Source organism: Sapajus apella, unplaced genomic scaffold, assembly GCF_009761245.1.
Source record: "Sapajus apella isolate SASKATOON/1434 unplaced genomic scaffold, GSC_monkey_1.0 scaffold47, whole genome shotgun sequence".
Classification (NCBI taxonomy): Eukaryota; Metazoa; Chordata; class Mammalia; order Primates; family Cebidae; genus Sapajus; species Sapajus apella.
The window spans coordinates 2,393,552-2,465,640 of record NW_022436987.1 but is presented as its reverse complement, the minus strand read 5'-3'; the positions used below and the strand labels follow the sequence as shown (position 1 = coordinate 2,465,640).

At 38.4% G+C, this 72,089-nt stretch overlaps 2 protein-coding genes across 2 annotated transcripts; both read right to left on the bottom strand.

Moving 5' to 3' along the window:
* Positions 1 to 1,369: 1,369 nt before the first annotated feature.
* On the bottom strand, positions 1,370 to 3,017 carry RBMXL2 (RBMX like 2). Its single transcript, XM_032240612.1, has one exon. It carries the CDS (start codon positions 2,927 to 2,929, stop codon positions 1,745 to 1,747), a length of 1,185 nt encoding a protein of 394 aa, XP_032096503.1. The 5' UTR covers positions 2,930 to 3,017; the 3' UTR covers positions 1,370 to 1,744.
* Positions 3,018 to 26,011: 22,994 nt separating this feature from the next.
* On the bottom strand, positions 26,012 to 64,785 carry NLRP14 (NLR family pyrin domain containing 14). Its single transcript, XM_032240611.1, has 11 exons — positions 64,475 to 64,785; positions 63,571 to 63,642; positions 59,060 to 60,656; positions 56,687 to 56,851; positions 55,012 to 55,179; positions 47,040 to 47,210; positions 46,436 to 46,606; positions 44,803 to 44,973; positions 42,566 to 42,736; positions 26,931 to 27,101; positions 26,012 to 26,237 (listed from the first exon to the last, which is right to left on the bottom strand). Exons 1-11 carry the CDS (start codon positions 64,761 to 64,763, stop codon positions 26,102 to 26,104), a joined length of 3,282 nt encoding a protein of 1,093 aa, XP_032096502.1. The 5' UTR covers positions 64,764 to 64,785; the 3' UTR covers positions 26,012 to 26,101.
* Positions 64,786 to 72,089: the final 7,304 nt, after the last annotated feature.

The window sequence follows — 72,089 nt, the reverse complement described above, 5'->3', positions numbered from 1 at the left end:
AAGCTATTGATTTTTTGGTTTTGTGGTTGGTTTGCCAAATCTTTTATTATTCCATCGTTGATCAACACAAATGTTATTAGGAAAGAGGGGAGGGGAGCTGTGTGAAAAAAATCATGTGACTTCATTTAAAGTTGTATTGCTTTTCCAAATTAATTTGATGAGGTTGAGAATAGTTATAATAAAGTCTTCCCAACCATGAGCATATCAATCTCCACTTATAGTTCTTCTATGTCCTTTAATAAAGATTAATAATTTTTCCATAAAGATCTTACACATTTTTGCTAGATTAATCCCTGGATCATTTTTGAACTACTTCTTGCATTTGGTCTTCTGAGCCACTAGTGTGTACTCTCCTTTAATGCGCCTATTTTGTCAAAAAATCATGTTTTTAAGAGTTGTGTATGTGAGTGTGTTGCATTCAGATCCCTTTAAGTACTTTTTGTTGTTGTTCGCTTGTTCATCTGTTTCCTCCAGCAATTATTACACTGAACATGGTTCCTAATCGTTAACCTGATCCTTCTTTCTCTGGTTGCTAGAGTCCCTTGACTGTACAATTACCTTTCTCACAGATAAACTGGGAAATCCACAGGTGCTGAATGGAAAAGATGTTTGTTTAAAAGAGAAAACGTGTTCCTCCTGACACATCTTCGAGACTCTTTTTCTGCTCAAGCCCTTCTCCCCACCTTAAAACTAGGAAAAAATCCATCCAATCCTGCCTTTTGTGGACAGGAAGACCAGACCCTTCATGCCAGTTTGAGATCCTCAGAGGTTGAAATGCCAAGCTCTTTCAGGGATTCTCTGGCCTTTGCTCCTGAGCTCTTTTGATTCCTCCACCCCTAAAGGAAGAAGCTCAATTCTCTCCACAGGACTCAGTGGCTGGCTCTAGAGCCGAGGGCAAGTGGCTTGGAACTAGGAATGGAAGCCATTATGGTCCCCAAATCCACCATTGGTTTATTTTCTATTTGTTTCTTAATAATTCGTTGGTGGTGAAAATAAATGCTATCAATTGAAGAATTTTGGGTTTGCTTGTTTTCAGCAGCTTTGTGGTTGGTTGGCCAAATCTTTAATACAGTATTCCACTCTTGTTCAAAGCATAACTACTACTTTTGGGAGAGAACAGGTGATCCTGTAGATTCCCAAAGAAAAGGCAAAAAGGCAAAATATGGCCAACATTATCCATTTGCTTTTCAAATTTACTGAGTGAATATACACATTTGATTTAAATCATTTGTTACTGCGTGTTGTTTGGTTTTCAATACTGGGAACACAGAGATTCAGTTTGAAAGATATCTCGAAATCTTAAGAGTAGCATACAACAATCCCTCCCATTCGCCACCCAAAATCTAGTTGGTTTAAATGAGCAGAATGATCCATTTTTCCATTTTAGGTGAGCAGATGTTTATGCAAGATCTTAGAACTGTTTGCCTCATTTATCGGGAAAAATTACAAGGGAAGAAGCCATTAATCGAGTTTCTACTTGTAAATATAAGAAGACTAGCACTCAGGTTCATAGACTTTTAACATGAGCTTGTTGAAAGAAACGTTAACAACTCCAAAACTATATGAATTTTAAGATTTTTCTCCGAAAAGCATAAAAATGGAGAAGATTTTAACAGGAAATTTTTAAAACGTAAAAACAACTCTTCCTTGGGTAGTTACTAGTCCTTGGGTAGTTATCGTAACAGGTTCTTCTTTTTGTTAGTTTCTTTGAAAACGGGACTTTTGGTTCCAAGTCTGTTCCTGCTTAGTATCTGCTCCGGCCTCCCCCTCTCTCCAAGCGGCCTCCTAGACGGCCTCCGCCCCTGGGCACTCTGCGGCCCGACCGGCTGTAAGAATCACGCTGGGGAGGGCAGCCCCTTTCCATGGACAGAGGGAGCCCACGATCCGGTCTGCCCACCCGGTCTCGGCCCCGCGAGTAGCGGTCGCTCCGGCTGTAACTGCTGCTGTAACTGTCGCGGCCGCCGCTGTAGGCGTCGGGCGAGCAGCCCCGGTACTCCTCGTAGCGGCCTCCTCCTCCATAAGATGGCGGGCTTCCCCGCCCCGGGGCGGCACCGCGCAGGTCTCCGTAGCTCTCGAACGGCTCTCGGTAGGAGCCTCCGCTCAGATGATCCCCGTAGTCACGGTCGCGACCCCCGTAGCCGTCTCGGTCTCCGTAGCCTCTCAAGGGACAGTCGTCCCGCACACTGGAGTGGCCGTAATTGCGGTGGCTGTACTCTCGGGGCGAGGGGGCAAAACCCCGGGGGTCGCGGTAGTCTCGGCTCGAGTAGCCGTCTCTGGACGAGTAGCCCTCCTCCCGCGGGCCCAGGTAGGGGGCGCGGCGCGGGGGCGGCGGTTCCCGGCGCGGCGGGCCTGAGTAGCCATCTCGCCCCCGCGCGGCCGGGGCCCTCCCGCGCATTCCACCGCCGCCGCTGCGAGCCAGGCTCGAAGGCGCGGCCCTCTTGGGCGGTGGGCCGGCCCTGCGCGGCGGCGGCGGTGGCCCGCGCTTCATGGGCATCGGGGCCCTGGAGGGCCGCAGGTCGAAATCCCCCGGGTAGTCGCCGTCGTCATCGGGCCCGCCCCGGGAGGGGGGTCCCCGCGGGCCGCCGCCACCCCCATGGGTCCCGCGCAGGAACCTCGGGCGACCGCGGCTGCGAGGGGGCGGCGGGCCCCGCCGGCTGCTCTCGAATGCCGGCTTGGTGGCCTGGGCCACCTTGATGGCCTTACCATCCAGGGACTTGCCGTTCATGTCTCTGGCGGCGGCCTTGGCGTCTGCGGGGCTTTCGAAGGTGACGAACGCGAAGCCCCTCGACTTGTTGGTTTCTCGGTCTTTCATCAGGAGCACCTCGACGATGCGGCCATACTTGCCAAACTCAGCCTCGAGGGCTTTCTCGTCGGTTTCGAGGTTGAGGCCCCCAATAAACAGCTTTCCTGGGCGATCCGCTTCAACCATGGCTGCGGGTCAAACGGTTGGTCAGTGGTGGCGGGAGGCGATGAGGCGGCGCCAGTCGCGGCGTTCGGGCACGCTCGTTGCGGGTGGCTCCTACCGGTCGGGCGGCGCGTAGTAGCGGACTCTGCGGAACCTCAGCCTCAGCCCCGCTCCCGGGCGCGCCCCTCCTGCCTGTGATTGGTCGGCTGGGCAGGTTCGCCGTCGGGAAGGTTGGCAGTTTTGTGTTTCCCTTTAGTCTTGAACTTCCTGTTCCCCTGACCCGGGCTTAACGGTTTTAATGGCTTTCTGAAAGATCTTTGGCTCAGGGAAAAGCCGTTAGGTGGAAAAAAACTTTTTCTAATACCTTGTATGAGAAGAATGATAATGATCCCAACCTGTCACCCAAACTATTTTTAAACAGAAAAAAAAAGTATGAAATTTTTAAATTACTACAGTTATTAAGTTAAAAAAATCATTTTTCAATTATTGAAAAATAGAGTAACAATTTACAAGTTTAAAAATGAAGTTTGTACATAAAATTAATATAAAATTTTTGTGCACTTGCTAAAGGGGAAGAGAAGACTATAGTGGGAGCTGGTTGGTGGAGGCCAAAGGAGAGAGTCTTTTTGGATGCACCATTTTTTTCCCTTCTGCTCTCTTTTCTTCAGTTTTTCAACCCTCAACATATTGTATTCAAACTGCCTTTTTAAAAAAGGATATAGCACAGAAAGTCAGCTTTAGGCAAAACATGAAAGCATTTGGACAGTCATCAAAGTACCCCCTGAGCAAGCATAACAAGCAAGCCTTTACTCCTTCACCCCAGCGTGCTTTCTTGGAAAGAAGTAGTACACTTTGGCATAGCACAACTTTCTGGGTTCATTCGAGCAAATTACATAATTCAAGTTTGTTCCATACGATGTTCTCTGAATACAGAAGTAAGCATGAAAAGTAAATTGATGAGCATATCTTTGCTTGAAATAGTAATATCTAAAACCCATTTTCCTTTACCGTATTGATTTAATGTGGTTAGGGGCTATTTATTCAAAAATGGTATACATTTTTCAAAGGCTGTTATGATGAAAAGTTAGCACAGTCATGAGAAGTCTATATACACATATATATTATATTGGTTTATTGCAGTAGGTGTATAAATTTGAAAGAGTTTGTGAAGGCAGGCATTTTAATGATATTTCTGACTTTAGTGGGAACAATTTTAAGGTTTTAGAATTTTTTTTAGCATGCCAGAATGGAAGTTAAATGCATCACATTAGTTCATGTGATGAAATATAGTAATAGATTTTTATTGTTAAAACATTGCATTTCCAAGGAATGTATTCATTTTCTAAAAATTGATAAATTTTGTTTGCTCATACTTTATTTAGAAACACCATCTGGGCTTGTGTTTTAAGTATATTTTAACTAACTAGTGATTCAATTTCTTTTAGTTTTGAGTCTATCCAGATTTTTAAGGATTTTCTCTTGACTTTTTTTCAAGATATACATTCCTAAGAATGCATTTATTTTGTTTATATTTTCAAATTTATTTTATCTATAGCTGTGCCTTGTTTTGTTTTCTCTTTTTTTGTGACTAGTCTTGCTAGAAGTTTTATTTTTTCTTTAACTTGCTAATCTTTTTAAAATAATTTTATTTGGTGCTATTGTCTTTATTTTCTTCTTTCTACATTTATTGGATTTGTAGTTTAAATCATTTTTTTCTAATTTTTTACATAAGGCACTTAGCACATTAAGGGTTTAAAAAATGTTTCTTCTAATTGTTATATTTAAGTTTAAAATTTATTGCCTATGTACTGGTTAATATCATGCCTTGAGCTGTAATACATGTTGTTTTCATTGTTGTTCAGTTCCTAAGATTTTCTTATTTTTATTATTTATTTTTTGGCTCATAAATTATAAAGAAGTATGTTTGTAAATTTTCAAACATATGTGCCTTTTGGTTATTTTTTAATATGCTCTGTACGAGATCCATTGTTTTTCGTTGAGACTTGCTTTGTGACCTAAATATGGTGTAATTAATGTTCCATATATACTGAGCAGAAACTGTATTCTCTAAATGTTGGATGATGTTCTTTCTTATTTTGTAATATTTAAATCTTCCCCTTTCTAACTTATTTTTTATTTGATAGAATTGGCAAACACTAGAATGCTCTTAAAATTTCCCATAATTGTGGATTTGTAAATTTCTCTTTGTGTTTATGTCTGGATTTTGCTTCATGTAATTTAAGGTAATATGGCGAGATATATAAAAAATGAAAATTGCTATGTATTTCTGGTAAATACGTTTTTTATGTAATGATCCTCATTATTCATAAAAACCTTTTACCTTAGTCTGTTTTGTGTGATGCTTATATATTTCACCACTTTTGCAATTTCTTCCTAAATCTTTGCTATCAACCATGCCTTTCTTTCTTCTTTTTTTCATCCTTCTTCCCTTTTTCTGTAATAATTTGTCTTTCTTTTTCCTCTACTATGAAGAAGTTATGCCTTCTATTTGTATTTTTTGAATGACTGCCCTTAATGTTTTTATTGAATGCTAACTTAAAATTGCTAAGTTTATAATTTATTCATAAAATCAAGTTTACTGCCTATATTTTACATCTGTGTATATCCATGTAACGATGATCTGCATCAAAATCTATAACATTTCCATCACTCCAGAGGGTTCAGTTGTGCCATTTATTAATGAAACCTAACTGAAATCTGCTCTCCTGGCACAATAAGACCAGATATACACACTGAGGTTTGCAGCAGGAAAAAGGAGGGGATTTATTTGCAGAGCTCCAAGCAAGGAAGACCAGGCAGCTACTCTTAAATTCTGACCTCTTAATGGCTTGCAGATAAAGGTTTTTTAAAGGAAAATGTAAATTTCAGGAAGGCAGAAGTTACAGGCAAAATCATAAGTCAATACATGGAGGCTACACATTGGTATTGGCCCAAAAGGAAGAAATCTCTTGAAGTGGGGATCTCCCAGGTCAGAGGTAGATTCAAAGATTTTCTGATTTGCAGTTGGTGAAGGAAGAGAATTTGCAGTCAGCAGAAAGGAATGAGCTTTGGCTCCTGAGTGGGATTACCTCCAGGCCCCTCAGGAAGAAATTTAGAACAAAGAAGGGTTGCCAGAGTTTAGTCCCCAGTCCCTGTTATCTGAGGTCTACCTAGCCATGGAATTTTTTGGTGGGATCTGGATTTCTGAAAGACAACTGAGGGACATATGTTAAGATGTTATATTTAGTGTCTATAGGGGAACAAAAAAATCTCCTGACTCTAACTTCCATAGTTATTGTTTTAAGTTCCTATTACTTTCTTGCTTATCAAGTTCCTTATTCATTTAAGAAATCTGATGAAGTTCCTTAACTTTATTTCTCAGGGCTAGCTAGATGCCTGGAATTTCTCTTACAAGAACTCTAGGTTTTCCTTTATTTCCATATTTGTGGGAGAGGGGTTGCAGAGGCCCCTAAAACAGGGTCTCTGTTCTACAAAAAATGATATAGAATCAAGATCAAAGTTTGGGCAAAAATTGGAATGCTTGCATAGGCTTTATGTGAAATGATTGTGTCTCTTTTACCTGAAGATATTTTGAATGTATTTTGGGAATGGATATTGTGTCTGACTGGGGAATGTTTCCCTACCTAGTACTATAAAACACAAGGTATATAAATTCCACCTTTAAGCAATAGTACTTATATTTGCTAAATAGAAAGGAATAAGTTTGTACAAGCCCACACAGCGTAGAATAAAACTTGAAGTACTAGAAAGGACAAATTACCTGTTCAGTGGACCTGCGCAGAGGGTAGATTGGGGCTTGTGGCAAAAGCCTGGGAGGCCTCCCAGCAACAACTACAGAGACTTTGAAGTAGAGAATTTACATCTGAGGCAATTACTAGCTCAATCTTGGACATTAATTGAACCCACCCCGTGACTGAGGAAAATGTAATAATCTTATTATCTTATATCAATTAGGATAGTTATTGTCGAAAGCACAAAAAGAGTAAGTGTTGGTGATGATGTGGAGAAATTGGAACCCCTGTGTACTGGTGGTGGGAATATAAAATGGTATATCCACTACAAAAAACAGTATGACAGTTCCAAAAAAATTAGGAATAGAATTACCATAGGATTCAACAACCCTACTTATAGATATTTAACCAAAAGATTTGAAAACAGGTTCTTAGATATTTGTACACCCACACGCATAGCAACAGTATTCAAAATAGCCAAGAAGTGGGAATAATGCAAGTGTCCATTGGACAGATAATTTTAAAATGTAGCATAGTCAGCCCTCCATATCTGTGGGTTCCACATCCATGGATTGAGCCACCTGAGGATCAAAAATATTTCACAAAACACTGTGTATGTACTGAACATGTACAGACTTCATTTTCTTGTCACTATAAACAATATAAACAATACCTTATAAAAACTATTTCTGTAGCATCCACGTTGTATTAGGTATTATTAGTAGTCTAAAGATGATTTAAAGTATATGGGGAGATATGTACAGGTTATATGCAAATACTACATCATTTAAATCAGGGACTTAGCATCCCTGGTATTCTTGGTGGTCCTGGAACCAATTCATCATAAATACCAAGAAACTATTCTATATACACACAATGAAATATTATTCAGCTTTAAGGAAGGAAATTCTGACATAGACTACAACATGGATGAACCTTAAGGACATTATGCTAAGTGAAATAAATCAGACACAAAAAGACAAATACTGTATGATTTTACGTATATGAGGTATTATCTAGTTAAACTCATAGAGACGGAAAATAGAACATCATTGCCAGGGACTAGAGGGAGGGGAAAATGAAGAGCTGCTGTTTAATGAGTATAGAGTTTCAGTTTTACAAGATGAAAAAGTTCTGGGGATTGGTTGCACAACAATATGAAAACACTTAACACTATTAAACTGGTTAAGATGGTGAACACAATGCTTTATGTATTTTTCCACAGTAAATATGAATACACCTAACACTACCAAACTGATTAAGATGGTGAACACAATGTTATATGTATTTTACCACAGATTAAATTTTATTTAAATATAGGGTTTTTCCCACACCAACCAATTCCCCAGCTCCTGGACACCAACAGGGTGTCCTATAATTCAATTTTGACCCTAACTACCTGAATTATTGCAGACCTCAAAGGGCTTATTTACACAAGATTAACCCCAACTTCAGACACCAGTCCCAAGAAGTAGGTACCCAGATCATCCACACTTCTTATCCGACTTGGCTACAAATTAGGGATTCCCACAACCCTCTCCTTGGATTTGATAATTTGCTATGATGTACACAGAAATCTGGAAAACATGTTTCCAGTTTATTATAAAGATTATGATAAAAGATACAGATAAACAACAGATGAAGATGTACTTAAGTCAAGGTCTGGAACGGTCCAGAGCGTAGGCACTTCTGACCCATGAAGTTGAAGCGTGCCACCCTTCTGGCAAGTGAATGTGTTCACCAACCTGAAAGCTCTCCTAAGCCAGTGTTTTACGGATTTTTATGGAGGCTTAGTGACATAGACACAATTGATTAAGTCAATCTCTAGCCAATTTCCCTTCCCTGGAAGATGGGGTGTAGGGCTGAAAATTCTCCACCTCTAATCATGGCTTGGTATTTCTGGTGACCAGTCACCATCCCAAAGCTATCCAAGAGCCCGCTGAGACTCACCTCATAAAACAAAGGGTATGGGTATCACCCAAGAAGTTCCAAAGGTTTTAGGATCTTTGTGTCAGTAACTGCGAGCAGAACCCAAACATATATTTCTTATGTCAAAATAGGAATACACTACTAAGGGAGCAGGTAGACTTCCCCAGGACTGACTTTGGAATATTGTGAGGAGATGCCAGATTCTTTTATATGGATAGTACCCTGTGAATAGTTCTCACATGACCAGCAGAGAGTTGTCTGGTTTATAGATAACAGTTTCAAGGTGAATGGACAGCATCCTATTTGGAAGGCCACCTCTATGTTGGAAGAAGATAAAAATAAACCAGTTTGATGGACAACATAATGTGCTATTTTTCTTATAGTGATGCAAGAATTGGACAAGGATAAAACCCCCTGCTTGAGTTTTTACTGCCTTCTGGATGGTGACCAATGGCTTGACCATATGGCCAGACAGAGAGAAATGGAAAACTGCCTATTAAAGGCATACCCTTTAAATAGTGGTGATAGGAAAATCACTAAGGGAATCTGGGAAGGAGTAAGTTGGTACTCCATTAAGGTATGTTGATGTCTAACAGAAAAATCCACTTGTAGGTTCAGCAGGTGACTGGAATTGACTAGTAGATATTCCAGTTTGCTTGCTTGAAGTGGTCGCCTGGGTCCATGAAATGAGTGGATATTGGGGGCCTGCAGCAGTGTTGAGATGGATTAACTCTACACATATTCCTGGTGCACCTTTCAAGCACAAAATACCACTAAAAACGGTTTTATCTTCCAAAAATAAGAGACAGACACTGCAGATGGCGGTGTTGGAGTCACTGGGAGAAGATCTGAGCATAGCTGGTAGGTGGGACTGATGCTGGCTATGAGTGGGTTTTGACAGGAACAGACACTGGACTTGGCTTTGCTTACCCAGTGTTAGATGCAAATGTTCAGAGAACTGTCAAAGAATCAGAATAGAAGATATTGCATCAATTTGGACTACCAAGTAACATTTCTTCAGACTGAGGAACACCTTTCACAACCTATAATCTCAACAATGAGCAGAGAGATATTTTCCTCAGAGTAATATAACAATTCAATAGAGAGCTGGAATGGGCATTTGAAACACTAGTTGCCTAAAATGGGAGAATATAAAAGCATGAAGAGCTGGCTTGCATGCCTTCACAAATGTGTGCACACACTCAACAACAAGGAGACAGTGAAAGAGTGTCCTCACTAAATAGATTCCTGGTCTTCTGGTAGATCAGCAGGATGGGGAATCAGAGAAGATACTGGTATGACTATGTATTTTTTCCCACAGGGAAGATGACTGATGACTCTACTTTCTTCTTTCTTTGCCATGTCACCTCAATTTTGCTTTTCCTACTTCGTGGTCACAGGCTCAAGGCTGCAACTGCAAATGCTGGAGGCAGTGATGATTCCTAAACAAAGTATAGCTATATTCTAAACTTTATGTCAGAAATCCTACAGGCCTGATGGAGCAGATTGTGCCTTCACTTCATCTAGAAATATTAGGATTGACCATGAATGCAGTTATATTGTCTAATGGTAAAAATAGCCCATTTCTATAACTATGTAACACTACCTATATGAATAGCAGTGGACTGATGGGGAGTTACTAGCTAGATTACTATTGCTGCCTGCAATTAGACCAGCACAGTGGTTGAACCTAATGTCCCTTCCAAAGGTGGAAAAGTTTGTATAAATGAAGAGAAGGAGAAAAGGTAGATGAGGATAAAGAAACAAAAAATGGGTTCTGGAATGAGGGAAACTCAATAGTACTTTAACACCTTGAAGGATGCTCAGAGCAAAAGATGTTATTTTCGTTTACTCAATTATATCTGATGCCTCAAAGGATGAAACCATCTATTGCTGATACCACTCCTGCTATTGGAACTAGGTGGGATCAAATGGAAGCCTGCAAACTGGAGTGGCCTCATCCCAGGAGACATTTTCATGCAATATGATAAAAGACTGAACTAATTATTAAGTACTGAATGGGGCTCTAGCAAAGTGCCAGCATTTTTTGACTTTTTATTTTTCAAGTTACATCTACCATAATGTAATCTGGTCTTACACTTGCATTGTTGGTAAAAAATTACAATGCCAATATCTATAGTCAAATGAATTGGAAAAATGAGTTAAAAGCCTCCTATTTCTATACCACACTCCTTCCTCAAAATGTTGCTCAGACAGGTGATCCTTTTGCTAAAAAGAATCCATGGTCAAAGACCAAGGGGTAACCTGTGATGTAACAAATGTGTGTGTGTGTGTGTGTGTGTGTGTGTGTGTGTGTGTGTGTATTTGGTCCTTGTCCTGGTTGCTGGTACAGACCTTCTAAAACCCTTGGAGATTCTTGAGTGGTAGGACTGTCTTTTGTTATCCATAAAGAAACCCTTTGACCATACCTGAGTTTATGCTAATAAGGTGATTCATAGTGGGATCCCTAGATAACTTTAGAATTGGGGCTGCTCACCAGAGAAACCAACTCTGTGAATGGAGGGTTGGAACTTTAGCTCTACCTCCTGCCCTGACTTCCAGAGAGAGGAGAGGAGCTAGAGGTTGTATTTAATTACTGATAGCCGGTCATTTAATCAGTCGGATCTATATGATGAGATTTCACATTAAAAACTCCAAGAAGCGATGTTTAGGGAATTTTTAGATTGATGAACACATGGATGTGCTGGGAGGGTGGCATGCCACAGAGGGCATGGAAACTGTACACCTTTTCCTCTTCCTTGCCTTATGTACCTCTTCATCTGGCTGTTCCCTTCTATCCTTTATAATAAACTGTAATCACAAGTATATAGAGCACCCTTGACCTAACTAACTCCATCTTAGAAAAAGATTCCACTTGATATTTCACAGGACACTTTGGCAATAAGAATAATATGTTTTGTTTAATGCAAATTAAAAAAATAAAGACTGCATCCAACCACATAAAGACACAAACAAGCACTCTTCTACTATCTGTTCTCATCAGAGGACTCTGTGACTATAAAAGATTAGGCCTTCAGCAGCTCAAAATGGCCATCGTAAGTGATACCATCTTGCAGTCAAAAACTCTTCCTTGCAAGACCAACAGACCACCCAGACCGCTTGGCCCAGATCAGGACTCTGTCTTCTTCACTTTCCCTGGACTGGTTCATTAACCCTTTCTCCTGACAGAGCAGGAGCATCATCATCTTGGACAAGCCCCTCATTCTAAAGTTCACCTAATAAAAAACCACCTAAATCCATAAGGCATCAGCCTAATGGCTAAGGTCAGAATGACCATAAACCACAAATAGCATCTCCAACCAGAAACATTCATTCCAAACTCCTCCCCAACCAGAGACATGCTATCTATCCCCTAGATAAGCCCCCTCTGGCCAAGTAGATGCCAGCCTCAAAATAACCACCCCCCCGGTCAAAAAGATGTCTGTCCCAACCAAGATAACCCCCTCTCTTCCTGGGAGATTCCAACTCTGCCATAAACTTCTCCACACACATAAGCATTCCAACCTTGTAATAAGCCCCTTCACCCTAAAACCAATATATACTCTTAGCCTGTAAGAGAAAGTGCTTCTGACCGCAATCGGGCAGCAGTGCCTCACAGGTTTTAACTAAAGAAAACCTGTCTTTGACTGCCAAGTCAAGTTTTATGTTTCTTTCCTCTTTAACTCATATATTTGGTGCCAAAACCAGGGACAGGTGCTGTGGGCAGAGGCTCTCCTGCAACCCAGAAAGCAGTGGCAGCTCATCCTGAGTTAATTTCTGAATCCTAAGGTCTCTGGCCACCTGCCCCATCTTTTCTCTCACTTCACTTTTCCCTTATCCTCCCTTTTTTTCCTCTCTCTCTTCCTTGTGCAGCTGCAGTTCAAGACGTCCTTTCCAATTCCAACCAGAACATCCATCAGACACGAATCCAGCTGACTGGTAAGATCTACTCACCCGCTTCTTTCCCCTCCGGCTTTCTCGTGGTACCCTGGAAAAGCCAGCTGAGCAGTCTCAGTCCTCAGAGGACCAGCGGGACTAAGCTAGAGGAAATCTTGGGGATGCCCAGTTTCTTCTCAGCTTGACCATCTTCTTTAGAAAGAGGATTCTGGATCTGTTTTCTGTCTGGGGACACCTAGAACAAAAACAGACACCCTTGGCTTCTTCTCACCAGTCCACATGGGTACCAAACAATTCCCACATTCGTAAGCCCTCTCCACTGTGCTGTCTCCTTCACAAACTCACCAAACTTGGCTTAAGCATTTAGTCATTTACTGTAAGGGTCCTGGCCCCAATACATATTAGTTAATGACAGCTGATGGCCTGAAAATAGCTCCTTTGACTTGCAAGTTCTCAGGAACCTTAACAATTTTATAACCAGGAAAGGCAAATGGCAAGATGTTCTCTATATTCAGGCTTTCTTCTACTTCTACCTTAAATCCCAACCCTCCCTGTTCAAACTTACACCTCTCATAAAATCTATCTTCTTAATAAAAACCCTCCCTAGGTCTCTCCTTCCTCTGAAACTCCTTTTGACCCTGCAGATGAAGCCCCTCTCTATTCTTATCCCCCTGTGTCCACTCCTTGCCCATCCAAACCCTCTGGCCTAGTTGCCCCTCCTGCCTCTATGCCTTCAGCCCCAAACACCACTCCTTCTCCACCTGTTACCCATTCAAAACCACCTCTGCCATTCTCCCTCTCTGGGAAGTGGCTGGGGTTAAAGACATTGTCCAGGTTAATGTCCCTTTCACCATGTCTGATTTGTCATAAATCAAAGCTATAAGGATATTAAAAAGGCCTTTACATTTTTCTCTTCATCAATCTTGTTTTCCTGGAAAAGATTTTTCTCAGTTAACTGAACTACTTTTCTCCACTCTGTCTTGGTACTCCTTGAGCATGTATAAAAAAACCCTAAAATAACTTCTGGTGGCCTGGGACTCCTTGGGAAAACAGAAAAGACACCACAAATCCTGTCGAGAAAAATCTATCATTGTTATGGAACCCCTAGAATTAGGGGTAAATAAGTTCCTCTCCAAATCTGTCTTTGTACTCCAGCTATACTTGTTTATTAGGCCCTAGAAACTGTTTTCCTAGCTCTGTTCTTAAAGGGCCTCACCTGAAGGCCAATAATCCAATTGGGAAATTAGCAGGAAAAAAAATCTTACACTGCTGAAACTTCTGGTTGTCTCTGTGGCTATGTAATTGTTATGAGTGCAGTATCTATTAAAAGAGGTCTAATTAATTGGCCTAAGAAAAATAAGCAAGTAAATCAAATATTTTTAAGGAAAAAGTAAAAGCTGTGGAAACTTTCTGTTCATGTGGCTTTAAACTTATGGGTACAGTAAGATTAGAAATGTCTTAAGAGTTGCCAGCATACATTTTTGTTCGCATTTCTTAATCAAGCAATTTCATACTTATCTCTGCCAAATAGTATAAGGAATCAAAATTTGGCATAGAGGCTACAAAACTATAACTCAGCCCAAACAAACTAATATTTGCTTGTGTAATTTTTTAATAAACGAAGCATTAAGATTGATTTAATGAAGATAGCTACATCTTAAACTATTTAGTAAAACATCCTAACTTCTAATGTTGTGTTCTTAGGCAGTCTGGTCCACAGACATGAAGGAAGTTTGTTTTTGGAAAGAACTGTTATCTTTAATATTAAAGAAAAGGAAATTTATATAAAAAGAATCTCACGTGGTAAAGTCTTGTCCTAAAGTAAATTAACTGGTTGATTTAAAGAAAGCGATGTTTACCACAAGTCAAATAGTTAAGGCATGTCAGAAATTGCGAAAGTCATGAAAAATTTTATAAAAGGGAATTTATGCAATAAATATTGTATAGTTTAAAAGTAATTAGGCCTCCTGAATACTTTATAAAATGTCACTATAACTCTTACTCTTAGCTGTACAACTTGCCTGATTTGCAGCTAGGTAAAACGTAAGACACATGGAGTTAAATGTTGGAATAAACCAGACCTTATCTGCACTTCTGTCTAGGTCCTAGGATCTACACCTAGCACATAATGAAAATCCCAAACTTTCCAAGGTTTTCAACAAAGGTAAACGTTGCTAAAAGTTAACAGTGTAACATGTATTTAAAACTATTGAAGAAACAGTTTATGTGCAAGGCGTGTAAGGAAAGTAAAATATACTTTTGGTAAAAAGATTATAAAGAGGCATAAGAACGTGGAGTTTTACCTATATTAAATGGTTAAGGAATTATTTTAAAGGTTTAAGAAAGTTTTGAAAGGTTAATTGTAAAGGAAATTCTGTGTGTAAACATACTGGCTAAAGTTTAAGGGGTATCATCCTGTTTTTCTATAAATTGAGCATTAAAGTAAAAGTACAATGGGTTTTTCTTAAAGCACTAACCTTTTCTTTAACAAAAATTATAAAGGGTTGAAAACAGTCTATAAAAATCTTACCTTATGGTCAGACATTAAATTTGGATAAATATGCCCACAAGGTTTTATTAAAATTGAGTTTAACATTAAGAGCACACTAATATAAAGTTTGGCTTAATTGGTATAAAATCATACAGGAAGCATTGTCAAATATAAAATGGTGTTTGGCTTTCTTTGGGCTATATTTGTATAAATATGTTATTCGCATGTGTTCCAAAGTTATGGGGGACTCCTATAATCCTAAAATATTTCAGTGTACATTATCAGTAATAACTATAATTGTTACGTTAAAATTATTGTTTGCCACAGAGGTAAGAAATAACCTTGTCAATTGTGTCTTTAACTATGGTTACCCTAAAACTTTTTGTCATCCACAAATAATTGTCTCGTTTTGGTCCTCTTTAAAAGATGGTTTTATAATCAGCTCTAAAGCTCTAACAAGTGCTTTTAAATGCAGGTTTCTGATAACTTTAGACATTGCATCATCAGAATAGAGGAAAAATATTCAGGACTTTTGAAAAGCTAAAATGTTAATATGAAGCAGGATGGGAATTAACTGCATCAACTAAATTAATAGGAGACTGGAGTAACCTTTGTAAGATTGTGCTTAAAATATTGCTAATCCTTTGTTTTGCTTTTTAAAGTCAAAGAAACTTCTCTTTTGAGCTACTGACAGCTTTTAACAATTTAGTATACTCCCATGAACAAAATTTGGAAAATACTTGTTTCTCTCTAATTCTCTCCAGAATTTGGAAACTATCTGTGAGTATCATTAAGTTATGGCAATATGGTTATTTGCATAAGTGCAATAAGAATCTGTTTTCTTTTGTAAGAGGACACGATTGGAGAAAGTGGTTATTTTACCAAGGCTTTGACTGGAATGGTGTGCTTTCCTTTAAGGAATCAAACTTGACTTATGGAGCCAATAAAGCCCTTGGAAAACAGGCCTCATATTTTGTGTGCACAGTCCCTGTACAAGGTTTCTGATCTGTGGGAAGTAAAGAATCTCACTTCTAGCCGGCTGGGAACCCCAAGTTATCTTGGGACCTCAAGAGGAATGGAATTCACCAACTCATGCGTGTTTGATGACACAAATCCATGGCTAGGCTCGGCTTTAAATGAGTATCATCTTAGATTCCTTCTATAAAACAAAGTTCCGTCGAAGCCAATTTAAAAGGTCTATGTAACAAATAATTATTCTTGCTCCACTGTATGCAAATAATTAAGCTGAGTATAATAAAGTGCACCAGTCCTACCATAATTTGTCTTTTAATAAAAATGGTAAACTGGAGAGAGAAAATTATGTTTCAAAAAGTATAGCACTGCCTGTTGTTAAATTCTAGTGTTGCCTAATGTTTTTCTATTTTTATTATTTTCTACTGTTTAAATTCTATTTTTTCTGGCTACAAGTTTTCAAAATAAGCTCTGCTTTCTTAAAGTCCTATAAACAGAAAACTAGATGTTTCGGCAGGCACTGCCTCTAAGCCCCCCGACCATCACAGGAAAAAATCTCTTTGCTGCTGCTGCTGACAACTAATAACTGAGGGTACCTGGAATCCTTTGCCCCATGTCTAGTAAGTCTACAGAACCCAGGGTAATTAAGATGGTATGTGTTGCAGGAATCAACTTCTAAATACATTACACTCAAGTCAAATCCTTGAAAACTAAGGCACCAACCCCTGGTAGCTCCCCAAAAAGTCCTAAACATCAATGTAAAGAAATAGAAAACACTAAGCTGAAAATCATAAAAGATAAGTAACTGACAACTACTCATCTTAGTCTCACCCCTACCTCACCAAATACTTTTGTCATTCCTAACTCTTCTTTTAAGACAAATATTAAAACTTTTTCATGGAAATTATTTATTATACCACCCTTGTGGGAACTGCTTTATGCACTCTACTATTTGCAATAGGACTATATACTGCAGCACCCTCAGGGTGGAATATCAGACAGAAAATCTCAGTTACTGTAGTATCTTGCTTAATTATTACCCTCATGGCAGGAATAACGGTTACTAACAGGAAATAACACATGAGACTTTCTAAACAGGTGCCTCTGCCTCTCATTAGGTAAGAAATGTTGTTTCTATATCAACAAATCAGGCCTAGGAAAAAACACTGCTAAAAAACTTAAAGAGCTAAAAAGCCAAGGGAGTACCAAAACAACCAAATAAATTTTTGTTTTGGGAACAAAACCATAGCATGGGTTGTTAGATAAAAAAAAAAAAGAGTTCCTCTTCAAAGGGTTAACTTGCTCAGAGTCCTTGTTCTTTGATCCCTGCTTTCAAGGCCAGACTTCCTTACTCTTTGTATCCCCCGCCCTGGTAAACAAACTTCCCACCGTTCTTTAGCTATAGAAACCACATTCCACATCTGCTACCCACTCTATAGATTACCCCTCCTGTGATAATCACTCTTCCCGTTGAAACTGCACTCTCAGCTGGTATAACCACACTCCTGCACTTTTCAAGTTAGCAAACTGGGTTCAGCTTAGGTTGTGCAGTCCATCTCTAGCCAATGGATACCAGACATAGTAGCAGGGACGAGCTTCATTACAAATAAAAACTCCTTCCCTCCTTTGTTCATTGTTCATTGCTCCATCATGAGTTCTGTGGAAAGTAAATTTGCCTTGCTGAGATATCCTTTGTCTCAGTGTTGATTCTTCTTTGCAGCACCGAGCATTTGTTCCTGACAATGCGTCATCCCATTCCTGGGCCCTCTCCTAATAATACACCTGGAACTAATGTTCTTACCCTGCCTAATTAACCTTTTTCAAGATTTTTAACTGACAGGATCATGGCCATTTCACAAACAGCTACCCAAAAACATCTACAGACAGCTTTGTTCCTACAGTAAACCCGAGACCAGAAAACTCTCCATCCCCTCATCAGCAGGAACTACCCAGAAAGAACACACTGTCCTTCCTCCTTTTTATAACTATAGAGTCTGGATTGACAGAGCAGGTCAAAAGTTCTAAAGTTTATCTAAAAAAAAAAAAAAAACGTGTTCTCATTGTTCAACACCCACCTATAGCATGGGGAGAAATGCCACATATAGATGAAAGGCAGCAAATCACACTGCCATGTGTGTACCTATGCAACAATCTTGCATGTTCTTCACATGTACCCCCAAACCTAAAATGGAATTAAAAAAATACCGCCTAAATCCAAAGGGCATTAGCCTAATGACTAAGGTCAGCATGACCATAAATCACAAATAACATCTCCAATCAGAAACATTCCAAACTCCTCCCCAACCACAGGCATTCTATCCCCTAGATAAGCCCCCTCTGGCCAGGAAGATGCCAGCCTCAACATAACCACCCCCAAGCCTAGAAGATACCAGCCTTGAGATAACCTCCCTCCAGGCCAGAAAGATGTCTAACTCAAGATAACCTCCCTTTCTCCCTGAGAGATTCCAACCCTGCCATAAACTTCTCCACACACATAAACTTTCAAGCTTGTGATAAGCTCCCTCACCCTGAAACCAATGTATCCTCTTAGTCTGTAAGAGAAAGTGCCTCTGACCACAATTGGCCAGGAGTGCCTCTCAGGTTTTAATTAAAGAAACTTGTTTTTGACTGTCAAGCCACATTTCATGTTTCTTTCCTCTTTCTTTAACTCTTACACGATCTCTTTTTCCTCTTGGTGATAAATGTTATTTTGGTTTTTGTGGAATGTTTAACCTATAACATTTGGATATTGATTAACTATACTATTATGTATGGTTTGCCATATTGACTGAATATGGAGTGGCTTGAACCTGTGTGACCATGGCTCTGGCTGGGGAGTAAACAGGAAGTACTCTGAATAATTGTCTCCTTGGGAATTCCAGGTGGCATTTGTGATTGAAATAGCATCAATAAAAGCCTGACGTTGTGGAAAGACACAAATATGCATGGGCCTGGTTATTTCTAACCTTGAACTACTCATGACAAAATGTATAGCCCTTTCTTGAGTGCTGTGAATGGTTCTAGTGAATTATTGAAACTGAGGGGTTGTAGAAATCCTCAAGTTGGCTGGGAGACTACTGCAGTAATCAAGGGAATATAGTATATTATTTTCCAACAACAATTCTTGATTTTCTGCCACCAATCATGTATCCTACAATTCAATTCTGACACGAAGTACCAGGAATTAGTGCAGACGCACATTTTAAGGGCTTGTTCACAATAAGGCTACCCTCACTTCAGATGCCAGTTGCAAATGGGGTCCCCAGGATACCTAAACAGTTGCCAAGTAAACTGCAATAAAGGGGTTCTAACACAGATGGGCTTCATAAATTCTAACACCCACGGTTTAGACCATTCATTTTGAAAAATTATTAAGTAACAATTTAATGTATACTTACAATACCTGAAAATGCAAAAATACATTAAGTAGGTTAATATTTTATGGTTTATATACTACTGTCTATGTGATTGTGACAAAGAATGACTCACAATATTTTTTATTCCTTTTACAACTAATGGCAGAGAATTGTGGTATATCTGAATGATGAGTGAAGGTGTGAATATTGATGAACAAGGAAGAGTACACCAAAGGAACAAGAACCAGGCAAAGAGGGGGCATTCTCTAAAGAGTATCTTACTGACTACATTGGCCTCAGTATCCTCCAAGAGAGTAACTGGAACAGGTGACTCTAGATGAGAATTTAGGGGGCAGAAAAGCTCCGAGATGGAGAAGATAAATGTATTCACTATGGAAAAAGAGACAGAGGAATCACCTTCTTCCCCTACCCGCCGCCAAAATCTGCACAGGGCCATGTCCTGACAAGGAAGAGTTGGAGAATACAAATAACTGTCTTGAAAATCCCTATATCTCCAGGGTATAAGTCCCTAAGACAATTACATGAGACTCTTTCCAACTAGAAAGGTCAGGGAAATTTCCCTGAAGCAGAACCAAGTGCCTGTGGCCTGGGACCCTTACTTTGTTTCTGCTATCTTCAGGGATTGAGTTCTGGTTCAATATTCCAGGCATGTGGAACAACCCCATGGCTCTATGCTATCCCACAAGTTCATCAGCACTGGGGAGGGAGACTCCCAATTTGGTTACCTCCTAAGTTTTAAAAGATTTAATGATTTAATGTAATCTAATTTGTTTCCTTTTTTTATATACTGAGTTCTGGAGTGCAATGGTGTGATCTTGACTCACTGCAATCTCCACCTCCTGGATTTAAATGATTCTCCTGCCTCAGCCTCCTGTGTGGCTGGGATTACAAGCACTCACCTCCACCACAACACCCGGCTAATTTTGGCATTTTTAGTAGAGACGGGGTTTCACCATGTTGGCCAGGCTGGTCTCGAACACCTGACCTCAGGTAATCCACCCACCTTGACCTCCAGGAGTGAACCACCGTGCCTCTCCATACAAGAGAAAGCAGGACCCTGGACAGCGCCGAGAGCCCGCAACCACCCTCATTTCTCCCATAAGTAGATGCTTTCCCCAGCCACATGGAACTGTAAGTCCATTAAAACCTCTTTCTTTTGTAAATTGCTCAGTCTCAGGTATGTTCTTATCAGCAGCGTGAAAATGGACTAGTACATCCTCATTTATTGAAACAGCATGAAAAAGGCTGGTTGACACTTAATGTTTTGCTTAATTCACATATATGTAAGTTACTTCAATGAATGGTAAGCATCTACTTTTGGGGAATCCATTTCTGTCTTTAGGAGAGCGGCTTCGGAGATTGGGACCTCGGCTCAGATTGGCGAAATCGACCCTCTGGGCAAAGAACTTAGAACTAAAGGGAGAAATGCAAGTGGTTGTGGGCTCTCGGCGCTGTCCAACGTCCTGCTTTCCCTGGTGATGGAGACCAGAATTGGAGTCAACTCCCTTGCAGCCGCGGCCACGCCTTACCAGGCGCCCCATGCCAAATTCCGAGGGTGTCTAGCCCAGGGACACAGAAGGAGAAGCAGAAGGGCAGGACCTGAGAGCTGATTCACCACACCCAACTAAAAAAATGTAAGAAGACACCTAGAAACATGGGGCACCCTGGGTTGAAATCCTGGGACTCCCACCGGATGCGATTTCAGGAGTCTCCAGAGACTGAGGTGTTTCAGGAAGTGACTTCCCAGGCTGCTGGAGTCTGCGGGTCTTCCCATGATAACAAGATCACCTACTTTACCGAGTTGCTGGGAAGTTGAAAAATAATACAAATGTTCCCTGGAAGAGTAGGATGTTTTTGCTTCTATTCATTCTTCATTCATTCATTCATTCTTGAATCATAGCTCCCATGTGCATGAAGACACTGTGCTGTAGGCTGGAAATAAAATAGTGAAGAAAAGGGTCATAGCTTCTGTTCTCATAGAACTTGCATTGTGATGAAGGAGATAAGCAACAGGAAATAATTACATATCTATGCTAGTGGTAGAAAAAAAGAAACATGATGTTTTGCTAGGAAAGGGGAGGGGCAACGATGATATATAAGATAGAGTGCTCAACCTCTCTGAGGTGGTGATATTTCGACTGCAGGTTAAGGAATCATCGACAGCCAGCTGTGTAAAGAGCAGGAAGAGAAGCAGGGTAGCCAGAGAGGATCAGCTATGCAAAGGGAAATTCATAGTCTTAATGCTTGTTTTCAATGTTTAAATGCTAATGCTTCTAACTGTATTGCTATTAGTTTAAGAGAAACATACCTCATGTTATGAAACTACCTCACAAAGAGACTGAATTTTATTAAATGCCTTTTCAACATAAATTGAGGTAAATAATTTTTCCACATCATCCAATTAATGTGATAAATTATAATATTCCTCCTAACACCAACCTACTCTTGCATTTCTAAGTCACAATAATCACAGTGTATTTTAATTAAATGTTGAAATTTTCAAAAATTTTAATACTAGATCTTTGCATATTCATAAGTGACATTCATCTTTAAGTTTCTTGATAGTGCTATTAGGTTTGAGAAATAAAATCCGAAGCCCCCAACTGACTGAATGGACCCCAAGGGAACCCTGTAAAAACCTTGGAAGCTGAGTTCCCATTCATGTTAGGAGAGATGGGAGGTCAGACACACCACATTATTCCCTCTGCCTAGCTAACTACCATTAGGCTTTCTTCCCTATAGTCTAAACAGAAACCAGCCCTTTCAAAATACTCCACACTAGCCGGGTGCAGTGGCTCACACCTGTAATCTCAGCACTTTGGGAGACTGAGGCAGGTGGATCACGAGGTCAGAAGATCAAGACCAGCCTGGCCAACATGGTGAAACCCTGTCTCTACTAAAAATGCAAAGATGAGCCCAGCATGGTGGCATGTGGCTATAGTCCCAGTTACTCAGGAGGCTGAGGCAGAAGAATCAATTGAACCTGGGAGGCCAAGGTTGCAGTGAGCCAAGATTGCACCACTACTGCACCCCAGCCTGGGTGACAGAGTGAGACTCTGTCTCAAAAAAAAAAAAGGAAGAAAAAAGAAAAAAAAAGACTCCACAATTTTCCCCCAGTTAAAAAAAAAGACAAAAATTGTTCCTTCACTCCTTTCTGAGACATCTACTTCCTCTATTCCTTTTTAGTTCAAATGTTCACCTTATGTAAAATGTGGATCTACTGGACACTAAAGTCTGAAAACTCTATAATCATTAATCTCACTGCCACACCTCCTTTTAAAAGGAAAATATATAAATTCTAAACCTCTCGAGACCCTCTATGGAAAAAATAGCCACAGATGCATCTGTAACTCACATTTTTCCCAGATGCATTCTCAAGCTGGCTCAATAAATCCTGACGATTTGAGACTTACGCCTCGGTCACTCATTTTAGTTGTCAGATTCTATTATCAATAGTTTTCCATCTTTAAAAAATGAATTGGAAAACCTGTCTTCTTCTGTAATGCTCTGAAATGATTTCAGAATTATAAGAATGTTCCTTTTTCTGACAGTCTGGTAGAAATTATCTTAAGAAACATTTACCTTTGTTGGCATTTTCCTTGGGCTGCTTGAAAATCCTGTTGTCTGTGAAGGATGAGATGGTGACTGCAGCTCAAGATGGTGATAGACACCTCTATCATGTGAAAGAGGTGTCACCACTTTGGTGTATACTTTCTTTCTGTGTTTGTTATAACAGCCCCAGTTAGCTTTCTCTAACTAGCAAGACTGTTCTCACTGGAAATCACCCTCAGAAAAGCCACCTCTCTATATATTATCTATGCCAAATGTCAGCAATATCAGTTTTATGTAGATATCAGCACCAGTAACATTACTTGCAAATTTTCATGAAAAACATTTGCCCCCTCTGACTGCCAAGGTCTATTCTCCAGTCCTGCCACATTGACTCTGGGAATATTATATGAGTATGATTTCCTGGCCCCTTTCAAGGCATACAGTTCCTAAAACTTTGGGAATATTTGAAACAATAAGTGGTTTTGCATGATGGCTGGTAGCTAGAGGCTTCTGGATAGCCTCAGGACGTGAGCTGGTTCTAGGAGAACCAACCATGTGATTAAAGGGTTGGAACTTTCAGCACTCCCCATCCTGACCTCCAAAGAAGCATGGGGGTGCTGAAGGTTGAGTTTATCACAAAGCCCAGTGATTTAATCAGTCATGCCTACCTAATGAAGCTTCCACAAAAACAGAGAGATAGGGTTCAGAAAGCTCCCTGGTTACTAAACACATCCACATGCTGACAGGGTGGCACAAGTTAAATCCACAGGAATAGAATCCTCCTGAACCTCGCCCTATGTATCTTTCATATAGCTGTTCATTTGTATAATTTGTAATATTCTCTATAATAAATGGGTAGATGTAATTAAAGTATCTCCCTGAGTTCTGTGAGCCATCCTAGCAAATTATGGAACCCAGGGAAAGAGAGTTGTGGGAACCCTGAATTATAGCCAGTTTGTCGGAAGTACAGGTCACAACCTGGGACTTGCAATTGGTACTTCATATAGGGGACAGTCTTGTGGGACTGAGATCCTCACCTGTGAGATATAAAGCTCTCTCCGGGATGATAATGTCAGCATGGAATTGAAGTATAGGACACCCAGCTAGTGCTGGAAATGTGCTCGGTGTGGTAAAAACTCATTTTGGTGACCAAAACTGTGTGAGAATTGACTGTGTTAACAAAGAAAATGTGTTGGTTTTTGCCTTACAATCAGTTAAGAGGCTTTATTATCTCCCACAGACAAGGAAAAAAACATTACATTTGTGGTGAACTAAAAGAAGGCCACAGATTCTTTGACACTACTCCAATCAATAATTGATTGCCCTAGAATCTGAGCTGGCTTGTACCGTTTTCACCAATACAGGATTATGGAAGTGACTTTATGCCAATTCTGGGCCTAGCTTTTAAGGAAACTGGCAGCTTCCACTTGGCCCTTTTAAATCCTGAATCTCCACCCTGAAGAAACCACATGGACAGGCCCTAAGACTAGAGGGAATGTTAGAGTGGGTAGGTAGACAGATATGAGCAGGGCTGGAGAGAAGGCCCCCAGGAATGGCAACCAATTTTCAAGCCATAGTCAGGCAATCATAAACCTTTTCCTCTAAGAATGAGCAGGACGAGAAGGCCCCCAGAGATGTTTGGCTCACCTCAGGTGAAGGGCAGGTGACCACAAAACTATCCCTCTGAGACCATAAGTGGCCATAACTGGCACCAGGAAGGAAAGAAGGCCTCCAACAGATAGAAACCACCTGGAGCCAGTGAACCACAATCCCTGATAAGGTTTTAACAATATCAGGCAAAAGGGGCAAGATGGTGGACATTGACCTGTATATGACCTTCCCCTGGGGGAGCTCGACTAGTAAGGAAAAATCACCCCAAGGGAGCATGCACACAACTTCAGTAAACACTGTGCATGGGGCCCCTCCCAATTGCTGGCAGGCCACTGCACATGGGGTAATCAAGCAACAACCTGCCCAAGGGAGGGCTCAGTGGAAGAGAACATGGACCCTAGAAGATGAGTCAATGTATAAAGTCCCAAGCCAAGGATCAAGAGAGAGACGCTTGAATCTCTCAAATTGTCTGCTTGGTTTCTTCCAAGTGTACTTTGCTTCTTTGCTTTCTTTAATAAAATATGCCTCTGCTTTAAATCTACTTCTGCCTTTCAGTTGAATTCTTTCCTCTGAGGGGGCAGGGACCAAAACTGCTGCAAACCACTGTGGCTGGTAACAAAGAAGAGGGGTCTGGCCCAATCCAGCCTTGTAGCCATCCCTGCCAAGGCAACAGACGTGTAAAAGTTATCTGGGGTCTCCAGAGCAACCTGGCTGCAAGGTCAATACCATCAAGAGACCCCAAGTGACACCACATGGAGTATAAGAATGTTCAGCTAGGCCCTTTCTGAGTTCCAATCCAAGTTATGAGATTTAACGAAATGGTTATTGTTTTAAGTCACCAAGTTTTGGGATAGTTTGTAACGCAGCAGTAAATAACCAGAACAGTCTTTCACACCAAAAAATTTTATTGTGTCATGTTTTTTCCAAATGAAAGACTCTGTTTCTAGCTGTACCTCAAATAACCTTATATCTTCTTTAATCCTCCTTATCTTTATAATAAGCTACATAAAGTGTTCATCGTAGAAGTAGACTCCCATTTCTACTTAAACTAGTGATTCTCCACTATTACTATACTTAAGAGTTTGCCTGGGAAATTATAAAAAAATACTGGATCCTAAGGGCCCTCATCCAGACATTCTGATTTGGTAAGTCTAGTGTGGGGTTCAGGAATCTCCATTTTAAGACAGATACCCAAGTGATCTTGACACTGGTGATTCCAAGAACACACATGGAGACACATTTTAATAAAAGGTGCCAGAGATAGCGGGGCTGCAAACTAAGCCAGGTCAGTGGAAGTAAGGAAAAAACAAGGCACTTTAACTGATCTTCCCTGTCCCCATCCTTCAGCCTCATATCCAGGCTTCCCTTACCTGCATTCTTAAGCTCTATCTCCAATTAAAAACATATTCTACTTTCCAGAGAGTTTGATGCTTTTCATTTTATTTTAGCCTCTCAATCCCTGTGTGAAGTAGAACATTTTACAGAGAAGTGGGTGAACAGTATCTGACAGATACGAAGTGCACTGTCTCTGGGCATAGAGTATCTAAAGCTAAACATTCAGGTTTGGTATTGATTGATTGATTGATTGATTGATTGGAATGTCAGGTTCTTCAAATCAGAAACACCGCCACCAAGACCCATCTTCTTCATTATGATAGTTACAATCTGGCTTAATGATTAAGTGTGGATTGCTAACTCCCACAGCTTCCAGCAGCTTCTGGGCTTTCTCATCAAATGCCTCTTTGCACAACCTGAGAAAACAAGGGAACATCTCTTTTCCTGCACCCAATTTCCCTACAGCCCTCTACTTTCTCTGTAAAGAATTTATTTCAGGAGAAAAAGAAACTGTTCCGTTAAAATAGAGAGAAATTATTACAACATGCGTGAGGAGTGGGGAAGGGAACTGAGAAAGATACAGTGAGGGAGATACAGCAGTTCAAGGAAGATAGAATATATTAACAGAAGAGAAAAAGAAACTGATTAAAAACAATCCTCCAAAAGCCTTGCTATCCAAGCAAAATTAATACTACCACTGATAATAATGAAAACAGCTAACACATTTATTGTTTACTATTATGCTAGGAACTGTTCTAAGTACTTGACTCAGGTCCTTACAATAACCTTATGGGTAGATTTTATCATTTCACCCATTTTACAGATAAGCAAATCCAAACTAAGAATGATGGAGGACTAGCCTTAATTAAACATTTAGTTAGTGGTAGGGTCAGAATTCAAACTCAGCTAGGCTGGTTCCAGAGTACTCATTTAACTACCATGCTATATTTTGTCTCTCAAAATTCAATGTTCTATGAGAGAAAAACAAGGGTCTAGAATATACCCAAGGATGCACAATCAGGTTGATTTTGAGGCCTGCAATAAATGAGTGGCTTCCCAAATCCCTCATTACAGGAAATGCTCCCCATGAGAAGCCAATGGAGACTTACCCTAGAACTTGTAGTTTACACTCAGGAGACTTCAAGACTTCATATAACTTCGCAATTCCTTCATTCCCTAAGATATTCTGTGTCAGGTTCATTTTCATCAGTCTTTGGTTGATGCTAAGAGCAGAGGAGAGATCTTGACAGCAGAGAGATGTCAAACCACAGTATTCCAAACTATAGAGAAGAGAGACAAAAGATAAAAATGACTTTGTTTGATGACAAAGAATAAGCCTACAGGAGATCTGTGAACTCAAAATGGAGGATAATTCCAGAAAATTTTAAAAATGAGCAGTTAGTATAATTCAAGGACGGTAAGTACATATAATATTCATTAATACCAGATATTTCTAGGCTGAACTTATCCCTTCCAAAATAATGAATTACAAATTTGTAATTATTGTTTAAGGAATAAACAAAACATGCAAGCACATTACAAAATACTATGAAGCAACTGAATCCTTGAACATCACTAAAAATATATCACTATAACAAGATATTAGAAGCTTGGTAGTGAGTACTTAAAAGCAAGAAATAGGTCAGGCATGGTGGCCTCTAATCCCAGCACTTTAGGAGACTTAGGTGGGCAGATCACCTGAGGTCAGGAGTTCGAGACCAACCTGGCCAACGTGGGGAAATCTCATCTCTACTAAAATACAAAATTAGCTTGGCCTGGTGGCATGCACCTGTAATCCCAGCTACTCAGGAGGCTGAGGCAGGAGAATTGCTTGAACCTGGGAGGCGGAGGTTGTAGAGAGACAAGATCACACCACTGCACTCCAGCCTGAGTGGCAGAGCAAGACTCCATCTCAAAAAAAAAAGAAAGTTAGAAAGGCGATCATTAAAAAATCTAGAGACAACAGATGCTGGAGAGGATGTGCAGAAATAGGAACACTTTTACATTGTTGGTGGGAGTGCAAATTAGTTCAACCATTGTGGAAGACAGTGTGGCGATTCCTCAAGGACATAGAAATAGAAATTCCATTTGACCCAGCAATCCCATTACTGGGTATATATCCAAAGGATTATAAATTGTCCTACTATAAGGACACGTGCACAGGAATGTTCATTGTGGCACTGTTTACAATAGCAAAGACCTGGAACCAACCCAAATGCCCATCGATGATAGACTGGACAGGGAAAATGTGGCACATATACACCATGGAATATTATGCAGCCATCAAAAACGATGAGTTTGTGTCCTTTGTAGGGACATAGATTAACCTGGAAACCATCATTCTCAGCAAACTGATAGAAGAGCAGAAGATCAAACACTGCATGTTCTCACTCATAGGCGGGTGTTGAACAATGAGAACACATGGAGGGGTTGCGTTCTCCCAATGTGTCCACAGGGAGGGGAGCACTACACACTGGGGTCTGTTGGGGAGAAATAGGGGAGGGAAGGTGAGGGGTGGGGAGTTGGGGAGAGATAGCAAGGGGAGAGATGCCAGATGTTGGTGATGGGGAGGAAGGCAGGAAATCACACTGCCATGTGTGTACCTATGCAACAACCTTGCATGTTCTTCACATGTACCCCAAAACCTAAAATGCAATAAAATTAAAAAGAAAAACTAAAATAAAAAAAATAAAAAATAAATTTAAAAAAAAGCAAGGAATATAATAAGGTTTTTAGCATCATGCCATTGATGCAAATAAAAATGCAATTCTATGGCACATTTCTAATGCATTAGGTCAGCTGCCTATAGGTGGGAAGAAGAATGGCTAAGGGAAATAAATTAACCAATCCACCCATCCATCAGTCAAGGGCCTCTGCACAAGCCAATAGTATATACTGAGGAACTATGTCAAATTCAACTTTCTGCACTGAACATTCTCCTAACCAATTTGAATCTAATTTTCACCTATGTTTACCTGGCCATTGAATAAGTGAGTGCCTATACAGATGTCGAGCACACAAAACTTTTTTTTTTTGCTAAGTGATCACATTTATGTGATGAAGAATGGTCCCACTAATTATGAGACAGGGTATGTAAATATCACACAAAATCTTCTTTAGGGCGAAAAAGCATTATAAAACATAATGTGTTATTATGAATTCATCAGGAAACACAGTAATTTTACATTTTCAGTCACAAATTAGTCTCAAAATATGGAAGACAGAAACAAACAGAACTATAAAGTGAAAGACTCAAATCTAGAATTTTAATAAAAATTTTAACATATTTTTCACAGTAACAGACTATCTAGAAAAAAAATCACTAAAATTTAGATAGTTTGAACATAATTAATAATGTTAATTAACTGATACAGAATACTGCAACCAGCCAGGCACAGTAGCTGGCACCTGTAATCTCAGCACTTTGGGAGGCTGAGGAAACAGGGTGGCTTGAGGCCAGGAATTTGCGACCAGCTTTAATAACGAGCAAGATCTCATCTCTACCAAAAAAAAAAAAAAATAGCCAGACAAGGTAGTGCACGCCAGAAGTCCTAGCTACTCATGAGGCTGGGAGGATTGGTTGCCCAGCTGATTGCAGTCTACGGTGAGCATTGATCACACCACTGCACTCCAGCCTGGGTGACAGAACAAGACCCTGTCTTTAGAAAAAATAAAAATTAAATTAAAACCAATAATTTTTCATGCTCTTTTTAAATGTATTTAAAGTCATGTAGCAAATGACAACAAACTTCAAAGAACAGCACTCATACACAGTATATTCTCAGACAACAATTCTACAGACTGAATATGAAAAGGTAAGAAAAGCCTTATGTTTGAAAATTAAGGAGTATGTTTAAAAATAACCTATTAGTTGAAGAAAAAAGTTCTATGGACGTTTAAAAGCATTGTGGACTCAAAAATAACAAAAACACTGTATACAATATCAAAATCTTATGATAAAGTTAATGTAATCAATTGAAAAGAAGTGTTGGAGAAGAAAAAGCAAATTTGTATGATCTAAGCATCCAATTCAGGAATTTAGTAAATGGTAAAATAAACCCAACAAAAGTACAGTAAAAAAGATAAAAGCAGAAATTAATGAAATAGAATGTAGATGTACAATAGGGGGGATCGATGTTGTGTTCTTTGAATACAACAATAAAGAAAGGGTCAAATTCATTATCAGAAATGAGAAAAAGACATCAATATAGATGATTAAGAAGTTAAGCAAATAATAAAATATTAGATGCCTGCCAATAAGTTTTAAAATTTAGATAACATAGATAAAAATCAACAGTATTTACTTACCAAAAAGTACTCCAGGAGAAAGAGAAAACCTAAATATTTAAAAAATAGAATCAGAAGTCAAAAATCCTACACACAAAGGAAACTCCAGATTAGACAGCTTCAAAAATTTCAAGGAAAAAATAATTTCAATCTTACAAAAATCCTTTCAGGAAACTAAAAGATAAGGAATGCTCCCGAACTCATTTTATGAAAATACTGTAATTTTGATACAAAAACTTGATGAAGACTGCACAAGAAAGAAATTATAATCTCCATTATCAACAAAGATGGTTAAATGCTATTACTAACATTAACACAGTAAATTACACAAGGTATATCGGAGATATGACCAAGTTTGTTTTCGTCCAAAAATGCAAGGTTGATATAATGTATAAATCAATGTGATTCATCACATTTGGCAAACTTCTTTAAGTATAAGCAATTTCAGCAAAGTCTCAGGATACAATATCAATGTGCAAAAATCACAAGAATTTTTATACACCAATAATAGACAAACAGCCAAATCATGAGTGAACTCCCATTCACAATTGCTACAAAGAGAATAAAATACCTAGGAATATAACTGAAAAAGAATGTGAAGGACCTCTTCAAGGATAACTACAAACCACTGCTCAAGAAAATAAGAGAGGACATGAACAAATAGAAAAACATTCCATGCTCATAGATAGAATCAATATTATAAAAATGGCCATAGTGCCCAAAGTAATTTACAGATTCAATGCTATCCTCATCAAGCTACCACTGACATTCTTCACAGAACTATAAAAAACTACTTTATATTTCATAAAGAGCAAAAAAGAGCCTGTATATGCAAGAAAATCCTAAGCAAAAAGAACAAAGCTGGAGGCATCATGCTACTTGACTTCAAACTGTACTACAAGGCTACAGTAACCAAAACAGCATGGTAGTGGTACCAAAACAGATAAATAGACGAATGGAAAATAACAGAGGCCTTAGAAATAACACCACACATCTACAACCATCAGATCGTTGGCAAACCTGAAAAAAAACAAGCAATGTGGAAAGGATTCCCTATTTAATAAATGGTGTTGGGAAAACTGGCTAGCCATATGCAGAAAACTGAAACTGGATCCCTTCCTTACACCTTATACAAAAATTAACTCAAGATGTATTAAAGACTTAAATGTAAGACCTAAAACCATAAAAACCCCTAGAAGAAAATGTAGGCAATATCATTCAGGACGTAGGCATGGACAAAGACTTCATGACTAAAATACAAAAAGCAATGGCAACAAAAACCAAAATAGACAAATGGGATCCAGTTAAACTAAAGAGCTCTTTACAGCAAAAGAAACTATCATCAGAGTGAAAAGGCAACATATAGAATGGGAGAAAAATTTTGCAACTATGCATCTGACAAAGGGCTAATATCCAGAATCTATAAGGAACTTAAACAAATGTACAAGAAAAAACAACCCCATCAAAAAGTGGGTGAAGGATATGAACAGACACTTCTCAAAAGAGGACATTTATGCAGCCAACAAACATATGAAAAAAAAGCTCATCATCACTGGTCATCAGAGAAACCACAATGAGATACCATCTCATGCCAGTTAGAATGGTGATCATTAAAAAGTCAGGAAACAACAGATGCTGGAGAGGATGTAGAGAAATAAGAACGAATGCTTTTACACTGTTGGTGGGAATATAAATTAGTTCAACCATTATGGAAGACAGTGTGGCAATTCCTCAAGGATTTAGAACCAGAAATACCATTTGGCCCAGCAATCCCAATACCGGGTATATTATCCAAAGGATTATAAGTCATTCTACTATAAAGACACATACACACACAAGTCTATTGCAGCACTATTCACAATAGCAAAGACTTGGAACCAACCCAAATCCCATTACTGATAAACTGGATAAAGAAAATGTGGCACATATACACCATGGAGTACAATGCAACCATAAAAAGGATGCATTCATAACATTTGCAGGGACATGAATGAAGCTAGAAACCATCATTCTCAGCAAACTAACACAGGAACAGAAAACTAAACACCACAAAGGTCTAGAGGGGGATCCAAGATGGCCAAGTAGGAGCAGATCTGGATTGCAGCTCCCAAAGAGAGTGCGGAGGGTGAGTGGTCGCCAGATTTCCAGGTGGATTTTTATTGCCCACAGACCAGGAGATTACTGGGTGGAGGAGTGCCACGGGTCTCCAGTGTGGCTGTTTTGGCCAGCACGGCTGTTTCGGCCAGCGCGGTGGGTCTCCACAGTCTCCGCACAAAAAACTCACACAGGTCTGGGTGCCGTTTCAGGTGGCAATGAGCTCCTGAGAGACAGAGTCACCCATTCAACTGATAAAAAGAGGACTGAAATAGGCAGCTAGGCCAGGAGCTTCCCAGGTGAAAAAGCACCACGAGTTTCCAGCATAGCTGTGCTTGGGTCTCGACACAAAATCTCACACAAATCCAGGCACCTTTTCAACAGGCGAGTGGAACACCTGGGAGACAGAGTCGCCCATTCAACTGATAAAAAGGGGATGGAAGCAGGGAGCCAGGCCAGGAGATTCCTGGGCAGAAAAATGCCTCCAGCATGGCTGTTTCAGCCACACAGTGGGTTGCCACACAAAATCTCACACAAATCCGGGCACCTTTTCAACTGGTGACTGGAATGCCTGGGAGAGAGAGTCACCTGTTCAACTGAAAAAAAGGGGACTGAAACAGGGAGCCGGGCCAGGAGATTCCCAGGTGAAAAAGTGTGACGAGCCCCCAGTGTGGCTGTTTCAGCTGGCGCAGAGGGTCTCTGCACAAGAACTCCCACAAATCTGGGTGCTGTTTCAACTGGTGACTGGCACACCTGGGAGACAGAGTCGCCCATTCAACTAAAAAAAAAGGGGTCTGAGGAAGGGAGCCAGGTGATCAGGCATGGCCGGTCCCACCCTCACAAAGACCAGCAATCTGAAGCGCTCTGGATTGAGAGTTTCACAGCAAGCACAGCTGAACCCAGGATGGTCCAGCTCTGTGGGATAGGGGCGTCCACCACTACCGAGGCAGTCCACCACTACAGAGGTAGTCTGCCATTGCTGAAGCGGTCGGCCATTACCAAGGCAGTCTGCCATTGCCAAAGCAGCCCACCATTGCTGAGGCAGTCTGCCATTACAGACAGAGTCCGCCATTACAGAGGCTGGCTGCCATTGCCAAGGCAGTTCTAACTATACTCCTATAAACAGGACAGCAAGGAAGTTCACACAGCAGCAGGGCAGAGCCCACAGCAGCTCAGCAACACCTCTGCTGGCAGACTGCCTACTCACTGAGCAGGGCATCCCTGAAAAAAGGCAGCAGCATGACAGAAACTTATAAAGTCCTACTTTCCCGGGACAAAGCACCTGGGAAAAAAAAAAAAAAGGCTGTTATGAGTTCTGTTGCAGCAGACTTAAATGTACCTGCCCAGCAGCTCTGAATGGAACAACAGAGCTCACAGCTCAGCACTTGAGCTCCTATAAAGGACAGACTGTCTCCTCAAGCAGCTCCCTGACCCCCATATATCCAAAGAGTCATCTTATAAAGGAGAGCTCAGACTAACATCTGGCAGGTTTCCTTCTGGGACAAAGATAGCAGAAGAAGAAACTGGCAGCAACACTTACTGTTCTGCAGCCGCTGCAGGTGAGCCCCAGGCAAGCAGGGTCTGGAGTGGAGACCTCCAGCAGTCCTACAGCAGAGGGGGCCTGTTAGAAGGAATACTATAAAACAGAAAGAAATAACTTCATCATCAACAAACGGGACATCCACTCAGAGACACCATCTGAAAGTCACCAACTACAAAGACCACAGGTAAATAAATCCACAAAGATGGGAAGAAACCAGTGCAAAAAGGATGAAAACACCCAAGACAAGAACGTCTCTCCTCCTCCAAGGTATCACAACTCCTCACCAGCAAGGGAACAAGGCTGGATGGAGAATGAGTCTGATGAATTGACAGAATCAGGCTTCAGAAGGTGGGTAATAAGAAACTTCTGAGCTAAAAAACATGTTCTAACCCAATGCAAAGAAACTAAGAACCTCGAAAAAAGATTTGATAAAACGCTAATGAGAATAAACAGCTTAGAGAGGAATATAAATGAATTGATAGAGCTGAAAAACACAAGAACTTCGCAAAACATACACAAGTTTCAAGAGCCAAATTGACCAAGCAGAAGAAAGGATATCAGAGGTTGAAGATTAACTCAATGAAATAAAAATAGAAGGCAAGATGAGAGAAAAAAGAGTAAAAAGAAATGAACAAAGCCTCCAAGAAATATGCGATTATGTGAAAAGACTTAATCTACGTTTGACAGGTGTACCTGAATGTGACAGAGAGAATGAATCCAAGCTGGAAAATACTCTTCAGGATATTATCCAGGAAAACTTCCCCAACCTAGCAAGGCAGGCCAATATGCAAGTCCAGGAAATACAGAAAACACCACAAAGATATTCCTCAAAAAGAGCAACCCCTAGGCACATAATCATCAGATTTGCCAGGGTTGAAATGAAGGAGAAAATGCTAAGGGCAGCTAGAAAGGTCAGGTCACCCACAAAGGGAAGCCCATCAGACTCACAGCAGATCTCTCAGCAGAAACCCTACAGGCCAGAAGAGAGTGGGGGCCAAAATACAACATCCTTAAAAAAAAAGAACTTTCAACCTAGGATTCATATCCAGCCAAACTAAGTTTCATAAGCAAAGGAGAAATAAAATCCTTTACAAACAAGCAATTACTCAGAGATTTCATCACCACCAGGCCTGCTTTACAAGAGCTCCTGAAAGAAGCACTAAACATAGAAAGGAACAACCAGTACCAGCCACTCCAAAAATGTACCAAATGGTACAGAGCATCAACACAATGAAGAAACCGTATCAAGTAACAGGCAAAACAACCAGCTAGCATCAAAATGGCAGGATCAAATGCACACATAACAATATTAACCTTAAATGTATATGGGCTAAATGCCCCAATAAAAAGACACAGACTGACAAATTGGATAATAAGCCAAAACCCATCAGTGTGCTGTATCCAGGAAACCCATCTCACATGCAAGGATACACATAGGCTCAAAATAAAGGGATGGAGGAAGATTTACCAAGCAAATGGAGAGCAAAAAAACAGCAGGAGGTGCAATCCTAGTCTCTGATAAAACAGACTTTAAACCAACAAAAATAAAAAGATACAAAGAAGGACATTACATAATGGTAAAAGAATCAATGCAACAAGAAGCGCTAATGATCCTAAATATATATGCACCCAATACAGGAGCACCCAGATACATAAAGCAAGTTCTTAATGACTTACAAAGAGACTTAGACTCCCACACAATAATAGTGGGAGGCTTTAACACCCCATTGTCAATATTAGACAGATCAACAAGGCAGAAAATTAACAAGGATATCCAGGACTTGAACTCAGACCTGGACCAAGCAAACCTAATAGACATGTACAGAACTCCCCACCCCAAATCCACAGAATATACATTCTTCTCAGCACCACATCACACCTACTCTAAAAATGATCACATATTTGGAAGTAAATCACTCCTCAGCAAATGCAAAAGAATGGAAATCATAAGAAACAGTCTCTCAGATCACCGTGCAATCAAGCTAGAACTCAGAATTCAGAAACTAACTCAGAACTGCACAGCTTCATGGAAACTGAACAACTGGCTCTTGAATGTTGACTGAATAAACAATGAAATGAAGGCAGAAATAAAGATGTTCTTCAAAACCAACGAGAATGAAGACACAACGTACCAGAACCTCTGAGATACATTTAAAGCAGTGTCTAGAGGAAAATATATAGCAATAAATGCCCACATGAGAAGCAAGGAAAGATCTAAAATTGACACCCTATCATCAAAATTGAGAGAGCTAGAAGAACAAGATCAAAAAAAAAAACTCAAAACCTAGCAGAAGACAAGAAATAACTAAGATCAGAGCAGAACTGAAGGAGATAGAGAAACAAAAAACCCTTCAAAAAATTAATAAATCCAGGAGCTGGTGTTTTGAAAAGATCAACAAAATAGACCAGTAGCCAGATTAATAAAAAAGAAAAGAGAAGAATCAAATAGATGCAATAAAAAATGATAAAGGGGACATCACCACAGATTCCACAGAAATACAAACTATGATCAGAGATTACTACAAACAACTCTTTGCACACAAACCAGTAAACTTGGAAGAAATGGATAAATTCCTAGACACTTGCATCCTCCCAAGCCTAAACCAGGAAGAAGTTGTAACCCTGAATAGACCAATAACAAGGGCTGAAGTTGAGGTAGCAATTAATAGTCTACCCACCAAAAAAATCCCAGGTCCAGATGGGTTCACAGCTGAATTCTACCAAACATACAAAGAAGAGCTGGTACCACTCCTTCTGAAACTATTCCAAACAATCCAAAAAGATGGAATCCTTCCTAAATCATTGTATGAGACCAACATCATCCTAATACCAAAACCCTGAAGAGACTCAACAGGAAAAGAAAACTTCAGGCCAATATCCATGATGAACATAGATGCAAAAATCTTCAATAAAATACTAGTAAACCGATTGCAACAGCACATCAAAAAGCTTATCCATCACGATCAAGTAGACTTCATCCCAGGGATGCAAGGCTGGTTCAACACACTCAAGTCTATAAATGTAATTCACCACATAAACAGAATCAAAGACAAAAACCACATGATTATCTCAATAGATGCAGAGATGGCCTTCAACAAAATTCAACAGCCCTTTATGCTAAAAACTCTCAATAAACTAGGTATAGATGGAATGTATCTCAAAATAATAAAAGCTACTTACTACAAACCAACAGCCAGTATTGTACTGAATGGGCAAAAACTGGAAGCATTCCCTTTGAAATCTGGCACTAGACAAGGATGCCCTCTCTCACCACTCCTATTCAATATAATATTGGAAGTTCTAGCCAGAGCAATCAGGCAAGAAAATGAAATAAAGGGTATTCAAATAGGAAAGGAGGAAGTCAAATTGTCTCTATTTGCAGACAACATGATTGTATATTTAGAAGACCCCGTTGTCTCAGCCCAAAATCTCCTGAAACTGATAAGCAACTTCAGCAAAGTCTCAGGATACAAAATCAATGTGCAGAAATGACAAGTATTCCCATATACCAATAACAGACTTAAAGAGAGCCAAATCAAGAATGAACTGCCATTCACAATTGCTACAAAGAGAATAAAACACCTGGGAATACACCTAACAACAAATGTAAAGGACCTCTTCTAGGAGAACTACAAACCACTGCTCAATGAAATAAGAGAGGACACAAACAGATGGAGAAACATTCCATGTTCATGGTTAGGAAGAATCAATATTGAGAAAATGGCCATACTGCCAAAAGTAATTTACAGATTCAACGCTATCCTCATCAAGCTACCAATGACCTTCTTCACAGAACTGGAAAAAAACCACCTTAAACTTCATATGGAATCAAAAGGGAGCCTGCATAGCCAAGTCAATTCTAAGCAAAAAGAACAAAGCTGGAGGCATCATACTACCTGACTTCAAACTAAACTACAAGGCTACAGTAATCAAAACAGCGTAGTACTGGTACCAAAACAGAGATGTAGACCAATGGAACAGAACAGAGGCCTCAGAGGCAATGCCACACATCTACAACCATCTAATCTTTGACATACCTGACAAAAACAAGCAATGGGGAAAGGAGTCCCTGTTTAATAAATGGTATTGGGGAAAACTGGCTAGCCATGTGCAGAACACAGAAACTGGACCCCTTCTTCACACCTTACATTAAAATTAACTCCAGATGGATTAAAGACTTAAACATAATACCTAACACCATAAAAGCCCTAGAAGAAAACCTAGGCAAAACCATTCAGGACATAGGCATAGGCAAGGACTTCATGACTAAAACACCAAAAGCACTAGCGACAAAAGCCAAAATAGACAAATGGGACCTAATCAAACTCCACAGCTGATGCACAGCAAAAGAAACAATCATTAGAGTGAAGCGGCAACCAACAGAATGGGGAAAAATTGTTGCAATCTACCCATCTGACAAAGGGCTAATATCCAGAATCTAAAAAGAACTAAAACAGATTTACAAGAAAAAAACAAACAAACCCATTCAAAAGTGGGCGAAGGATATGAACCGACACTTTACAAAACAAGAAGACATATATGAGGTCAAAAAACATACGAAAAAATGCTTATCATCATTGGTCATTAGAGAAATGCAAATCAAAAACTACATTGAGATACCATCTCACGCCAGTTAGAGTGGCGATCATTAAAAAATCTGGAGACAACAGATGCTGGAGAGGATGTGCAGAAATAGGAACACTTTTATACTGTTGGTGGGAGTGTCAATTAGTTCAACCATTGTGGAAGACAGTGTGGCGATTCCTCAAGGATCTAGAAATAGAAATTCCACTTGACCCAGCAATCCCATTACTGGGTATATATCCAAAGGAGTATAAATCGTTCTATAATAAGGACACATGCACACGTATGTTCATTGCAGCACTGTTTAAAATAGCAAAGACTTGGAACCAACCCAAATGCCCATTGATGATAGACTGGACAGGGAAAATGTGGCACATATACGCTGTGGAATACTATGCAGCCATCAAAAACGATGAGTTTATGTCCGTTGTAGGGACATGGATGAACCTGGAAACCATCATTCTCAGCAAACTAACAGAAGAGAAAATCAAACAATGCATGTTGTCACTCATAGGCGGGTGTTGAACAATGAGAACACATGGACACAGGGAGGGGAACATCACACATTTGGGTCTGTGGGGGGGATCTAGCGGAGGACGGTGGGGAGTTGGGGAGGGATAACATGGGGAGAAATGCCAGATATAGGTGATGGGGAGGAAGGCAGAAAACCACATTGCCATCTATGTACCTATGCAACAATCTTGCATGTTCTTCACATGTATGCCAAAACCTTAGATGTAATAAAATATATTTTAAAAAAAGGTAACTAAACACTGCATGTTCTCACTCATAAAGGGGAGCTGAACAATCAGAACACATGGACACAGGGAGGGGAACATCACACACTGGGACTTTTCGGGGGATAGGGTCTAGGGGAGGCATAGTATTAGGAGAAATACCTAATGCAGATGATGGGTTGATGGGTGTAGCAAACCACCATGGCATGTGTATACCTGTGTAACAAACCTGCACGTTCTGCACATGTATCCCAGAACTTAAAGTATATTTTTTTAAAAAAAAAGAAAAAGAATATTCGTAGCAAACTAGGTGAAGGCAATTTCCTTAAATTGATAAATTGGTGGACCACTGAAATTGTGAATTGTGCTTTAAACATTGGGAACAACATATGAAAGTTCATTATCCCCAACATATTAATGTTGTATCACATATATTAACAGTTACTAAGGCATATTAAAAAGGAAAAAAGAATGTAAGATCAGAAAAGGAAGAAACAACTACATTGTATTATGCCCAAATGATGTGATTGTATGCCCAGAAAATACAAAAAGTATCTACAAATTAGCAACTAGAATAAGCAATAGAATGTGGCAGGCTATTGGATAGGAAACCAGCTTTTAAAAAACCCTGTGTTCCTGTGTATAAACACAACAAAAAAATAAGTAAAACAATCATTTACAACAGCATGAAATATAGCAAGCACTTTGGAATAGTTAACCAGTAACAAAATACAAGACCACTCAAGAAAAAATTACTAAGCATTATTGATAGAACTAAATAAATGAGGTATGTCTTTTTGGTGTATCAGGAGACTCACTGATAAAGTTAATGCAATGCAATTCAAGATGCCAACATATAGGTATGTTGGGAGCAGTACATGTGCCTGTAACTTGTTAAGTTTATATTTCCAATTTATTTGGAAGTGTAAAGTGGAAGAAGAGCCAAAATTCTCTTTAAGAAGATGGGAAGACTTGCTGCTGTGGGTATCAGGGTTTATTATAGAGCTATATTAATTAAGACAATGTATTGTTGGAACTGGGAATTACAAACAGGTCAATGGAAAAGAATAGAGAACCCAGGAACAGATCCATGCACCAATGAATATTTGCTTTATAACAAAGATGTCCCTGCCAAGCAGAGGAGAGAAAAATTTCAATATCTTTTGCTGAAAAAAAAATGAGTATACAGGAAAATTATAAAATTGAATTTATCTTTACCCATATTTTTAAAAAGTAGATTAGAGACTTCAAAGTTTCATAATTTGCCTTTGATATTTAAGAGATAATATAGAATTGGAATATAATATATGGGATATAATGGGTTTCCGTAACTATTGTGAAGATGTTTTTCTCTGTTTCCCATCTGTATGGTTTCTCCAGACCAAAAGTCTGCGTGCAAACAAAGGATAACTGGAGAACAGGTGAAGTTCTAGCCACTGGGATGGGACAAACTGATTTCATCGTTGTAGGGGAAGAGCAGCAACAATATTTGGAAAGGAACACCTTAGAACCTGGAGGTGTGGAGACTGGGGAGAATAATTAATGCTCTCTTTTTTCTCCTAGATGCAACATTTCAGCCTGGCAAAATAATTATGTAGTCTGTGGAGTCTAAGCAGCAACTGCAGCTGACAGACCAACCCATTGCCTGGTTTGTCACGCCTATCTGCATACTATGAAAACAGAAAATCTTGTGTAGACATAGCAGGTCCTGAACTACTTTGCTGTGCCTGATGCCATCAATAGCAGCCTCCTAATGTGGAGCCTTATCATATGTATACAAACACAATCACTAGCACAACCTTGTTTCAACGTGATACAAATCTGCAAGCTTCTCTTGGTGCCAGAACAGTCTTGGAATATGCCATGTATGGAAATGAGGCAGCTAGCTACAACTACCAGTGAGACTGCTTAGCTGGCTTAACAAAACTAGTGCAATAGCTACCCAAATAAAATATAATAGAAAATCCAAAATTAGAGTGACCTGTGCTCCTTTCAGTTACACACTTGCATGTGGGGAAGAGTGGACTGCTGTCTCTTTACTGTGGAAGATGGTTACTTTTGGGCCATCTTTTGCCCTTTTTTTTTTATTGCCGGAGACGCCAAAGAATGGCAGGTCATTTTAGACTCCCTTTTATGGGTTCTAATGCTTAAAAGACCTATTAGTCCCTCTTGGGACTTACTCAGTTGACTGAGTCAGAATTCTGTGGGAATGTTTTTGAAATCAGTACTACATGTTGGCCTCATCCTGTACCTGGAGTCTTGTTATTAGTAGCTTTGATTAAGTAGATGAGATTAATTGAACAGATTTGGTCCCAGTCTCTGTTAATCAGAGTGGCCAGTGGAGTAGCATATTCATGTGAAAATTCACCAGAAGCCAAGACTTTACTGTGTAGAAACAAGGGGTAGATATTTTTGGGAGATATTCTTCCATAGGTCTTTCTTTCTCTACATGTTTGCAAACAAAAATGCAAGGCCCTGACAACCCTACCTGAGCTGTTTTCCAGGGTTGTGTTTGTAATGAGCAACACTGAGGGACAAAGAACAGGCTTATTACTGCTTGTTGTAAAATCCCGGGTCTCTGAATCTCAGTGCTGCCCATGCAGGCATCTGTCTGGGCCCTCTTTGTCAGCCCTGTGAACTTGGTTGACAAAAGGAACTGATACAAACATACTAATGCTCATGCTTTCGCTCTGTTACAAGTAATAAAGTCCTTTGTCTCTGATAAGAGTCTTGTGGGTTTTGTTTTAGGCCAGCATCATGAAACAGTAACAAGTAGATTTATTAGGTTATAAGTAGGATAAAATTAAATCACAGACCTCACAGTTATAGCATCATCATTGTTATTATAAAAATATACAGCCAGTGGAAATATAAAAGCTGCATTTTCTTTGAAGAGTCAGGGGAGATTTCTCTGGAAGACTCTTAAATTTCTAAAGGCTGAGACATATCATTATGTCTGAGCTTCCCATATACTGAGCACAATTCTTGACCCTGAGATCAAGAATTCATGTTGAATAAGTGAAAATATACTAGCCAATATCAGTTCAAAATTAAATAAAATCTAGATACAGAATTGAACATAAGAAATGTCCACAATACAGAATGTGATTTTATTAGCTTACAAGTTCCTTAAGAAAATAGTATTTTACAGATAGAAGATAATTAGTAAAATCTTAAATTTCATTAAAAAAAATCAATTCAAAGACAATTAGAATATCTTAAGGATGACAGAACATGGGAGACCCAATCTAGGTACTACTTACACAATAAGTGTTTGTCCAAGGTACTAAAGAGGACACAAAGAAACACGAAATATGGCTTCTACACTAAAGAACATACAGTACATTGGCCCATTTATTTGAAATTTAGATTCTTATTTCTGAGAGTAACTTACCTTCTAGCTCCATTTATTTTTTTCCCTCTATCCATACACTAGATATTTTCTAGCTATACCAGCTACCAAATAGGCATCATTTTCCTAATGGAAAGCTGAACTCACCTGAGCCTCTGAATGTTACAGTTTGGATGTCGCAAAGCGTCACACAGAATTTTCACTCCATCATCCTGCAAATTGTTGTTCCCAAGGTCCAGACTCCTCAGATTTGGGTTGTTCAGAATAACAGAAGCCAGATCCAGACAACATGCATTAGTGAGAACACAGCCCATTAGCCTATAAGAAATACAATAGGAAAAGTGAATCCTTCCATTGTGAGGCTTAATAAGTTTCTTCCCAGGAGATATACCCAGGTATTTGAACCTCTTTTCTGTCTCTTTTCTATCTACAATCCAGGACATACATGAAAGGTTCTAATTTATCAGTAAAACAGATGGGAATTCTTAATGAGCAGAAGAAACCAGCAGGTAAAATTGTCTTCTTCCACAAACAGCTTATCTACTTCCACAAAGAGTTTTAAAAGTCTAGGGTATAAACATTTATTTTTACCAATACTTTAAAAAACAAATATAAGCTTTCCCAAGAAACACACAGATCTCTGTGCTTTCAGTTTTTAATATATCTTTAAGTAAAAAAAGTTTTCAGGAATCTATCTCAAAGTATTACCTCCAAAGAAGAAAGCTACATATAAAAAGATATTTATTCCAGGTCCTTTGCATGGCATTCAAGAGCACTTACAATCTGGCTGCAAGCTTTCTCTTTCCATACTTTACCCCTATGTTATTCTCTAACCATACACATGCATCTTCTCCAACTATATCATATTTGCTGTTGTTTCTCTTCTACTTTCTCTCTCCATTTCTCCTGTTTAGCATATCCCTACATAAAAGAATCTTCATCATTTCTCAAGCCTAAAGTAACTCTGTCTCTACTGTGAAGTCCCAGCCTTAATCCCTGAGACTTTTGCCATATCCTTACAACAGCATATGGAATATATTATCATTTGCTTTATATTTATTTCCGTTATCACCATTTTATGTTACTTGAGGACAAACGCATCACCTTAGTGACTTTTAGTTCCCTTGGCATCTAGCTCATACTGGTTGCAAACATTGGTTAAGAAAATTGACATGGTATGCATAGAGGTTTTGGAAGGTAACTAAGAAAAGTGCAGCTTTGTTTACAGCAATGGTAAGGAGAGAAAATGGGCTAGCAGAGACCTTGAGTATATAGGTCACTTAGAAATTATATCTCTTTAGTTAAATGAAGACATTGGATTTAGCAAAGTTTTCCATTAAGTAAAACTTTGTTTTCCAGTTGAATAATGATCAATGTAATTCCAGAGAATCACATAGTAACCCATATCATCTATATTTTCCTAAAGTAAATAAAGGTATTTATTGGAGTATAATTACCTTAATGTTTATAGATGTCACATTAAGCTATTAAACTGATTTGGAAGTTTAGTTATTATGAGTCAGTCCAGTCAAGACAAATACTTCTGGGTCTACCAAAGAGCTCGACCTTATAGATCTAAAAAACTATTCTGAGGTTAGACCCTTAATGGCTCACAAAAGTTACTGGTCACATGGGAGGCCCTGGTAGGAAAATAAGCTGAGATTGCTAAGTGATGTCTCTGTCTTGATTCACTGCAGCCAAAATATTTATGCAATGAAATACTAAATACCATACAGTCATTAAAAATAATCAAGAAGATAATTCAAAATAAATATTGTATTTCTTTTTTTATTCTCAGCATGCACACCTTGATAAATGTATTTCTGAAATACTATCTAGTGAAAAGGAAACCCCAAAGTCATGTCCATGTAGCAATCACAATTATATATACACATACAATGCATATATATGTATACCTGCTCACAGACTGAGAGAACATAATATTAATAAAAATGGTTGGAGTTTAAAAATGTACAGGATATTGTTAAAAATCCCCTTCCCATTCTTTCAAAGTTGACTTAATTACAAACCTGAGTTTAAATATAAATCTAAAAGAAAAACTAGCAGAGCACAATTTCGGCTTCACGGATAAAAGTAGAGGACACACAGTAGATTCACTAGGGCACAGCCAAGCAAAGAATAAAGTGGCTACTGTTCAGATTGATGCCTGTGGTCCTCCTTACCTGAGGAAAGTTGGTTAGAATTACTATGGTAATTATTTTTAAAAATCTGATGAGCAGACTTCCTCAGCTTGTCTCAGGCAGAATGAGAGAAAATCAGCTGTATATTCTGTCCTCTGATAGTTCTCAGTTCTCAGCCTTTCTTTATTTCCCCAGACACTCTGTTGTTGAAACTGCACAAAAGTAAAGTAACAGAAAACCTACTCCAAGTCCTGAAGATTGCAGCTTGGATGCCGAAAGACATCACACAGAAGCTTCACTCCATTGTCTTGTAGAGAGTTTGATCCTAGATCCAGATGCGTCAGGCTCTTGTTGTGCAGCAGAGAAGTTGACAGATGCTCAGTGCTAAGTGAAGTAAAATGACAACGCCTCAGCCTACAGGATGGACAATGTGAGGAGAGATGGAATCATTGCTGTGCTGTCCAGAGATTTCTCTCTTTGAAAAGATTTCATGATTTGATCCCTATCTATTTGCCAACATTTCATCTCAAAGGAAACACCTTCACTGCCAGCCTATCTCATTTGGGAAACAGATTTACATCAAATTGGGCTACAAACTAAATTCATATTCTTCAGCACTTTTCTTATGATACATCAAATGCTAGCCTTGTTACATTGAATATATATATATATATATATATATATATATATATATATATATATAGTACCCTGTTGCAGAACTAGCTCCATGGAACAGAGAAACAGATTGAGTAGAATAAGAGTAATCATAATAAAGTAAGTACTCTTTGTGTGTAATAGAAGTGTCATTTTCAATCTGTAAGGAAAATACATATTATGCCATTACTGCTTTTTGTACAACAGGTCTTATATAGGGGGTAAATAAGTTTAAGCCTTATAACAAAGTTAAATTTGGAATAATTTAACATGTAAATGTTAAAATTAAACTCTAGAGTACGAGATGACATAAGTGTATTTTTTAAAAGAAAGGTGCTTCCAATTATGACAAAACTTCTTGAAGTCATGAGGCAGAATTTGACCTCACAAAAAATTTTAAACTTATCTGTTCTAAAAATGACCATAAAGTTAGAAATAAAGCAACATGCTAAGAAAATTGTTTATAATATATGTAATGTACATGTGGTATTAATAACTATAATATATAACATATATAATAGAAAACATCAGAAGATAACAGCCTATGAAGAGGAAATTCCTGAATATAAAAGGCCAAAAACACTTGAAAAAATGCTCAACATTTAAATTAAAAGTTACCTTTCAACTATCTGATTATCATTGGTCAAAAAGATGGTAGATGTCCAATGAAGATGTTAAAGTGTAGGCCTCTAGACTGCTGCTGGGGATATAAACAATCTATCTGGGAGGCAATTTAACCATATTTTACCAAGTTAAAACTTTGGCTTATTAATTCCATGTTTATAAAATTACCTAATGAAACTGAACAGAATAATCACAATGTGATTCAGACATACAACAAAGTGCTGTATTTCTGTTCTGAGCTCAGATTATAGAGTAGGATAGGTGGTAGGCTTTAGTTCTGAATTCATCATCTTCTTGTGAGACATTAAGCATTATCTTTCTAAGGCTCACGTTCATCACCTGTAGAGTGAGGCACCTCAAAATCAAGTGGCCAATTTGACGCCATCAGGTACTATTGTGCAAATTAAACATACTTGACACAAGATCTAGAGTAGAGTTAGGACACAACAAATGGCAATTATTAATATCATCATCACCTTCTTTTTCATTAAGGGTAACAGGGAAAAAGCAAGGGACAGAATGTGTTCATAACATTTTGCTATTTTAAACTTATTTCTAAATATATAATATATTTAAAGGATAAAACTTGAACACTTACACAAGGCTCTGTAGAGTACATTGTGGATGTTGCAAGGCATCACCTATAAGCTTTACTCCACCATCTCCCAAGACATTGTCTGCCAAGCACAAATGTGTCAGTCTTTTATTGCTGATGAGAGCCAAAGAAAGATCCTCACAGCCAGCCTCTGTGAGACCACAGCTTTCTAAGCTGAAGGAGAAACACAGATGGGAAAGGATCTGTCAATTCCGGAAGCTCATGCTTCTCTTCTCCTTCACAGGGAAATCAGTGGGACTTATAACCCCCATATCTCAACTATAGAAGTAACCTCAACAAATCTATTTAAATTACGAATTCCACTGCAGCTGTGTCCAGGATATGATGAAACAAAACATGGAAGGCAAGAGGGAACGCTTAAAAAAGAATGAAAATAAAGAGGTCAATCAGAAAAAAAAAGATAGGTCTAAAAGTGAAATAAGAGAGGGAAGTAGAGGAAGAGAAGGTGGATGCATGTAGAGCTTATTCAGGATTGACAATCAAGCCAGTTAGTGTCAGGACCCAAGCAGTTTCCCCATCAGATCGTAATTAAGCTACACAGAGCCAAGCAAAATGATTCTACAGAAAACAAAACAGAAACACTCACGACAGTCTCTCTAGATAACATTCTGGATGTCTTAAGGCCTCACACAAAAGCTGCACTCCATTATCCAACAGATTATTAGTTGACAGATTCAGAAATATCAGGCTCTTGCTTTTGATGAGAGCATTAGATATATTTAGACAACAAAATACAGTTAGATTGCAGGATTCCAACCTGGAAAACAACACAGAAAAACAGAAATTACCACGCCTTAGAGAAAAATTACAACCAACACTCACCCAGCCTGAAGGTAGGAAGTTTCCCAATCTTTGTGATCTTGCCTGAAAATCCAACTTCTCTACACAGAAAAAAAGTTATTTAATTAAAGCATAAGGCTCTGACAGAGTCAAGGAAGGAAGGGACGGAACTTGTTTATCACATTCCCACTCCCTTAATTTCCTTAATTCCCACCCCCTTAATTCATAAATACATGAAAATACATTGAGAGCATTCAAAAGTATCTTTAAATGATAATATTTTTTAGTCTGGGAAGAATTTCCTCTAAATACAACTTGAAAGACAATGGCTCAAAGGATAACTGTATCCTTCTACACTCCAACTTCTGAAACAGAACAGAAATGGACAGGGAGTTGGGAGCAAAGTGTGTCTCCCATAGCTCATTTATTCATGAGCCCATGTTTTCTGAGGAATCCAGTTCTTATGAGTGAAAAACAAGAAGTAAATTCTACATAAAACAAAATTGTTTTTAAAGATAAAGTAAAAGAGGAAGAGAAACAGGAGACGTCCATGTAGAGAGACTCATATTTAGAGACAACTTGTGCCTTGTACATGGTCGGGAGTGATACTAACTCTGTAGTAAGAGTCAGGCAGCAGCAGCGGCAGCATTTCTGGTATTTGGAATTTCTCTGGGTGTTCCTTTTAATCAAGACTTACCAACTTGAGCCACTCAAGAATTGCTTCTTTTCATCAAAATCAGAGTATATAGAGGAAGGAACAGGAGAGCTTCTTCTTCAGTCCAGAATTATATCTTAATAGGTGACCTAGAACATGGGCTAAGGCTGAAAAAGCTCAGCGTGCCTAAAACCACAATTACTTTTGCACCAACACATAACTAATAATCAGATTAAGTTAAAAACAGGCAATATTACTTGGAAGTTTCTGGACACAAATGTACACAGAACAAAATGAAAAAATATATATCCCATTTATGAAGGAAAAATGATACTTAAAACATTTAAAAATGTTTCTAACTGTAAATATTAAATGTTTGGTAGTCCATTTTCTTTCATCCTTTCCTATTATGAGTTTCTTGAGATTTTGTCTTTTTGTATTAGTGCTAATAGAATTTTAGCTATGGGACTGCCTAACTCTTTATGTGTGAAATCTCAGCCTCATAAAAATAAAATGTTTCCCCTGTCCCTTGCAGCTGCAAAGAAAAGCAGAGAGTATTACAAATCAGAAAATATTTTATAAGAATGATTTTGTCTCATTATAATAATGAAATCTTATAAGATACCTGAACTTTAGAAGTTATTGCTATGCCTTGTGAAAACAACACTTACCTACTATTAAGTCTGTAATTTTTATCAATTGTCTTACTTTGTGTCACTCTTGTAGTAGCTACATTGATATTTCTGAATTCCTAAATTTTACAAATATTGTAAAGATTTTTTTCAAATGAGAAAAAAATCATTAATGCTCTCCTCTCATATGTATAAAGTAATAAAAAATATAACTCTTTTCTAGTTTTCTAGAGTTTGGAGGTTTTTTCTCAACTGTATTAATTATAATATCAATCACCAGTGATTCAATCAAAGGGAACTGACCATAAATATAGGCCAGCAAAATGAGACAGATTAGCTTATTACTTATATTTAGGTTCTTCTCAGGAGCCTGCACGGCTTCCTCTTAATAGTGCCACCAAAACAACACCCTTGGATAAAAATTCACGAGGCCCAAACCCCCTTAAAAGTAAGCAAATTATAAATGGTTTTGTTGTCCTTATTGCTTGCTGTCTGTAGCTCTGACCAGCTGCTATTAAGTAAAGGTCCATAAGGTTGTAAAAATGCTGTTGACTTAGAGAACCCGAGTTCCATCTACCTACAATAAGCTCTTGGTTTGAGGTTAGTCAGGGTAGGATTTTAACTGATGCAAGATGCTGGAGTTTTCTTTATGAGTTGAGCCCTGTTGGAGTAAGTTCTGTCCTGCTGGCAAACTAGGATCAGAAAACTGCTATCACCTGAAAAAGTGGCTATTCCTCAGTAAAGAGTAACTGCTACTCCTCAAGATGAGCTCCCAGGAACTCAGAGAAGCTGTGTGAATATATTTTTCCCTTCTGAAAATGTCTGCTGTGTAATTTCCAGGTTGCTCAAGAACTTCATAATTTATTTTTGTTTTTTGAGTGTAATATTCTTTTTCTGATAGGAATAGAAATTGAGAGATAATAGGAGAGTTGTTGCTGAAGCTATGTGGCTGCAGGAGCTGTTTGTTTCTAAGGATCAATATAAATGTACTGCAGGTGGCAGAAAAATTATATTTCCAAGAGAAGGAGCATTTCCATTAACAGGATAGGTTTCATGGGCCTATTCTAAATCAAGGTGAATCATTAGATAAATTAATTGGCTGTGTAATTTGAGATTTTGATTTTACCACAATGAGAAATAAAAGTACCACATGCAGAGATAAAGCTACACATCTACAGTGGACTCATTTTTGACAAAGGTGCCAAGAGCATACATGGTGGGTAAGACAGTCTCTTCAATAAATGGTGCTGGGAAAACTGGATATTCACATGTAAGAGAAGGAAACTAGCCATCTCTCAACATATATTTTAAAAAAAAAAATCAGAATAGATTAAAAACTTCAATCTAAGACTTCAAACTATTAAACTATAAAAATAAAACATTGGGGAAACTCTCCAGGACATTGGACTGGGCAAAGATTGCTTGAGTCATACCCCATATAAGCATAGGAAACGAAAGCAGAAATGGACAAATGGGATCATATCAAGTTAAAAAGCTTCTGCACAGCCGAAGAAACAACCAACAAAGTGAACAGAGAACCCACAAAATGGAAGAAAATGTTGCAGACTACCCACTTGACAAGGGATTAATAACAGAAATATATAAGGAGCTCAAACGACGCTATAGGAAAAAAAAATTAATAATCTAATTAAAAATGGGCAAAAGATCTGAATAGACATTTTTCAAAAGAAGACATACAAATAGCATATGCAAAGGTGACCAACACCATTGGTCATCAGAGAAATGCAAATCAAAACTACAGTGAGGGATTACCTCACTCCAGTTAAAATGACTTATCCAAAAGTCAGTTAATAACAAATACTTGTGAGAATGTGGAGAAAAGGGAACCCTTGCACACTGTTAGTAGCAGTACAAATTAATACAACTATTATGGAGAACACTCTGGAGTTTCCTCAAAAAAACTAAAACTAGAGCTACCATACAATTCAGCAATTCCAATGTGGAGTATATACCCAAAAGAAAGAAAATCAACATATTGAAGAGATATCTCCATTCCCATGTTTACTGCAGCACAACTCACAATAGCCAATATTTGGAAGCAATCTAAATGCCAATCAAAAGGTGAATGGATAAAGAAAACGTGGCATATATATATATACATATATACACACACACACACACACACACACACACACACACACACACACATACATACAATGAAGTACTATTCAACCATAAAAAAGAATGAGATCCTGCCATTTGCAACAATATGGATACAACTGGAGATCATTACATTAAGTGACAAGCCAGGCACAGAAAGACAAACTTTCCATGTTCTCACTTATTTGTGGGAGTAAAAAATTAAAATAATTGAACTCATGGAGACAGAGTAGAGTGATGGTTATCAGAGGCTGGGAAGGGTAGTGGGGAAAAGAGGGGGATGGGTACAAAAAGTAGTTAGAAATAATGAATGAGTATTTGACAGCACAACAGGGTGACTATAGTAAAAAATAATTGTACATTTAAAAATAACTAGAAGAGTATGCTTGGGGTGTTTATAACACAAAGGATAAACGCTTGAGGAGATAGATAACCCATTTACCCTTATGTGATTATTATGCATTGCATGTCTGTATCAAAATATTGCATGTAATCCATAAATATATACACCTACTATGTACCTACAAAAATCGAAAGTAAAAACAAAATCCTCTCAGAAAAAAATACAAATAATGGCTTTTTAGATCACAAAAGGTTCTATATTTCTTTAATGAGAAGTCTAAAGAATTTCCTAAGTATCCTACAATTCTCTTGTAGACATATAATTATTACTTATATTAACATGTTAAAGTATATAAATATATATAATTAAAATGAGTTAAATAAACGACCAGCATTTTTATAAACTGGAAGCTTGTAAATCTGGGTATCAGCCAAGACTGTAAATATTTTATACTATCTGGGTCAAGTTTTGAGGTATCATATTGTTTGGCTAGATTGTTAGTTAACAATAGTGGTTATATTATTCCTAATATTAACTTAAATATAGTTTCCAATCTTATTGATTTTGAAATGTTGAAGTAATACAATATTTTAAAAATTAGTTCTCAATTTATTTATCTAAATTTTTCTAGAGAGGTTTAGTTTCAAAGAGAGAAAATAAATTAGTCTTACCACACAATTTGTTACCCATTTGTTCTTCATACTATTCAAATAAAGATGGCAAAATCAATATATGGTTTTACATTCCATATTGAGATCAAAAACTTTTGGTCTCAACCATTAAAAAATATTTAACTTACACCTTATTTGGTACGATTATGATGCTATGTATACACATATATCATGGTTTATTAATGAATAAATGAAACGCTTTTGAATGGAGAAGAGGACTGGTAGTTTAGTCTCTGCTTGCTGGGCAGTCTGCCCAGGTGGCATAACTTCTGGTTTAAAAGTGTGTATTCTCATTTCTCCAAACTCTGTTTATATTTATGATGACTCATTAGACACTTCATGATTATAAACAACTGTAGTGAGCCACAAAGCTTCCTCACTCCTGAAGAAGAAAAAATTTCTATTGGTCCATATGCTATCTACCTGTTAAGCAATATTTTACTCTAGTTGATAATGAGACACAGCTGTGGATGTTTGCCATTCTGAGGCAAGTTCCTCTTAGCCAACTTTTTTTGTTATTGTTTTTTGACTTCTTTTAAACACAGAGTCTTGCTCCGTTGGCCAGGCTTAAGTGCAGTGGTGCCATCTTGGCTCACTGCAACCTCTGCCTTCCAGGTTTCAAGCAATTCTCCTGTCTCAGTCTCCTTAGTAGTTGGGATTGCAGGCATTCACCACCATGCATGGCTAATTTTTGTATTTTTAGTAGAGCTGGGGTTTTGCCATGTTGGTCTGGCTGGTCTCAAACTCCAGGCTTCAAATTGATCCAAAGTGGTCGGCCTCCAAAAGTGCTACAATTGCAAGCATGAGCCACCACACCTGGCCTTATCTAATATTCTGAAATATTTATCCTCTAATTCCATGAAGATATAGTGAGTGCTCTGCATTTATATACCATTTTGGTCCCCTTCAGGTGGCTGTTCTGTGGAAGCAACAATCGTTACCTTACCTTGCTTAAAGCCCCAATAGCAGAGCATACACAAACTAAGAAGAGATTCTGGGCACAATCAGAAATTACTGGACTATGCCAAGGTTTTTGTTTTTGCTCCCTTCTTGCTCAGCAAATTTTGTTTTTTGTTTTGTTTTTTTTGTTTTGTTTTGTTTTGTTTTTGAGACAGAGTTTCGCTCTTGTTCCGCAGACTGGAGTGCAATGGCGCGATCTCAGCTCACCGCAACCTCCGCCTCCCGGGTTCAGGCAATTCTCCTGCCTCAACCTCCTGAGTAGCTGGGATTACAGGCACGCGCCACCATGCCCAGCTAATGATTTTTGTATTTTTAGTAGAGACGGGGTTTCACCATGTTGACCAGGATGGTCTCGATCTCCTGACCTCGTGATCCACCCGCCTCGGCCTCCCAAAGTGCTGGGATTACAGGCTTGAGCCACCGTGCCTGGCCTGCTCAGCAAATTTTAAGAGCTCACTTTAAAGCATATTTTAAGACCTATTATAAGGTCTATGATGTGGAAAAAATTATCAAGACAAGGAGAATAGATCTTTCTCCTCTTCTTGAGAGGAGCCTTTGGTAAATATTTTAGTGAAGCATTCTCATGAAAATTAGTGATTATTTGTGTATCTTTTCAGTATGTTCATGTACAAGGGCTCACATGAGCAATTTAAAATTTTAAAAGATATTTTATTTCTAAATTAACCAAGTTCTTACAATAACTGGGGATTATGTGTTGGAAGGCAGACTGGCAAAGTCCTACCGATGTATCTACACTACTGATGTATCAACACTGCACACATCATCTAGAAACAGAGAGAGTGTAACACCAAAATGCAATTCTAAAAACATGTGCCTGGTCTATACACAAACCAAACTAATGAGGACATTCATACTGCCCATGGCTCTTATGAGATATGAAGCAAACAGAAAACTGGAACTTCTCCCACATGAAATGTTAATAGGACCACTGATTACCCATCAGTGGCCACCCACACTGGGGGAACATGCAGCTCCACATAATGGAGTATCAGATTATTACAAAGCTCTGATGACTTTGGCCAAAGCATTGTATTCACTGCTGCAAGGAGCCCTACTAGTTGACCCAGAAAGATGGTTTCCTATTTGAAAGCCTGGCAACTGTCTGTATCAAGGTATACCAAAGGACGACATTGCTCAAACCTCAAATGAAAGGACTCTTTATCAAGTCCTCCTGATCTGTCAAGCGCCAAAGTCTTTTTGTCTTGGATCCATAGCTCCACTGTAAGAAAACATCTTTCCTCTTTTTCTCAATGTAACAGCTTTTTGCTACTAATATATTTTATTTTTAGACATAGGAACCAGTGACATACTTCTCACCTGAGTTTCAGACCAGAGATTTCTGTAATGTAGATTACAGAAAATTCCTCATAATATCTTTAAACTACTTCTTAGTGGGTAAAACCTTTACTCTGACCTGGCCTGCTCACAGCTGAACTCAACCTGTTTGAAAATTATTCAACAACTTTCCAGACATGCTATAAGTGAATTCCATGTTATACTGATAAGAGTTTTTAAAATGTCATAGAAAGTCTTATTCCAGACTCCACTTATTTTTCCCATGTCTGGATTATAATTTGCTTCCTGCAAATACAAATCTACTCTGGCCCTCCATGCATCAAGCTTCAGTCTTGACCACCCTGAACTGAGTCCAGGGCTTATCACAACTTCTAATGCAAAACTTACTGTAACTATTTGTTTTGTTTGGTTTTGTCGGAAACATATTTCACCACCTTTCGTTGGAAAATGAGATCTTTCTTAAAACCTGTCACACAATGTGGAGAACACTATGACTGTGAATCTTCTCACTTTCATAGACATAAAATCAGCCAAAGAAGAGTCACCACTAAGTAGTGTGTAGTAGCCAGCAAGCACCCTGAAAGATGACCATTTCCATGCTGTTCTTTCTCAGCTTTCTGGACTGGTCACTGAGTTGCAGTTCTAAATCAAGGGGGAGTCACCATCAAAAATCAAATAAAATTGAGTCTGTCCCAGCACTGCCCTCAGTTAAAGAACATCCCCCAGTGCATTTTTTTCTATGAGAGTTCAAAGATACAATAAATCTGTTCCAGCACTTAAATATTAGAAGTGCTAATTGTTTACAAATTCTGAATCTGCTTCTATTCTCTCCACCAGCAGATTTAGGAGATGGAGACACAGAGACCTATACAGTGAGAAATCTTCGTGGGAAGATGGGAGGAGTAAGAAGTCCTACCAGGATGAAATCAGCCTGATTCTGCTGATGCTCGTTACCCCGTATTATGAAAGTAGATTCAAGCCAGTCCTATAAATAGCAAATCCAGGCTGTAAGAATGTACTTGGACAGACAAAAGCCTCAATTATAAAAACAAAACAATACAAAACAACTGAAGGCTTACCTGAGAGTCTGTAGTTTACAATCTGGGTGTTTCAAGGCTTCACACAATGACTTTACTCCATTATCCCCTATATCACTCCCTTTTAGGTCAAGATGCATCAGATTCTGGTTATGAATCAAAGAAGTAGAAATATCCTGACAACCATCAGAGAAAGTGATAAACTTCAACCTGCAGAAGAAAAATATACAGGAGATATTAGAAAAATAATCTCTCCGAGTTATAGGATTTCTTTCTTTACAATCTAATTCTTGGATATATTAATATTTTTATCTTATTTTTATCTAAAAGAATTAGGTTATGACTTCAATTTCTATCTATGTCCTGATAATTGATACTCCCAACTTTTTTTACCTTAAGGGAAAAGAAGGTGATAACATCATGAAAAGCAGAAGATGAGCCTCTGAATCTTGTAATCCCAGGAATGACTATCAAAAATTATCAGGACCATTCCAAGTACTACAACAACATTAATTTACAATAGCCAAATCTTTAAATAATTGAAGGTTAATTCACAGTTAGCATCCACTATTTGTTGCTCGGTGACTTTGTTGGGTATACAGAGGCAGCCCAAGCAAAATAATGAAGTTAAATCTGCCATTTTGTCTTATTTTCTACTCCTCAGCCCAAAATCTTGCTTTGTAACATCACCTTTCCTCCCTTCTGCCCACCACCCACCCCAGGCAAGTATACACAGGAAAATAAATCTTTTACCCATTTACACACTAACCATCCTTATCTAGTAAAAGTGCCTAAGGCACTCCATAAATATAAATGGCACCACCTCACTTATTAGGGAAAAAGGACCACACTAAGTAAGATCACATTAAGGTGGCACAGACTGAAACCTGTCATCATGGTGCCATCTCACCGACGCAACCCTCCCATTCTAAGAAAGGAAGTCTTTTAACCCAGAAGGCAATGACTGTTGTGAAGTTCCAGATTGGTGACATCCAGTGAAGGGACAATGAGGGGGAAGTGTTTAGGGGTGAGTGGAAAGGACTTCCAGGGACCCCTTAATAATAACACATATCCAGTTGCCTTATCACATCTACATGCAAGACCAGACCTACTCTATATGCTTGAAATCTGAGATTAGAATTCACTAAAAACACTGAGATTGGGAGGAAAATATTTGGTGAGAAGCCTGTCCCCACTCCCCATCCAAAAGAACATCTATTTCCAGTGCTAATGGAAACAAAGATCTATCATTTGTTCAGCATTCAGTTCATACTAAGCAACAAATGCACCTTGCACACAGTGACAGGAACAAAATACACTTGTCAAAACTCAATAAACTGAACATTATTTGTGCATTTTATTAAATGTAAATTTTTCCTCAACAGAGAAAAATTTAAGCTGATAGTAAGTTCCAGAACATGTCCCTGAAAGTGTGTCAGTGACCTGCCTAGGCTTTTAGCTCTGTGCTCTTCATTTAGAAAGTTCCTAATCAAGGAAACCCATGTGAACAGCTACTATGCCCTGTGGAATCACTGAGAACATGTCAGTCATGATCCCATGTCCCCAGTGGATTCCATTGTTCCTGTTCTTTGAGTATTTTACACAATGGATTATAAGCATTTGTTTAGTATTGGCTTCACCTAACAAGTATGAGTGGAAGGTGGGACACAAAAAGAAATTAGAATAACTCCCTTAAATTTTCTCATACCAGACTTACAGTAGCTTTTGTAGTTTACAGTCTGGGTGCATTAGTTCTTGATGAAAGATATTCATGGCTGATTTATCAAGGTTGCTATGGGACAGGTCCAATTCTCTCAAGCCTTCATTTGTATGAAGCACAGAACAGAGATCTTGCCAGCAATGAGTAATGCGATCACCATCCCTTTGCATAAATAATTGAAAAAAGAAAAACAACACTGATTTTATTTCAGCCCAGGCAGCTCTCAGAAGATAGTATTGGTGTAAAAGTAAGTGTACTTTGGAAAGGCAAAAGCATCTAGTGCAGCTCCAACGTGGCACAGTCACCAAGAAGTCTTTCTCTGGGCACTCCACAGGCCTTATTTGTTCAATGGCTCTCCCACTTCCCATCTGCTCCCCTCAACACACACAAAATAAAAACCAGAGAGGTTTGCTTTATAGAAAGAGACTCAGGAGGAATAAGAGAGAAGTATTCAAATACTTGAAGAGCCAATTATCAAAAGATAAAATAAAATTTGGTCACAAAGAATATGATTAGGATTAGTGGGTAGACATTAGGTATAAAGTGGTAGAGATTAAAAAACATAGGCCTGAGCCCAGGTCTACCAATTACTAGCTACATTATTTTAAGAGAGTTTCATCAATTCTATAAGTTCCAAGTTTTCATTGACTATAAAATGGAAATGTTGTTTCCTTCCACAGGGCTGTGAAAATTTAACAGTGCATTTTAGATGGTACACAAAAAGCACTCTGTAAATATTAAATACTTTATTATTTAATTATTAGGAATATCATCAATAAACTCAAAGAATAATAAAGAATAAAACAGGGAACAACCTGGTGATTATAAACTCAACAATAGAGCAGTTCTGAGTCCCAATTCAGCTCTGTCACTCACTGAACTGAGTTATTCTGGAAAATTTACTAACCCATGTGAGCCTCTGCTTCATCATCTTGAAAAATGAAGATAATGGTATCTATTTTTTAGGATTACTGTTAAGATTCAATAAGGTAGTACATAAAAAATGCTTAGCAAATGTCTCATGCTGTAAGTATTCAAAATAATCAGTAAATGTTATATACATGTTATATATAGATATTAAATATACATTATATTAAAATATATGAAAGTCTAGTATGTTGCCTTATATATAATAGCTACTCAATAAATATTCACTCCCATATCTTAAATTGGAATGATTGGCAATTCATAGTGATGGTCTATATCACTTGAGGTCTTAAATTTATAAAAACAAGATAATAAATCATTCAAACATTCAAGTGTTTCCTATGTGCGAACACTAGATAAAATGGTAAACCATACAGAGATCTCCTGCTCTCATAAAATTTACAATGTAGTTATATTACAGAAGAGACTGGGGTAACCTACAGTGTTTCTTTCAAAACACTGGGTTCTCTGGCTCCTTATTTGAGCAAAAATGCCAATTCTAGTACTAAATAACTCTACAACATAGGTAAGGAAAGCTAGCAGGAGGACTGGCAATCTAGTGGCCAGAATACTGTTCTAACATTTACTATAAGGCGTAAAAGATGTTTTAATGCCCTGGGTTAAATAGCATCTCCTTTAAACAGAACTCTTAAGTCTGAATTAAGAAAATTGACTGAAGATTACTCACAATTTTCCAAGGAGGGTAATGATCATAGCATCAGGGCCTACAATTTCTACTACCACAGTTTGGAAATAAATAAAATGTATGCTCTTATAAGAGAGGAATGCTTCTGCAATTGCATATAATGGCACTCAACAGCTTGGGTAAAGTTAGCAAACCAAGGAAGTACAATCAGATGTTTACCTCAGTCAAGTTATATGCCTTCTTGGTACCACACTTTTGTCCTAAGTAAAATGGAAATAATAGCAACTACCTCATAGGATTACTGGAAGACTAAATGAGATCAAGGACTTAGAAGACTGCCAGGTTATGTGGTAAGCACTCAGCAACTTAACTATCATTTCATGTGTGCTTGAATCGAGAAATTTTCTAGGTATACATCTCTGAGTCTCAGTTTTGTAATCTTAAAAATAAATACAAATTGTTGCCAACATTAAATTGAATATTATGTTAAACATCTGGTTCACTATACAACTATATAGCACATAGGAAGTCCTCAATTAATTTTATATACATCTGGGAATGAATTCCATAATTCAATTATTTCCTCAGATTTAGGTGACTAGAGTCAGAAAAGCCAACTTAAGGAAGGAGATAGAGCAGAATAATATACATAAAACATTAAGGTTCATTTCCTTTTTTTCAAAAATATTCATTTAGCACCTCAGCTCTGGGACCTCAGCCAAACAACTCCTTCCTCTGACAAAATCTACTTCTCTCCCTTACAAGGCACTTCTAGGGAATGGCCCTAACACACTTACCAAGTGTTAGTTGGGAGGCTTGTTTTTAACATCTTCTTCTCAAATACCATAGTTACAGACAGCCTGATGGTCTGCAAACACCGGCTGTGCTTAAGACAGAAGGAAGATACAAGCAAATGGATTTTCTCAGAAATATTAATGGCAACCTTTTGAAAATACCTCATTGACTGGCTTATAAATGCTTTATCTTGAGTCTCATACAGATAGTGAAACAACTCCAGAAATCCCAGCTGTGATGGAGAATATTCACTTTTTCCTAATACTTCCATCCACTGAAGTAACTTTGATTTTATCTTCGGTGATATTTTACAGTTAAAAGTCTTCTCCAGTTGTTTTACTCGATTTTTATTCAAAAGGCCAAACAAAAAAAACTTGGTCTGTGTCAAATGGGGGTCTTTATGACTTGTGCTTTGAAGTAATGACTTCAAGTCTTCAAAAGGCTTGAAGGAAGGGTCCCCAGATTCCCAATTGCCTTTCAACATATAGAACATAGCTGCAAAAAACTCCTGAACATGAAGGTGGGTGAATACATAGCAGTTTTCATACTCTGCATCCTTTTGAAGAATATTCCTGTCCAGAAAAGTTGAGACATCAGATTTAGTTAACCCAAGCCTTCTGAGATTTTCTCTGTAAAACACGTAAGTCATAGTCCATATTCCTTTGGCAGCAACATGGCACAGGCTTCTCAGCTGGGCTTGGTTGAGTAGACTAGGAGAGCATCCATCTACTGGTGTGAACAAGCTAGAGATATAGCACGTAAACAGAGCCGTGGTTGTTTGGCAGGTCAATGTGACATCACCACCCTTCTCCATTTGCTGCTTCAGACAAGTACAAGTGGCCAGGCACACTAGGGGGACTTGGCACATGCTAAACAGCATCTCATTGTTTTTTAGTGAACTGAATGCTTTCTTGGCCCACCTCTTATTTTCAAAAAACTGGTAAATATACTCCTCTCTTGCACCCTCAGACATTCCTAGTAGCTCTACAGAATGGTGATTCTTCAACAACTGCTTTAGTCTCTTGGAAGCTGTGAGTCTTGCTGTCACCAATAAGAATGCCTCAGGGAGCATCACTTTCCTCAGCAAACTACTCATGAGGAAGGACACTGGGTGTTCTTGGGTCCAGTCCTCACACAGTGCAAACTCAGGTTCTTCAAATGCAAAGTTCAGTTCATCGAAACTGTCAATAATAAACAGGAGGCTGCTTTGCTGGGATAGGATCCCTTCAATGGCACCTTCTGTGCTGGGCCAGTCCTTTGATATCAGTTGAGCAAAGCTTCTCTCTTTCAATTGGTTAATTTCTCTCCCATTGAGATAAAAAACATACGTAAACCTCTGCTGGTAGAGATTGCCCTCTGCCCAATCCAACATTGCCTTTCTCACTAAGGTTGTTTTCCCAACACCAGCAGCTCCCTGAAGCACCACTGTCTGTGGCTGTTCACCGGTTTTGACATCCACATCAAACAACTGTTCCAACAGTTTTCTGTCTTCCTGAGTAGTTCTATGATGGAAATCTTCAGGCTGTTCAGCCAAAGATTTCTTGTCCCATGCAATGCAAAATTTTTCCTTTATTCGAATTCTGTATTCTGTTCCATCACCTGCGTCAGAATGGCATAGGTTAAAAGCACAAAACAAAGACACATGATTAAAACAAATTCTATGAAATGCATTATCAAGAATACCAAACTTGGAGTTAGGAACAAGAAAGAATATAGGTTGAAATCAGAGCAGGTTTAGATTTTTTTAAAATTATATAAATCAAATAAAAATATTCCTATAGATTTAAAACCTGAATTAGATGCTGTAACAAAAAACAGAATTGACAATACAGAAAAATGAATTTGTGATGGGAAATAAAAGCCAGATACATTCTGCAAAAAAATATATATTTTTTCTTTGCCAAAAAAAAAAATATTTTTCTTCTTTCCACTTTTCCTCCTACAGAGAAAAAAGGTGATAGACATGGAGAACAGAGATGTCATACAGATAAAAAAAAGAACAGAAGCAACCATTAGCAATAATAGGGAAGACCCCAAGGCAGACCTGAATCTACAGATCAAAATAATTTACTTTGTACAAGTAAAAAGTTAATAAACATTGAATCATAGCTTAATATTTTGAAAAAGAAAAATATCCTAAGTGAAATAGAATGAAAATATAATTCACCTTTACCTGTTTAAGTCTGATCCTGTAGAGATCCTTTAGATCTCTAATAAAAGGACATGATCTCAGGGAAGACTTCTCTGATCCTCACTGCTAGACTACTTCCCCCTTTTATATATTCTCAGAACAGTACATTTTCATTCACATACATGTCACAAACTGTAATTACTTTTTAAAATAAATGATGCACTTGGCTAGGCGCTTCATCATTGCATGTTCAGTGTCTAACACATCTCCTTGCACACAAGAAGTATCAAATATATTTGTGCAATAAAAAATGAGAGAATACAATCATATAATTGAGTACTTTACAACTTTTGAATAAAGTGTAACTATAGATACTGATATCCCCCCAAATAATAAACAAAAAAGATATCAAGTTTTTGGGAATTATGTACAATATGATCCTCTCCTGAGGAAAAAAAATGAACCAACTTTACGTATCTGAAAACCTATACCGTATCCACCAATATATTAACACTGATTATTTCTGAATCATAGGATTGGGGATGGGGAGTGGGAAGAGTGAGAAACTCGCTTTATGTACTTTTTAAATAATATTTGAATCTTTTTTTTAAAAAAAAAAGCTCATTTTGCTTATGTGAAGTTTAAAAACAAAGCTAAAACATAAACAAATGATAACTAAAAATTTCCAAAAAGCAAAAATAATGATTGTCCAAGCAGGGAGAAAAAAAAAACACTATTTACCCAAAATTAAAACCTACCATGAAACTATAGTAATTCAAACAGTGTGATGTCAGTACATTCATAGAGAAAATAATCAGTAAATCATTGCTGTACTTCTTATTTTCTATTTTGTACTTACAGTATTTTCCAAAGTTTCTATAATACAGTTTACTTTTATCACAATTTGCCAAATAATTTGAAGACATTTATTAGCTATCTGTGTGCAATTATCTGCACATAAGGAAATACCCATTAGGTTTGAAATAATAAAACAAAGCTTATTAACCATGAGTTGTTTTCTCATACCACAAACATAAACTTCTTTATATTGAATCAGAAATTAAGGTCACAGTGGGAAATTATATTCAAGGTCATTTAATGAAGCAAGCAATTTTTATATTTTACTGCTTAGGATGAAGTTTTCAATTATTTCTTGAATGAAACAAAGTGGCTTGTTAGAATGTGGCTGGATTAAGAATAAAGTTTTCTCACTTGATCCAATTTTCTTTCTACTGTAATTCCATTTATATAAACTGGAATTAAATTATGTAGAATTCAAAACAAAGTGGGGAACTGGTGTTACACCAATGATCTGAAATCCCCAACCTTTTGGGCACCAGGGACAAGTTTTGTGGAAGACAATTTTTCCATGAACGTCGGGGGCAGGGGTGACAGGGCAGGGAGGGGAGATGTTTTCAGGATGATTCAATCATATTACATATATCATTAGATTCTCAAAAGGAGCATACAGTGTAGATCCCCTACATGTGCGGTTCACAATAGGGTTCCTGCTCATATGAGAGCTCAGGTGGTAATCCTCACTCGGCCACTCACATCCTATTATGTGACCTAGTTCCTGAGGGGCCACCAACCAGTAAGAGTCCGTGGCATAGGAGTTGGGGGCCCCTGTGTTAACTACAACTGAGAAGACCTGGTTCTAGAAATCAGTTTTTATATGAACCAGTTTGTCGCCACTCTTAGAATTTAATTACAGCACCATCTTTAAAGAAAGAAAGGAGATGTGATAAACTGAAAGTTTCTTGCCAACTCAGTGAACTCTTTAGTCCATAAAACATAAACATTAATATACCTTTGTGCATCAGCCCTTTAACTTTTGAGCAGGCATTCTAAACACTGCTCTCTTGAGGAACTGAATTAACAAGGCCCTGATTCTGACTTTGGACAGAGAGCTAGTTTTGTTAACTCTTTTGGGGTGACATTCAGGAAACAGGTGGGGTATTAGAAGAAGTTAGCAAGAGTTGGCCAGGCACAGTGGTTCACACCTGTAATCCCAGCACTTTGGGAGGCCGAGGCAGATGGATCAAGAGGTCAGAAGATAGAGACCATCCTGGATAACACTGTCAAACCCCATCTCTATTAAAAGTACAAAAAATTAGCTAGGCATGGTGGCGCGTGCCTGTAGTCCCAGCTACCCAGGAGGCTGAGGCAGAAGAATCACTTGAACCTGGAAGGTGGAGGTTGCAGTGATCCAAGATGATGCCACTGCACTCCAGCCTAGGTGACAGAGTGAGATTCCATCCCCAAAAAAAAAAAAAAAAAAAAAAAAGTAAGCGTTGAACAAAGTTCTCTGGGAGATAAATCCCCATCCTGTATAAAAACTTTGAATGCCTCCCAAGTCTGATGAAAGGCCTAATTACTCACCCAGCACTGCCTCCTGATCTGTTTGTGTGTCTTCAGCAGTGGCATCATCTGGTCCTATACTCTGGGCCGACCCTGCAACAGATTCCAATGGAATTTTGAGATTTAACAAAAACAAAGTGAGCTTTCATGATGGCCAGAACAGAGGCCAGCATTCTCATCAGTAGTACAATTCTATGGCTATCTGGATTTAAGAAAACTAGAGCTGCCAGAGTCAAAGCTTAGCTGGGGGAAGAAACAATGTGATATGGTCAACACTGAAGTTGGAGACCTCTTGCCCTGGTTTCCACCCTGTGACTAACTCCAGGGCAAATGGTGTAGTGTAAGCCTCAATTTCCTTGTCCATATTGACTTCACTAGGATATGGTAAGGTGCAAAGGAGACAATGGATATGAATATTTTATATGTACATATATATTTTAATATACATATATAAATCTGTAAAGCCTTGTACATGAGTAAGGAATTCTAGATATCTATAACATTTCATATCTGAGAATGACTAAAAATACTGGCTTGGCTTATGTCCAATAATAATTTTTACCTCGTTCCTCATATTTCAGCAAATATGTTAAATCATATTTGATTCCTCAAAATGTTGCCTAACTTATAACTTGTAGTTCAGCGAAGGCACTTTATGGGACAATTCCTATCACTTAATTCCTTTAATCATTTCAATTAATACAAGATGGATGAATTGCCCCCAGTTAAGGAGCTAGGCTGAGTAGCAGTACTCAAAACCCTTCTGCCTCTCCTTCCTCAAATAGTCCAACAAGCTCCCCATGCACAAGACCACCATGGAGCTTCTGTCCCCCAAAATGGTTTAATCCCTAAATCCCTCTTACAGAATCATTCCAATGGGCTCCAGGAAGCACTTCCTTCCCACCTAGCCCCTAGAATCACTCACGGTTGATCTCTGCTTTTGCTCTCTCACACAGATTCTTCAGATTCATCTTGCCAAATATTTTGAGAGTCACACTCCAGGCTTTCTCTCCTGGATAATATTTCTTTATCAAGTTGGCCAGGTCCTCTCGCCTGGCCTTCCTCACTTCAGTCCAGGGTATCAGGCCGTGCTCAGGTTCCACGGTCTCCTTTAGGAATAATTTGAATGTGTTTAATTCCTCTTTGTTTAGCTCCTCCAAATACAATAGCAGCCCAAGATCAGCAAAGAAGGAAGATGATGATGAATCTGCCATCTTGTCCTTGGATTAATATTCAGGCCTCTGTGGGAGAAAAAAATAACCAAAAGCACATGGAATAAATGGGACATAGGGAAAAGACAGATTTCAAAATGAAATACCTATATAGATTAACAAACATTTGCAGAAGTCCACTATATTAGGTTTGGTACTGACCTACTGTCCTCTGTTACACATCTTCTTTCACAAAGCATTCTTCTAATATAGACCACTATACTGAATATTTATTCTACCTTCTTAGGATTTATTCCCAGCCCTACCACTTATTAGCTATAAAAATAAAGATAATTTCTCTCTTTCAACCTCAGTTTACTCTTCTGCTAAGTGGGGATAGCAGAGCCAACCTCTAATTTTTGTACGGATCAAATGAACTAGGGTTCATATATAACCTGGCACAGAACCAGCTCCTCCTAAGTATTGCTAACTGTCCATCTTTATCCCTTCTAATCACTTAAACCATACTCTCCCAAGCACCATCAAGCTTTCTTAATCTCTTTTGGTGATTTGCCTGAAGAGGCAGAGCTAGTAAGTGGTGCAGCTGGAATTCAACTTAGATCTTTCACTAAAATTCCTGCCCTTTCCAGTCTTTCATAATGTCTCCCCCATTCTTGCTAATGTGATTGAAAAAGAAAAATGGATAGGGAAAATAAAAGTATATAGAAGGGAGAGTTCTCCTTTTAAACAGAAGGTGAATTATCGCAAAACTTATATAGTAAATTTGGATTTTCTCCTATAGTAATTGGTGAGCTATCAGCTGTTTTAAGCTTATTTATTTACACAGTAAAAACATTCTAGATTACAGATAAATCTGACAAAAACAAGTCCTATAGTAATTTTTTTTTAAAAGTAAAAAAGAAAAGATTTGAGGAAATTTGAAAGAATAACACTGAAATTTCTTCAGGACATACAGAATGTGGTAGGTGAGGGAATGCAAGGCATAGGACACATCTTCAGCTTCCTGTCTAAAAATTGACAGATATCACTGCATATGTGCCCATCTTTGTCTTTCCTGTTACAAAGGAGGGGAGCTCTCTTCCCTTTTTTATAGCTTATTCCTTCACCTGTGATCTAAATCTCATAAGCAATTGTTCCCAAAGGGATTTAATCCATTAGAAATCTATCTTCTTCAACTTCTCCCTGTCCACCAAGTCCTTCTCATAGTCCTTAAATGTGCCCAAACCTAGCTTAGTCTTTTACAAAGATTCCCTTTACTCCAAATCCCCCTCATCTTCATAGTCAAACTTCTACGGTCTTCTATACTCTATCACCTATTATATTATACCTCCTCAATCCACTGCAACCGAACTTTTGCCACCACAATTTCACTGAAATAACTCATACCAATAACCTCCTTGTTGCAAAATCCAAGGAGCATTTTGAGATACAAATTTCCTATCTGTAAACAGGAATAGCAAGAGTACCTACCTCTGCAAGGATTAAAGAAGCTAATCTATGCATCTAACTTTAACAAGGTGCCATATGTTAATATTGCTATTTTAACAATGCCTTACATCTGGATATTTACATGCCTCTTTGCTGTCATAATCCCACACTTTCTTCATTTTCCTCCTCTTTTCTGGGTATCCCTCTGAGCCAAGATCTATGTGAGTCTGAATCCTATTGGCTTTCTACTACATAGAATCTATAATTATAACAGAGTACAATATACTTTAGTCTCCTTCCCAACGGTTTTATGCTGTTCTTGAAGGAATTTGTTGTTTTGTTTTGTCTTTTTACATTTTTAGAAAGAGGAACACATGTTTGGCACTGTTTCGCTTATATGAAGGCATTCATTTATTCAAAAATGCCCTGAACTAAAATGGGAACCCAAGATCTATGAGGACTTCAATTTGAAAATTTATTGATATAAATTTTTGCCTATAACAAAGCATATTTGTTCAAAATAATTAGCTCATATTAATAATGACTATATTTGTGAGGACCTAGTGTGTATAGGCTCTTTATGCAAATTTTCCCAAGTCTTTAAAACAGACCTGAAAGTTTGATTTTATCAAAATTTCCAGATACAGAGTCTCAGAAATTAAGAAACTTGCCCAGGTTACAGAGTTGACAAATGACCTATGAAACTACAAAGCTCATTCTCTTTCTACTACATAGCACTGCCTTTTAACTTCACTTCATTTTCCTAGTGAAATTAAAAGGAAATTCAGAGTTATACGAAATCTGTGTGGCCATGCTCTGTGATAGCAGACCCTGTGCTGAACACCAGACTAGAAGAGGAAGACCTCTAAATATGGCATGACAATCATCATGTCTAGAGTAGCTCCAGGAGAACACAAAGGAATACGGGCTTCTTGCCTAGAGAGGGTAGAGACAAGGAGGTCTCAGGGAAGTAATATTTGACCTAGGAAGCCAGGTGTTTCCACCCTTGTCATACAGTTCTGGCTGATTTCCTTTCTTGGTCACTCTAATTAAATCTCCTATAGCAGTTTTCCAACCTCAGTAGTACTGACATTTTAGGCCGAGATTGGTACTACTTCCTTGGCATCCACACTGTATGTGCCTTATATGTTTAGCAGCACTCATGGCTTCTACCTATTTGATGCCAATTAGAACCTTGGATCTTCTACAGTTGTGACAAACAAAAATGTCTCTAGATATTGCCAAACATCCCCAGGGCAGCAGACTGCCCTCAGTTGAAAAAACAAGAGTCTAACCTCTACTGCTAAGTGTACAACTTCTTTTATGGGAGATGGAGTCTCACTCTGTCACCCAGGCTGGACTGCGGTAGCAGATCTCAGCTCACTACAACCTTTGCCTCCCCGCCTGGGTTCAAGTGATTCTCCTGCCTCATCCTCCAGAGTAACTGGGACTTCAGGTGCCTGCCACCATGCCTGGATAATTTTTTTATTTTTTATTTTTAGTAGAGATAGGTTTTTATCATGTTGGCTACACTGGTCCCCAAATCCTGACCTCAAGTGATTCACCCACCTGGGCCTCCCAAAGTGCTGGGATTACAGGCAAAAGGAGTGAGCCATGGCGCCCAGCCTAAGTGTACAACTTTTATCATGATAATTAAAGAAAAAGAGTAGACAGCCAAGAAAAAATGTTCTCATTAGATTTTAATATATTATAGAAGAGATACCATAATTGGGAGGAAATAATTCAGTGTCATTTATTAGGACAACTTATAAACCATTTTGACAAGAATTAATTAGTATCCCCAAATGCCCGTCAATGATAGACTGGATAAAGAAAATGTGGCACAACCTTTATAGAAAAGAGTACGGAGAGAGAGATCCAAGATGGCTGATCACTAGCAGCTCGGGATTGTAGCTCCCACTGAAAGCGCAGAGAACGAGAGGACGCCACATTTTCAGATCAATTTTTGTTGCTCACGCACCAGGAGATTCCCAGCAGAGGAGCCCCACTTCTTGCCAGCGTGACTCTTGAGGCCGGTGAGGCGGTTTTGCTGCTGCCTTGGAGCGGTGATTCTCGGTGCAGAGTCAGAAAAGCACCATCAATCTTAAAGCCACTGTTTTGGCCGGCACAGTGGGTTGCTCAGATTTTAGAACCGGGAATCAACAAGTTGGACATCCATTCAGAAACCCAACTATAAAGACGGTAATTATAAAGACCACAGATGGATAAATTTATAACGAAGGGAAGAAACCAGCCTAAAAAGGCTGAGAATACCCAAAATCAGAACGCCTCACCCTCTACAGGGGATCACCGTTCCTCATCAGCAACAGAACAAGGCCTGATGGAGAAAGACTGTGTTCCATTAACAGAAGCAGGCTTTAAAAAGTGGATGATAAGAAACTTCTGGGAATTAAAAGAACTTGTTCTAACCCAATGCAAAGAAACTAAGAACTTTGAAAAAAGGTTTGACGAAATGTTAACAATAACACACAACTTAGAGAGGAATATAAATGAATTAATGGAGCTGAAAAACACAACACGAGAACTTCGCGAACTATGCACAAGTTTTAACAGCCGAATTGATCAAGCAGAAGAAAATATATCAGAGGTCGAAGACCAACTTCATGAAATAAAACAAAAAGACAAGATTAGAGAATAAAGGATAAAAAAGAACGAGCAAAGTCTCCAAGAAATATGGGACTATGTGAAAAGACCTAATCTACGTTTGATAGGTGTACCTGAATGTCATGAAGAGAATCAATCCAAGCTGGAAAATACGCTTCAGGAAAACTTTCCCAACCTAGCAAGGCAGGACAATATTCAACTTCAGGTAATACAGAGAACACCACAAAGATATTCCTCAACAAGACCAACCTCAAGGCACATAATCGCCAGATTCACCAGGGTTGAAATGAAGGAGAAAATACTGAGGGCAGCCAGAGAGAAAGGTCAGGTTACCCATAAAGGGAAGCCCATCAGACTCACAGCAGATCTCCCAGCAGAAACCCTACAAGCCAGAAGAGAGTGGGGGCCAATATTCAACATCCTTAAAGAAAACAACTTTCAACCCAGAATTTTACATCCAGCCAAACTAAGCTTCATAAGCAAAGGAAAAACAAAATCTTTTGTGAACAAGCAAGCACTCAGAGATTTCATCACCACCAGGCCTGCTTTACAAGAGCTTCTGAAAGAACCACTACAAATAGAAAGGAACAACCAGTATCAGCCTTTCTAAAAAATACCAAAAAATAAAGAACATCAACATAATTAAGAAATTGGCAAAACAGCCAGCCAACATTAAATGACAATATCAAACTCACATATATTGTTATTAATCCTAAATTTAAATTGACTAAATCCCCCAATCCAAAGACACAGACAGGCAAAAAAAGCCAAGACCCATTGGTATGCTACATCCAGATCCATCTCACATCCAAGGATACACAAAGACTTAAAGAGATGGAGAAAAATTTACTAACCAAATAGAGAGCAAAAATAAATAAATAGAAAGCAGGAGTTGCAATTTTTACTGATAAAATACACATTAAAGCAACAAAGATCAATAGAAGCAAATAAGGACATTATATAATGATAAAAGGATCAATGCAGCAAGAAGAACTAAAGATCCTAAATATATATATACGCACTCAATACAGGAATACCCAGATATATAAGACTTATAAAGAGACTTGGACTCCCACACAATAATAGTGGGAGACTTCAACAAAGTTAACATCGATATTCAGGACTTGAACTCAGATCCGGAACAAGTAGACTTAATTAACATTTATAGAACTCTCCACTTAAATACACAAAATATACACTCTTATCAGTACTACATCACACCTATTTACAGGTTTAAATGAAATATTGGTTGGCTGCTTGTTAATTATTTTCTTCCCTCATTTTTTTTAATGTATCTATTAAACACAATTACAGTCATACCCATTTTTAGACTGCATTCTAGCCCAGGCAATAAAGCAACACCCCTGTTCTCTCTCTCCCTCTTCCTTCCTTTCCTTCATTCTTTTTTTTCATTCTTTCTCTTTCCTTCTTTCTCTTTCTTCCTCTAAAAAAAAAAAAAAGAAAAAAAAAAAAAAAAAAATGGGGCAAAAACAACATGGAATACTATACAGCCATTTAAAAAGGATGAGTTCGTGTCCTTTGCAGGGACATGGATGAAGCTGGAAGCCATCATTCTCAGCAAACTGACACAAGAACAGAAAACCAAACACCACATGTTCTTACTCATAAGTGGGTGTTGAACAATGAGAACACATGGACACAGGGAGGGAAACATCACACACTGGGGGCTGCTGGGGGGTTGGGGGGGATAGAGGAGGGATCACAGAGGGTAGGGATATTGGGGAAGGATAACATTATGAGAAATACCTAATGTAGATGATAGCGGGGGAAGGGATGGATGCACCAAATTAGCATGGCATGTGTATACCTATGTAACAATCCTTCACAATCTGCACATGTACCGCAGAACTTAAAGTATAATAAAAATAATTAAATAAATCTTAGATATAGTAAGTCAGTACATCGTTAATACTTCAAATCAGGGAGGAAAAAACAGCAAAGAATATTTATCACAACTTAGGAAAGGAGGGACTTACCAGTTTAGACACAATAAGGGAATTGACCAAGAGTCGCAATGAATATTTAAAGATATATTGTTAACTATGAGGAAATTAAAACCTCTTGCCCTTAGAATTCAAACGCAAATAGTCAACCAAAAACAGCAAAAATGTTTACAGGGAATATGGCAAATAAACAGCTGAAGTGTAAATTAATAAAACCACTTTAAAACTGTTTGTCTTAACTACTAAAATTGGAGATGTCCACCCAGACCTAAATTTTGGTTTCTAACTGTACCATTTGCCAATAAATGGAATCAGGGATCCTCTGAGAAACTGCCAATTCTAGGGCTGGGACAGGGAATAGATAAGATGAGCCTATAGCATCTCATAGTGCCAGAAACAAAGAAAATAAAATAATGGTGTACGTCAAAAAGACCCAAGATACAACCAGAAAGAGATCCCAATGGCCTAAATAAAGATATTGGATTATAGCCCAAAGTACAAAGCAAATATCCATGAGTCTGTACTGGTATAGATAAATGTCTGAATAAATGAGAGAAAAGAGCCAAATCTCTCTTAGAGAAGATTTCCAAATACTTTATGTAGGATATTCTCTCCTCCAGGAAGTGACTCTTAACCCAACTGTACCCTACTTCCAAGAGCATTGACTGTGCTTATTGATTTCCTTCCAAAGGGAGGAATATGGGAGTAGGTGGGGAGAGTGGAGAAACTTTTTAGTGAGAAACCTGACAAACACTGCCCCAAGATCAAGGCTACTATTATCATAAGTAAGTCACTATGATAGTATGTACTGTTGATATTGTGACAAGAATGGCATGTTACCACTATGATATTCCTTCCCCAAACCCATCATCCTAGTCCAGCCATAAGAAAATAACAAAGTGATAGACATGCTACAAGTTACCTGACGAGTACTTCTAAGAACTGTCTATGTCATCAGAAAACAAGGAAACACTGAGATACTTTCACAGACTAGAGGAATCTACAGAGACAAAATGATTAAATGTAATATTTAGGAAAAGAAAAAGAATGCTATGGAAAAACTAGTGAAATCCAAATTAAGTGCAACTTAATTGCCTTATTGTATTCATTGTGACAATTATACCATAGTAATGCAAGATATTAAAAATTGAGGAAATTGGGTGACAGGTATACAATAAATTTCTGAAATTCTAAAAAAAAAAAACTATTCTAAAATGGTTATTCCTTAAAACTGAAAATATATATACACCATGACACAGCAATTACAGTCCTTAGAAAATATCCAATAGAAATATGTGTGTAAGTACAGTAGGAGATATGCAATAAATACAGACCCACTGCTTTTAATTCC

What these genes read in the sequence shown, in the direction of transcription:
- RBMXL2 (XM_032240612.1), bottom strand. Translation starts at nt 2,929, where the DNA reads ATGGTTGAAGCGGATCGCCCAGGAAAGCTGTTTATTGGGGGCCTCAAC.
- NLRP14 (XM_032240611.1), bottom strand. Translation starts at nt 64,763, where the DNA reads ATGGCAGATTCATCATCATCTTCCTTCTTTGCTGATCTTGGGCTGCTA. An exon ending in AGATCAGGAGGCAGTGCTGG is followed by an intron (nt 60,657 to 63,570) that starts GTGAGTAATTAG and finishes ATTCTGACGCAG; the next exon opens with GTGATGGAACAGAATACAGA. An exon ending in TGTAAACTACAGACTCTCAG is followed by an intron (nt 47,211 to 55,011) that starts GTAAGCCTTCAG and finishes GTTGTTTTCCAG; the next exon opens with GTTGGAATCCTGCAATCTAA.